Consider the following 72089-nt stretch of genomic DNA (forward strand, 5'->3'; position numbering starts at 1 on the left):
TTAAGTCCTAAACAGAACTATTAAAATTCAGCAACAGAATGGGTAGAAAAATTGTAGAAGGCTCATAAAAAATAAGTAAAAGAACAAAGTATTGCTATGTACAACAACATGGATGAATCTTGCGGACATATTGAATGAAAGAAACAAGATACAAAAGAAGCCAGACAATGGGGGCTTCCCTGGTGGCGCAGTGGTTGAGAGTCCGCCTGCCGATGGGTTCGTGCCCCGGTCCGGGAAGATCCCACATGCCGCGGAGCAGCTGGGCCCGTGAGCCATGGCCGCTGAGCCTGCGCGTCCGGAGCCTGTGCTCCGCAACGGGAGAGACCACAACAGTGAGAGGCCCGCGTACCCAAAAAAAAAAAAAAAAAAAAAAAAAAAAAAAAGAAGCCAGACAATGAAATTGTCTCCTGTATGATTCCATGCACATAAAGATTAAAACCAATTTTGGGTAAGAAATTAGAATATTACTTACCTTTGGGGAGAATGCACCAAGAAGGAGGCACAAAGGAAACTTCTAGAAGATGGTTATGTTCTCTATCTGGATCCCAGTGGTTTTCACACAGTGTGTTAACTTTGTAAAATTTCATTGAGCTGTACACTTAAGATTTTTGCACTTTAATGCATGTATGTTACATTTCAAAAATAAGGTTATAATGATTGAACACTTGTAGTTAGAGTAGAAGGACTTATGTGTGACTATCTTGAGGCAGAGACAAATGGCTGCTTTGGAGAAAAATGGAAACTGTGTTCTACTGTAAACAGAACAGCTGTGAGAGGAAAATTCACTAAGCACTGCAAGAAACATTATAGATTATTTTTATCACGTGTATGGCCAGTTATTTCTATCTTCTACTTAAAAATTAAACTCTTATACTGCACAATACTTTGATTAAAGCCCATTGAGTTTATAAAATAGCAACTATAAATCCTCTACTTTAGTTCTCATAATAATAATATTTAACTCTTATTGGGTACTTTCTGTTTACCTGTTTTAAGTGCTTCCATGTATTAACTAATCTTAATACACAAAGTGAAACAGTGAGATAGCTACAGTTATTATTTTCTTTAAAGGGAAAAGGATCCAGGGCTGGTAGAGGCCAAGTAGCATAATCAAGGTCGAAGGACTAGTGACACGTCATGAAACTAACTCGGGCATCTTAATTTAAAATTACATGCTTTAAAACATTGTACTACACTGATTCCACCTCACGAAACATAACACAAATTCTATTCTTACATCCTCCAGTGGAAGATGGATTTACTAACAATATGGTGATAGAACAGTCAGTGTGCCTCAGTTTTTTTTTTTTTTTTTGCGGTACGTGGGCCTCTCACCGTTGTGGAGCACAGGCTCCGGACACGCAGGCTCAGCGGCCATGGCTCACGGGCCCAGCCGCTCCACGGCATGTGGGATCTTCCCGGACCTGGGCAATAACCCGTGTCCCCTGCATCGGCAGGCGAACTCTCAACCACTGCGCCGCCAGAGAAGCCCAGTGTGCCTCAGTCTGAGATTGAGGTTTGAGGTCATGAAACTATACAGTGGGTGAAATACCCAGAGATGAATATATACCCGAGTTTGCAATCATGGGGATAGAAAAAACACATAAGAATATACTTAAAGATAATTCCTAAGTATGCACATGAGCAGAACATAATAGCAGCAGCAGCATGGAGAAAACATGACATTGCCAGAGGAAAGTATCTTCTTTGTAGAAATGTATCTATTAGAATGCTTTAAGCTGCAAGTAACTGAATTCCCAAGTCAGTGTGGCTTAAACAATACATTTACTGCTTTTTATGGCTAGAAAAACAGAGGCTAGGTGTTCAATGATTGTTCAGTGTCAGGGAGACTCAGGCACTATCTGCCTTTCTGCTCAGCCAAGGTGATAAGTCTGTCTTCAGGCTTGTCCCTCTTTGCACAACAACAGGTGCATCTTTCAATTTCACAAACTGATACATCAGTGCCTGAAGGCACATTTCCTCTTTTTGCATCTTTTTATCACAAAAGAAAACCCTTGCCAACCCTCTCTTCACCCCCAAGCAGATTTCTTCCTTTTTTTCAGTAGCCAAGGTTGCAAGGCAAGCCCATGCTAAGTCAATTACTGGTAGCATAGATGGAGTGTGATGATTGCCTTTGACCAATCAACATTCACCTCCTAAGGATGCCAGTTTGAGAGGATGTGAGAGGGCAAACACCCCCAGTGAATTGGAGGCTATGGGCTTGGAAGAAAGGGGGTGGGAGGCTGGTTTTGGGTTAGGCAACCAACAGTGTCTGCCACAAGAAAGTAGTAATGCTAAAAGCGACTGTGGCTTTATAAGTAACAGCCTTAGCCACAAACCAGAGTGCCCCTTTTACATGAATTCTGTGACATTTTCTTCTGTCTACACACAGATTTCTCAACAACAAATTAAAAAGTGAACACTATCATCTTTGAGTATTCCAGGATATTGTGTTTGATTACTCTTGAAGATGACATTTTCAGCATATATATTAAATCAGACATGACACGATGTATTATTGAAGTGTTAATACTTAATATTGTGAATGTTTAATTCTTTTATATAAAAATATGACCTGCAGTACCAAATTGGAAGCCGACAGAAACACTGAGACAAGGAATACAAACTTTTTTTTTTCCTTACCTGGAGAAAGTTTTGGCATTAAAACCTTAAAACCAAATCTAATTTTCTTTAATGTAAGCCTTTAGGTGTCTGATTTGTATATTGTGTGGAAAGGTTTATGATAGAAACATTCAAGAGTCAGTGCATTTTTCATTTCTTAGCATCTCAATTCCCTTCTTCACAACTTAAATTCTCTTTGAAAATGTTTCAAGTAATGTTATTACTTTTAACTGTTTTTTTATTTGATACTCAGTATACTTTTCAATACCACATTAAAATTTCAGTATATAAACATGTTCTTCATCCGATATGACAAATGACAGTTCTTTTACCACATACTTTGGGGTCTTCCATCAGTTTCCAGGAAGGAAAACCAATGCATGAGAGTTATAAGTAACTCTGAAAAGTGCAAATGTCAGTCTTTTTTTTGTGCTTAAGCTGCTACAAAATTGCAAAATTACACCTATGAAAGTGGTACGTGCACCAAAACTTCACTTTCTGTGCCCTTCTGATAGGTCATGTTTCCCTTTTGTCTCTTTTCTGTATTGTGAGATGAAGGAAGGTCTCACATTCACCAGGGGCTTAGATTTGAATTTTTTGATCTGATAAAGTGTAAACGGGTGGTGTGGAAAGAGACAGGTTGCAACTTGGGATGATTTGGGAATTACTATCAGAATGTTTTACTTTCTTTGACCATAGGCCATAGACGCTAGCATTTAGAGAAAAAGAAATTGAGTTCATGGCTCACTACAGAAGGGAAGCAAAGGTAAGTAAATTAAATACATGCTTAATAAAAAACATACCTGTAGAAGAGCACCACATTAATTAGGGTGAGCCTTTGTGAATTTAAAATGAGTAATTTTCCTACTTCCAAGTATAGCATGAACAACAGCGAAACTGACTCAGTTCACTATCAGTTCTAGGTTTGGATTTTGAATTCCTGTCAAGGTAGCGCTGATAAATTAACTGAGGCTACCCTTCATATCAACTCCATAAATGATTACATCATTAGGAAAAAAAAAAAAAAGTTCTGTGGTCACCTTAGGACCCGAATGCAACGCATTTTATGCATGAAGTGGAGCTCTCAACTGTCAGGTAATCCTGAGTCACAGATCACCCACCATTCTATGAAACCTCTTCCCCATTTGGTCATCATCATCAAGGTTTTAACGGAGCCAAAAAGAACAACTTCCCAATTCTAGACAATGGGTCTTGATAATGGAAGTGATGCCCTGGAGAAAATAAAAGGATAAGACTTCTGCTCCCCAGGCTACCTTCTCCCCAGTCCCCTCTTCCCGCCCCAGTTCTCCTTCTAAATCTCCAAAACCCAACGTGTTAACCCCACCTCCACCCTCTCCGCAGGCCCTCTAGGGGGCAGCTCCTTTTCTGTAAGGGTTGTTAGAGCCATTTTAGCATCGAGTCAGGAAGGAACTAGGAGAAGGACCTCTGAAAGCAGGGGAGCTGTGAGGGGCGGAAGGACTTGGGGGCCTCCTTGCATACGCCTCCCACAGGGTCCAGACCTTCCACGCCCGGGTCCCTGAAGCCCAAAGCACACGCACAAAGGCCAAGTGTCCCGGCTTCGCTGGGCCGAGGGGTGAGGGGCGTGGGGAGAAGCAGGGCGGCCTCTCGTCGCTCCCGCCGCGGGCCCCCGTCCAGGGCCGGGCAGAGGTGGGGTGGGCGAGGAGGGGGAGCTCACGTCACGTGCGCGCGCGCTAGGACCGCAATAAATGCCCGGGAGCTCGAGGAAGCGGCGGAAGCGCTCGGCGCCTGGCTCTGCGCGGGGCGGCTGCACCGAGCGGGGGAGCGAGGTCGTCTCCAGCCTTCGCCGCCCAGCCCGGCCCGGGTCCCCGCCCCTCGCGCCGACTGATAAGGCTCCGAGAAGCTCGGGCGCCCACCCTGGAGAGCTAACCGGGCAGCCGCTGTTCCGCCCCAGCCTCGGGCTCTTAACTTTGGAGCACTTTTTGCCTGCTCCTCTTTCCAGGTCCAGGGAGGAGCCGCGGAGGCCGGGGCCCACGTCCCCCTGCAGGCAGCGCCCCCGTCGCCCGAGGACGCGCCGTGCCCGGGTCCTGCCCGAACCGGGCTGTCTATGTGCAGTCGTGCGTGCGGGCTGCGGGAAGCCGGCCGTCTTGTTCGGCTCAGCTCTCGTAGGGAACTTCACGCTGGAGAGGTAAGGGCATTTCTAAAACCGCACCGCCTTCTCCAATCTACTTTTGGCTTCTTAAACTCTACTTAAAAAAAATAAAAAATCAACGTGCAGAGAATGGTCGGCCACTGAGGGTGGGTGGGCTGCTCGGAAAGCAGCCACGGTGGAGATTTGTGGGAGCTCCTTCTGAGTTTGTGAGTTTCACCTCCTCCCGTCGCGCCCTTTGGTTTAGGTTAAGTGAACAGTGCGCGCCTGCGGCGGGTGGGAGGAGAGGCTGTGAAGCTGCCCGCGTACTGTTGGATTTATCGGGTGCGGACCACAGGTTAGGCACACACTTTCTAGGAAATAAAGATTTTCTTCTTGACCTGTGGCTGTATAAGAAGAGACTTCCCCCAGCGACCGTAACTATTCACTCGCATTAATTCAGGGGTCCCTCTAGAAGTACCCATGGATATATGTGTGAATAACAGTTTGTACCTCTTTACAACATTCACCCTCAATTTCATAATTTCGTTGACATTCTGAACCAGAGATGGGACACTTGAGATAATACCTTAAAACAGAGAGAGAAACGTGAAGCTCTGGATTGATTGATAAAACATTCTAGGGACATCATACCCTTTGCAGGCTGTATGTAATATCTAGCCATTTAAAGCTTTGTAATTCAGAAATTATTTTCAAGCTTTGGCTCCTCTCGGTTACTTTTGCCATTTATTTTTGGCGTCATGCACATTATCTTGGAAAATGTTGCTGTCTATTTTGTGGAAACAATTGTGAAAAGTCCTCTGGAGGAAAAATGGATGGGAGAAAATTTATTTCAAAAAGTGCATGTCCATTTGCTGGCATTGTATAAACAAATCAAACTGGCTCCATCCCTTTGTAACTGTTGGATTAGTTTTGTTATTAGAAAATTAATATCTGCTGGGATTTTCATCCTAATTACACTGCATGTCCTTATAGCCAGACGGAGTGGAAGAACCTTTCTTGGAGCTTTTCCCGGGGACATCCTGAGATCATTCATTATGAAGTGTACTGCGCGGGAGTGGCTCAGAGTAACCACAGTGCTATTCATGGCCAGAGCAATTCCAGCCATGGTGGTTCCTAATGCCACTTTATTGGACAAACTTTTGGAAAAGTACATGGATGAGGATGGTGAGTGGTGGATGGCAAAGCAAAGAGGGAAAAGGGCCATCACGGACAATGACATGCAGAGTATCCTGGACCTTCATAATAAGTTACGAAGTCAGGTGTATCCAGCAGCCTCTAATATGGAGTATATGGTAAGAAAAATTTTCAAATGGTATGTACATAGAAATGTTTAATAATGCTTTTAGCTTCCATGGTTAAATTCCATCATGCTAGTATTTAACCTTTTACTATTCGTCCTCTATAAAATTTCAGAAGAAAAAAAAGATTTTCTTCAAGAGTCTCTTCTTCCGCATACTCTTTTATTAGTGCTCCTTTCATTCTAAGAGCTCTTTGAATTTCAGAGTAGAAGTAAATACCTTTAGGTCTAATGTTCCTACTAAGTACTTTAAATTCTACTCTTAGGAGAAAGATTCCTATCCTGAAAGTGCTGATGGTTGGTGTATTTGCTTTTAAGTGACTTAGAATAATTGTTTCCTAATTCCTAACCGATGGAATCTTCTTATGAATGGTGGATCTGAAAAAAATCAAGGATCAGTAATTTGAAGATGCTTTCCAGATGGCTGATATACATATACGGATAGATAGGTAGATAGATATAGATATATGTCATTTCTTTTTTTTTCTAGAAAAGAGTATTTTTATTAACTGTCTAATGCCCCCATATTACCTTTTTTCCTACATTTTTTTTGAATTTTATTTTATTATTTTTTTATACAGCAGGTTGTTATTAATTATCCATTTTATACATATTAGTGTATATATATCAATCCCAATCTCCCAGTTCATCACACCACCACCACACCACCCCCTAATTTACCCCCTTTGGTGTCCATACGTTTGTTCTCTCCATCTGTATCTCTATTTCTGCCTTGCAAACTATATCATTTCTAATGGTCCATTGTTTCTTAGAAGTATGTAAATGACATATTGTAAAGTGTACATTTCTGTGGTTGCTTTTTGTTAAGGAATACTTTGGCAATGGCTTTTTTTTCTTCTTCTGGATTTGTTTGTGAACTTTGATGTGTGAAAATAAGCCTGGGTGAAGGATTAAATAAAAATATGTGACTTATCCATAATAACCTTATATTCACTCAGAGTAAATTAGCAAGTTGGGGAAACAAAATTACTTTTTAAAGACTATTAGTTGTTACTCTTGTAAGACTATAACTCATTAATATTAGCATACTTCATACCCTAAATATTCAGAAAAAAATTCAAAAATCTATACTACTTGCATGAATTAGGAATGCACTAGCAAAGGCTGATAATAATCATTGGTGACCGGAAACTTAAGGAACAGTGGTGCTAACATTTCTCCTTTGGACACATTGCAGGGTACAGTTAATTTGAACACATTCTGGTTTTTACTTTTATTTTTGCACTTACATTAGTTTTGATAGGTATTCTCTATTTAGGTAACTTTCATGAAACATGGAAATTCTAAGGTAACATTACCCATTACAGAATATTTCATTATATTATTTTAACTTTTTCTAGCAAAATATTTTACCCTAAAGAAAGTAGGTAGCACTCAAGAGAACTCATCAGAGATTAAGAATCAGGGCCCAAACATCAGGCCATCAGGGTTTAAATTCTGGCACTGATACTAGCTAGGTGACTGTAGGCAACTTATAAATTTCCCTTTACTTCAGTTTCTTCATGTCTAGCACATGCACTCACCTCAGAGGGTTGTTGTGAGGATTATGTGAGGAATGAGATGACCTGTGTAAAGTTTAGCTCATTATCAGGCGTATTGCAATTACAAGGTCCCAGTACATGTTACTAAGACATATAACCAATTTTATGTCTCCTTATACTGTTTAAATAGAATATCTGACGAACTTGTTCGCTCTTTTCAAAATTCTGTGCACGATATGACATCTGTAATGTCTCACATTTCTGATTTTTGTGTATTTTAAAGTGTTTGTTCAAAGTACAAAATTCTATGACTTCTTCATCTGTGAGCTTTCAAACAGAGAGAGCCAGTTATGGGGCTTTTCCAAGTAGGCCACTGTGTGCTTATTCCATGTGGATAGGTATTCAGTTGCTTTTTATTTAAAATAAGGAAGAACTTGAGAGTTTAAACCCGCAAAAAGAAATCTGAGAATATTTGTGTGTGTTTTAAGTAATATGGGAATAATGAAAGAACATTCTGTGATTTGTTTTCATGTCTGACTTCCAAAGAAAATAACTGCCTATTGTATGATGTCTGGTCTAAGATGTTTATATGAGTTTCTTTTTAGTTTCACTGGTTTCATTCTGTCCTTGAAATGTAGATTCAGAAACCAGCCAGGGTTTATGTTGTGTTGCCCTTAGATACTGTTAGTACTGGAACTATGTCCTGGCCAATAACTGGGCTGCAGAGGAGTTTATTTCCCAGTGGTAGTACTGGAACACATTTTCTAGAAAACATATTTATGGGAAAGTCTAAATGAACAATACTGTTTTATTTGAAATACTGTTGGTTTATATCTTACATATTAATAATGGAAGTACAGATGTAGATCAACCCGTGAAAACAAAATTTGTTCAAATAGTTGTTTAAAGTGTATTTATTTTGATAAAACAAAATTAAAAACTAACTAAAGAGCCACTTCCTATAAAATCTGCAATGCCCTATGATAAGTGCCACCACTTTTGGCCATTTACACTCTATGTGTCATATTTTGTTAAAAATTTGCATAGCCAGTTACCTTATTTACATTTGGTGCTCATTTTAGTGTACTCTTTGTGCTTGAACTCCGGCAGCCAAGTCACATCCACGTTTATTAACATCACAATGCTACCCGTACTCTAATGCTCATTTAATAGGGTTAAAAATGGCTTCTGCAAGGCCACCTCTTCCCTTGAAGAGCTTATAGGCTGATTGAGAAGAAAGAATAGACATATTTGAAAATTTTCAAGTGAGCAAGGACACAGGGTTCTTTGTTCACATGTGTGAATAATGCCAGGGGAGCACAGAATAATGGAGAATAATTTAGGAATATTCCTAAGCGAGAGAGTTAATCAGTGGGGAAGATGAGGTTTATGTTGTTCCTGGAAGGTGATCAGGACCACAAATTGTGGGCAAGAGTGGAGGCCATTTCTCAGTTAGAAGAAGAGGAACCAACACACATGGAGTAAGTGGCAGGCTGGTTGTAGGAAACTAGAAGCAGAATAGGTTGATGGAAGCAAAGCCCTGTGGCAGAATCAGGAAGGGGAGAAACGAGTTGTTAATGATAGAAACCAGTGAACTTAAGGAGAGAGATTACCAGCATTTAACTTAGGATACATTGAAAACTGGGGCTTTTAGGTCATCAAATGAAGCTGTTACTGAAGAGGCAATGGATTTTTGAGGAAAAAACACTGGCGCTGGACCTAGGTTCTCGTGTTGTCTCTGCTGCTTACTGGTATGCGAAGTCTGACGGTCAGCAATCATTTTGGGCATTGCTTTTCTCATCGGTAAAATCGATGTAGGAATATAAAACCCACAGGCTGCAATGAGGTAAGAGATTTGACCCTGTTGAGCACACTCTTAGTTTTCTTCAAGCCTTTGCTTTCCATGGGTTTTGACCCCATCACTTGGTTCTTTTATTTTTCTGGTTATTTCTTCAGCATATTCTTGTTTGCTGTTCATCTCTTAAAACTTTACTTTTGGCCCCAACGGTTTTACTTTCGGCCTTCTCCCTTCCTACAGGACTTTATCTACTCCTTTGACTTTAAATACCATCCGTATATTGATGGCTCTGTAGTTGACACTCCATCCAACTGTCCTCTTTGAGCATTGTTTTCCTATTTCCTACTGCCCACTGGGTCCTCTCCATGTAATTTGACTCCCCAGTTACTTCAAGTTTAAGATTTCTAAAAAGCAAATGAGCTGCTTTTGTTCCATCCTTGCCCACGGTCCTACTTTTCTCCCTGGATGTCATGGACATCGGCTTAGTCCTCTCTAAACAGAAGACAAACAAACAAAAAGAAAACTGGGCACATCCTCAGCTGCTGCCTTGCTCTCATTCCCCCTACCCACTTCCACGTAAAATTCACGCACAAACATAAATACACAGTTACTTGCCAGATTCTCTAGATTCTGCCTCAGAAATGTCTTTTGAATCCACGTCTTCTGTTTCATCCTAACGGATGCTCGCGGTCTCACCCTCCTCCACCGTCCTCGTGATGGGTACCGCAGCTTCCCCTGCAATGGACTGTACCGTCTAGTCCTACTTTATTTCTACTTTAGTCCGCCTTCCTCTCTGTTATTCAGTCTGTCTTTTCCCTCAGACAAATCTCTGGTGGTCACTCAGCTGCCCAAAGCTTCTGTGAACTTCTGGCTGCTCGCAAGCTGAAGCGCACCTTGAATAACTTACAAAAGGTCTAGCCCAGTATGCCCCATAGCCTCAACTCCGTTGCGTATCTTTGAATCTGTGTTCACACTTAAAATATACACTGTTCTTAGAGATGGTGGTGTTCCTCATGCCTCTGTGCCTCTTTGCTAGTTCAGTTTCCTCTGTGCCCGGAATGCCTGTGCATCCTGTCTCCTCCTGACAAATTCAAGAGTGCGCTCAGACTCTGTCTTTCTGTAAAGCTTCCTCTGATGCGCTCATTCCCCTGCCCCACTCCTTCTGTGCTCCTAAAGTATTTTATTCAAGCCTATTTATAGTATTGAAATTTTGTTGCAATTCGATATATACGTGTCTATTTCCCTTTCCAAAACTGAATTCCTAGAAGGGTAAGGATGTACCCTGCTTATATTTATAACCCTGTGCCTGATGCAAAGAAGTACTCAGTAAATATTTGTTGACTGAACATTGCTGAGTGATAGTAAATATGTGTTGAATAAAGGGAGGGATGGAAGAATAGGTAAGATTATATATGAGATAAATATGAAAGACAGGTGAGAAAGGGGAATTAAAATAATAAAAGTTCTGGAAGGTAGGATATCACCAACACCAGAGATAGTGACATGGAAACTGGAAATACCAGAGATGAAGGAATAAATAATCCAGGATTTTTTTTTTAAATATTCATGCTATACTAAAAATCGTCCTGTAATATAGAGCTGCTGAGATAATACTCAAATGCTCTGGAATTTAAATAATAAATTAATTTAAATAAATTTAAATAATCATTTAATTACATAATTAAATTAATGAGTATTTACCCCTTCTAACAAATTTTTAATAGAGCCTCTAAAACTTATTGATTGGCTAAAATCCAAAATAGCTCACTGTGATAGAAAGCGTACCTAAGTCTAGAATGTATTTTAGCAACATAAGGACACGTTACCTAAAAATGACATGTGTCATTATATCATGCTAATTATATAAGCCATTTTCCAATATTATAACTATTTCCATGTCTTTTAGAGAACTGTTTTTTAATTTTAATTTTATTTATTTTTTATACAGCAGGTTCTTATTAGTTGTCTATTTTATACATATTAGTGTATATATGTCAATCTCAATCTCCCAGTTCATCCCACCACCACCATCCCCCCGTTGACAGATACTCTGCTCTGTGCCTGCTTGCTCTCACTTCATATATGGTGAGACTAGGGGCAGAAACTTTGCACAGCATTTTTCCAAATGTAGAACAAAATATATCTGGATATTTATCCTTTTGCTGGGCAACCAGAGGCTCCAAGCCAAATAGCCAGTGGTACTTGCAGTCCATGGTACATATTGATGCAAACAATGGCTTAGTTCCAGTTGTCACATATATTCTTTATATGGTCATGCTTAACACTGGAAATCCAGATATTTTTCTTCTGTGCTTCAGTGCAGCAGATAATTCCAGAAACTGGACAGGGGATAACCTAGTTTGCTGAACAGGGTGATGCTAGTCTGAGTTCTGCCCTATTTCTGACTTTCTGTAGCATGAATCCAAGCCTGAAAAAGTGATTTTTAGCTTGTGAGTTGCTCTCACAAAACAACTCTCATAACTTCACATTTTCTGACATTATTTGCCACCAATGACATATATCCAGAATAAATGCAGAGAATGAAATGATGGCATCATAACTTATTTACCAAAGCTCAGTGTCTACACATTTCTCATCTTGCTAAAAGTGGCAGGAATTCACTATCAGGAAGGTTTTATTGCAACTCTTGATTCCTAAAACAATGATTCTTCTCTCTGTATACTGGCACTTGTCTGGTAGCTTTCAAAAGTTAAATATTTGCATCTCTTAATGACGTACAGTATAATCCATATGCACTTAGAGGTACATGAAATATCTTTCTTGCTTCAAAGAATGTTATTCTTATTTAAAGTTTATTCTATATTTAAAATAACATTTAATTTTCTTAAAGTGTTTTTATTTTACTTCACTAATGTTTACTTCACTAATGTTGTTTAGATACAATAAAGCTATGTTTTGTTTATTCCTCTACTGAATTGAAAAGTTTTCAAAACCTTAATTTGATACATAGTTGTTTGTTTTTTTGTTTGTTTGTTTTTTTAAAGACATTGAGACTTTAATGTAGTTTCCTTTTTGGAAGTTCCACTGTAGATGGCAGTACCTATAGGAAGAGAGTGACATTATAGCTCAGTTCTACTGAATTTAGTAGTGACATTGTAGCTCAGTTCTACTACCCTGGAGTTCCAGGAGATTAAGATTCCTCATTAAATGTAAGCAGCAAACCTAGGATCTTAGAAAGGCAAGAGACGACAAGCAGTTTCATTAGGAGAGTGGAACACCCAGAGCCAGAAAAGTGTCACAAAATTTTAAAATTGTTATTGTTGCTTATTCCTTCATTCAGCAGGTATTAGGAATTTATCAAATGCCAGGCACTGTCTAGGACCCAGCAGTAAACATAACAAACATTCTTCCTTTCCTGGAATAGGTGTAAAGATCCTCATATCCCAACTCAGCCAGGGGGCCCTTGTGGCTGACACAGAGTGAGTGTGGAAGTAATGCAGAAAATGAGGTCAGAGCTTTATCTGAGGAGAACAGATACACATCACTGTAGTCATTTTAAAGACTCACTCTGAGTCTGAGTGGCAAGCCATTTGAGCCATTTGAACAGAGGAATATCACGGTCTTACTTATACTTACTCAGAATCGATTTGGTTTGTTGAGAACAGACTTTAAAGTGGTGGGAGGTGGGGCAATGGTGTGAGCAGGGATTCGAGGCTATTGCAACAATCATTCCAGCAACTGATGGTGGCTAGGAGTGGGATGGTAGCCTTGAAGGTGAAGAGAAGTGGCATGGTGTGAATCCACACTGAAACTCCTTTGTAGTCATGACATCAATATTGATAAATTCAAGGAAGCCTTGTTGCAAGACTAGTGCAATTGACTTGGCCAGCCAGGCAGCCAATAGGCTGGGAGTTACTGCATCTGGTGCAAGGTCTAAACCCACCCAAGCCCTGGCTGCGGTTTTTGAAAACTGGTGGCAGTTTCCATTCTGGTTTAAATATCGATGGGGAACTTTCAGCTTGTACTGACAGAGATTACAGAGGTTACAGAGATTCTAGAAATCAGCAGGTTACTGATACCCATTTTGCCAACCCAATTCCAAGAGATGAGAGGAGGTGGAAGCAAACTCTGCCTCCTTGCTTCCCAGGATAAAGGTGCTTGCTGTTTCTCCACGTGGTCTGCCCTCACCTCCAGTCTATTCTCCCACCCCCCCTAAAAACAAGAGAAGGTGAGAACTTTAGCAGAACAGGTCAGTGGCCCAGTTCCTGTTCATTAAGTACCAGTTGCACCATCATGGAGTGTGTTGTTGGGATTTTATTCCATCTTGGAGGTAACACAGACAGATTTTGGATGTGGGGTGTGGCTGTACAGATATTGCCTGAGGAACTGGAAGTATTGGAGTTACCATTTTTTAAGACAGGAAAGGATGTGGATAGACCAGCTTTTGGTAGAGAAAGATGGAGCTCAATTTTGGATAGATTAAATTTAAGATTTCCCTTAAATATCCAAGTGAATTTGTCATGTATGCAATTAGATATATATAGTCTAATCTGGACCATACAGTTAGGATTCATCAGAATTTAGATGGTATTTAAAGGCAGTAGAAGAGATGAGATCATCAAGGGAATGAGTACAGAAAGAAGAAATGTTCAAGAAGTGAGCCCTCGACATACTTTGCAGTGTAGACGTAGGGAAGGAGAGGAGCCGCAGCAAAGGGAATGGAGGACCAGGAAGAAAACCAGGGAAGCAACGTGTCCTGAAAACCAAGTGAAGAAAGGCAGAAAGGATTATCAACTCTGTTAAATGTTGCTTACAAAGATCAAGTAAAATGAGGACCCTTGAATTTTGAGATATGGAGGCCACACTGGAGGTCTGATAAAACAGTTAGGGTGGCATCATAGTGGTCCTAGGATGGTTCAAGGAAGAATGAACCACCTCCTCTGGGCCAGGTGGGCTCTGCAGCCTTAACTCTCTTCTAACCAAAAGTTTTAACTTAGTTTTAGAAGAGGTAGTTTAGTTAGGGAACATATCCCAAACTTATAATTATGGTCAGTAGGAAAATGCAGTTTCTTAGCTTAATTGTTTCTGTAGTTACCTTTACTGAATGCCTTCATTAAAAGCAAACGTGGTCATTTATAATCATTTATAATCACAATTAAGAGTGACGTTTAGTTCAAGAACATTCTTTGCTCTCGTTCAGCTTTGTTCTTTCACTTACTTCTTTTAGGAATTTATACAACCACATAACGGTACATGATTTAAAATTTAAATTCTCGTATTTTTGATGATTTTGACTAATTGAATTAAAGTTTATGAAACTAGCATAAATCTATGCTCGTTTTATATGTTATTATGTCTTTTATATATATATAATATATATATAACATAAAACATTTAGTTCATTGGAAGAAAATGTGAAAATTGAAGTGGTAATGACTTGTCTGGTGAAGGTATTACAGTAAGTATGCTTAATAACCCTTTCCTTATTTTTCTAAGTATTTGTTGTCTTCATAATTTCAAGAAGTTACAGAAAGGCATTTATAATTGATTAAAACAATTTGTTATTCTCATTGATAAATTTGTGATTAGAAAACATTTAATTCAACAACTACTGATTGAGCATTTTTGTGCCAGGCACTGTTTTTTGGTGCTGAAGCATACATTAGTGTGTAAAAGGTTCAACAAGCTAATGAAAATAAGCAAAGTGAGATGATAGAGAATGATAAAGGTGGAGCTAACATGTTAAACAGTTGCGGAAGACCTCTCTGAGTTAGTGGCTTTTGAGCTGAGAGCTGAATTACGAGAAGGAGTCAGCTAAACAAAGCTCCAGAGATCTAAGCAGAAGGAATACTGGGCAAAAGGTCTTTAAGTCAGGAATGAGATAGGAGTCTTCAGGGACCACAAATAAGGCTAGGGTGGCTTAATTTTATTTAGAAATGAGGAAAGTGTTAGAAAATGAAGTAGACATATAAGCAGGGGCGAGAATTCCTTTTGGGTCATTGGTGAAGAAAAATTTGGATTTTATTTTGAGTGAAACGGAAGGTCATTGGAAAATTCTTGGCAAGGGATTGACCCAGTCATATTTCCTGTTTCATAAAATTACTCTATGTTATGGAGAGAGAGCTGCAGGAGGGTCACAGCTGAAAGCAGAGAGATAGTTAGGAAGCCACTGGTATCTTCTGAGTGAGAGATGATAGTGACTGAGACCAAGGTGACAGTGGTAAAGATGGAGAGAAGTGGGTAGTTTCAGGGTATGTTTAGATGGTATTGCTGATAGTTTTCTGATAGCTTTAATGTGAAGGGTGAAGGATAAGGATCTTAGATTTTTACTCAAGCACGTTGGTGGATAGTTGAAGCATTCGTTGAGACAGGAGGAGAAACAGAAAGGAGAAGGTGGCCATGAAATCAGGCGTTTCTTTTTGGCCAAGCTTATCTTGCGATGCCATGTCATCCTCAGTTGAGTTTAATGGTCAGTGGAGAGGTGGGACTTGAGATAAAAATGTGGAAATCATGTAGATGCTGTTAGGGACCATCTTAACTGACTGAACAAAACCATCTGAGAAGATTTTTATGGACGGAGGTTGAACGCCTTGAATTGAGCCCTGGCCCAGCAACATATGGAGGTTGAGCAGAAAGGAGAAGCTAGCAAAGGAAGCTGAGAACAAGTGGTCAGTGAGGTTGGGGGAAAAGACAGGCTACCCTGGTGTCCCAGAAGCCAGGAGAAGAGAGTTCAACAGCTTCCATACTGCTGAGGAGTGAAGTAAGAGGAAGAAAAGTCAACAATGGTTTTGTGGACACGGAGGCTGCCGGTGACTTTGATAAGAGTCATTTCAGGGGTGGAGTATGACCTGAAGTCTCACTGAAGTGGGAGGAAGAGAACGAAAGGTGGGGAAGTTGAGAAGGAACTAAGTAACTCCTCAAGATACCGTTGCTGTGAAGATCTGAGAAATGGAACTAGCTAGCGCTACACGGGTATATGGCAGTGCTCTTGGTTTTGTTCTTTAAAGAGCATGCTTGTAAGTTGATGGAAATGCACAAGTTGAGAAAGCACTTGACATGGAAGGGAGAAAATATAACTCCAAAGTCAGTTCATTTGTTTTGACAGGAAAGGCTGAGGTTGTAGGTGCACAAGCAGGTCGTTTGGTGTATTTCATGGAAAAAGAATTTTGATGTGAGTGCTTCTGTCTTTCCCAGTGAAGTATGTAGCAAGATCGTCAGCTCAGATTGAGAAGGCAGGAATGGAGGGGTGTGAGGATAGGATATTATGAAATGGTAATTTTGGAGTTACTATCTAAAGATCTCTGTGGAGTCAAATGTATGAGATGTTTGGAAGTACTTTAAGTTCATTTGGTTCACCGTGCTTTAGGTTACAAAATTTAATAGATAGGGAGGAGGTTTACTAGGGTATGTGTTACTAGAGTATGTAGTAGTAAAGTATTTCCAAAAAGCAGGAAGATTTAAAGTAATGATTTCTCTGGTTTGCCGTAGGTCACCCCACTCTTTCCAGCCACATCGTGTGGTGTCACTTGCTTGACCTCTGAAGACATTTGACTAGGCAGCTCCTGGAGATGTGAAAGACATTAAAGGCATGTTAGCCCGGGTGGGGGGAGGGCGGTGGATTTTTTAAGTATTCAGATAGTACATAATACAGATCAAGTACAGATACAGATATAGACCAAATAATGTGTTTGAGGTTCAAATTGCAGAGTGAGGTTAAATACACATAGTTGGATGGGAACTCTAAAAATTAAATTATGGGAATGACCCAAATATGTGACTTGGATTAGTGGGTCATTAAACTCACCAAATGTAAGAACCTGGAACTATGATCCAGTGAAGCTTACTGTTTTTTTTTTCTTTTAACTAGTTAACAGAATCAATGAGGTGCAATTAAGTCAACTGCTTAGATATAACTTATTGGGAAAAAGGCAACAGATTTTCTCTATTAGAAACTCATTAACCTAAAGGCAATATATGAATATGGATACAATCTACTTAATAGTCTATATTAAATGCTTTATATTTTGTTTTTAATCAAAGAAAAAATTGACGTCAAATGTCAGGAAATTGAGTAGCAAGTGTTTTTCATGGGAAAGCAGCTAGGTATGATTTGGGGAATAGAAAGAAGGGGTGCTTTAGTCTAGTGCCACTCAGACTTTACTGTGCATACGAATTCCCTGGAACCTTGTTAACATACAGATTTTGATTCAGTAGGTCTGGGTGGGCCCCAGTATTCTGCATTCCTAACCAGCTCCCAGGTGAAGAGGCAGCTGCTGTCTGGGATCGGAACTTTGAGTAGAAAGCTTTAGGCTCTCCGGAGAAAGCGAGGTCTAAATTAAGACAAGTTGACGCGAGGATCCGGATTCTTTCTTTTTCATCTCAACTCTCACATTCGCCTTCTCCTTTTTATAGCAACTCTAGCTATTAGTGCAGGAAAATAGAAACTCCTTTTCACTTCCTTTCATGAAGTGCTTAGAAACCACAAAGATAAAGAAGCTTGAGCAGTAAGAGTGCCCAAGACTCAATGTTTAAATCAGCTTGGAGGAGGGGTAGAAAATGACCCCAAGACTCAATGTTTAAATCAGCTTGGAGGAGGGGTAGAAAATGACCCCAAGACTCAATGTTTAAATCAGCTTGGAGGAGGGGTAGAAAATGACCCCAAGGCTCAATGTTTAAATCAGCTTGGAGGAGGGGTAGAAAATGACCCCAAGGCTCAATGTTTAAATCAGCTTGGAGGAGGGGTAGAAAATGACCCCAAGACTCAATGTTTAAATCAGCTTGGAGGAGGGGTAGAAAATGACCCCAAGACTCAATGTTTAAATCAGCTTGGAGGAGGGGTAGAAAATGACCCCAAGACTCAATGTTTAAATCAGCTTGGAGGAGGGGTAGAAAATGACCCCAAGACTCAATGTTTAAATCAGCTTGGAGGAGGGGTAGAAAATGACCCCAAGACTCAATGTTTAAATCAGCTTGGAGGAGGGGTAGAAAATGACCCCAAGACTCAATGTTTAAATCAGCTTGGAGGAGGGGTAGAAAATGAAATGTCAAATTTAGCTGATGGCACAGTTCTGCAGGATGGTGGAAAGTGAAGTGCAGTCAGTGACAGGAGAGACTCTAAAGGCCATGTGAGTGAGAAGGAAGTAGAATTCCAAAGCGAGCAAGAAAGGAGGTGGCAGTGTGGGGCTGGGAATGGTCAGCTAGATCAGTTAATGAGCTATTAGATAAGACCCAAGAACGAGCATGGGAGTTACTCTTTATAACTCTCCCCTTTGCGTTATTGTTGCAACTCAAACAGTACAAAGTAAGCAAACAGTACAAAGTAACCATCTAAACAGGGGAATAAAATATAAAACTATATCTTATGTTTGCTGAAGACATGGCAAATCCAAATCTGAAATACTGAAAGATTGACTGATATGCTCAAAAGAAGCTACAGTGAGATCAGATGTTGTCCAGAGGCAGGAAACCAAAGAGATAAAAAGGGGGGGGGGAGGGAGACTTTTGAATGAAGATGGAATAAAAGCATCAGAACTCCTGTCTAGAAAGAAAGGGCTGAGAGAAGAGCTTTGTGAACTGAATTCCGTGAACGTAGTGAATACATCTAAACAAATAAAAAGCGGTGCTATTTCACAGGAACATCTGTACTGTTATTCCATATACCTTGGATTTTTTTTATGCTGTAGGGATCTTGCCAAGCCCTGTTGCTTTTGCAGATGTTAGAATGACTTATGTGCATCTCGTTTTCTCTCTAGTGAATTTCTGCTCTTCCTTCAAGACTCACCTCTAAAGACGAATCTGCTCTTGTCTAAACCCTCCTGTACGGAGTTAGGTGCACTTCACCCCAGTTCCCTGGCTTCCACAGCGTTTCCTACCTGCCTTTGCCTCTGTTATTTACATCCTTGTCTCTTTCTCTAGCCTTACTTTCCTTTGTGGGAAGGAACTGTGCTTTCGTAATTTTTGCATTTCCCCGGCTGAGAGGCTGACACATGCTGTAAGCTCAGTTTATGCTAGTTGAAAGGGAAAAAATGGAATGAATGAATGAAAAAATAAAAAGATGATTGGATTTTCAACAGTGATTCTAAAATGGGTAGAATGAAAGAGGATTTGATTTGTTTTGACAAGAAAATACTATTAGAAATTTGCAAAAGCATTCATTTCAAAGTGTTTATGTTTTATTTTTAAGTACATTAGCTTTTTGGTTAGGGTAAAATCATTCTAATAAGTATGACAAGTGGCTAAATTAGCATTGGATTTTAGTGACTTTTCAGAGTTATATTGGGTTATGGACACCGCTGTCTCATGAAGTGGGGATGCCCAGACCCTTCAGCAAGTAGGGATAGAGTCTTCCAGGAGATACAATGATCAGAATGCCATGGCTTTTGCTGGAGAACTGTTTTCAAAATGTAAATCAGAGTGTGATAAGAAGTACAAATGAATATATTTTAAACTGTATATAAATCTAAAAGTATTTCAGAATAAAGCAGTAACCAGGAAAGTCTTCTTAGAAGAGGTACATTTTGAAATAGTGTTTGGAAGACGTTATAGTCAATGTGTGGTAGGGGCCGTGGTTGAGGGCATTGGATGATGAGAACCTTAACTGATAAGATGTTGATATGAGAATATGTGTACAGTTGATTCAAAGAAGAGGGCATGGCTGTCATGATCTGTGAGAACAACTGAAAAGATGAAAATAATCTTGCTCTATCAAGTGCGACTCATGGCAGACTTGAGCAACATAGCCCTATACATTTTCCTTCTCTGCATACCTATGAAGAAGCATTTTATTTGACATAATTTGGTATTAGTTTGACTTTTGTAAGTTATACAGTTATTACAAAGGATTTCCAAACTTTGATTATATTAACACTTTTTAAACTATTCCTCTGTGTGTGTGTGTGTGTGCGTGTGTGTGTGTACACTAAACTAAGCCTAAACTACACAGGTACTTACTTGGAGGCTTCAGTGGAAATATCATCGTGGAAATTTAATGGGAACAAAGGTCCTGACTTATAGAGTTGATTGTCAATAGATTCAAAGCAAAGCCAGGCATAACTTACTCTAAACTTCGTTTTATAACAGTGTGTTAAATTTGAATTCTAAGAAATTTACTTTTTCACTGGAAATTAGGTGACAGTGATTATCTTTTTTTAATCATTCAAAATTTGGGATTTAAATTTCTTCCTTAATCTCGTGAATATTAACAATGTGCCATAAAAAGATTATGTGAATCACAGCAAATGAAGCAGATTCTTAGAGGAACAGAGGAATAAGAGAACATTTATTAAGATATATTAGGTATCAGGTAATATGTTAGGCAGCTTACTAATACACATTCTGTGAGATGTTTTTATTCTCAGATATTATTTCTCGTTAGGAAAACAAATGCCACAATAACAAGGATTTAACGGGAAAAAATTAATGAAGGCTCTTTATGCAGAGTTGTGGGCAGGGCTTAGGCGAGCCACAAGGATGGGGGACACCCAGGCATGAATCGTGGTACCACAGCCTGGCGAGGACCAGAGCCTGATAGTAGGGCTGTATGAAAGGACACAGGCGCCATCACTGTGAGGCAGAGTACTCAGGGGATGAGTGGGGTTGAAGAGGGGGTAATACATACTTAAATTCACCTCTCACCGTCTTACTTCCTGTGCATGTCTTCTACTGGCCAAATTCAACTAGAACCCAGGAGCCAAGAGAGCCTGAAGTAACTCAGGGTGTAGAGTTGAGCGTCTTGGAACATAGAGTATGGCAGCAAGTGGCTGAGAGTGACTATGTGGGAAAAAATGAAGAATATTTAACACAATATTCTTTCTCAAATTTTCAAATAAAGGCTTTGGTAAACCGTATTTTTTTTACATCATCTTCTTAGTCATTGTTTAGTTGTTGAAGACAAATGTATAGGCAAGTTCCTAAGGGACACCTAAACATCTGATTGACCATGCTATGGTTACTAAACCAGCTTTGAGTTTCCTAGCAGCCAAGGAAAACAGGAGACCATATGGTTTACATAGCTCTCAATGACTGTTTGGAAGCATAATAATTTATCGTTCTTGAAGCAGGAATTAGTGAAAACTTAACACAGAATTCCCAATATAGGAACAATGAGCAACTTACTATAGCAGTTTCATTAAAAGTATGTAAACATATGCATTTAAATGTTTCTTATATTAGCCTTTGGTTTAAGTTGAAGTAATGGTGTTAAATTTTAGGTTTCGGTTTCTATTTGTCCAAAAACTTTATCTTTTACTAATTTTTCCAAAAAGAAGTTTTCATTCGTTAACCCATCTGTTTTTTCTTTTTGAAAATTAAAAAGACATCCCCGAAGACAATAAATAAAAGCAATTAATATTTTATTTACTTGCAAAACTTGTTACTTTCAGTTTGCTATTTAAATATATGAACTGATGCATGCAGAGTGATTTATTATGAAAGTTTATCTTTCCTAGCATGCATATTTTAGGCTTGACTTTTAGATTAATCATATATCTATCTAAATTTATGAGCTATAAATAAACTAAAACATAGGTCCTCATTTTTATAAATTGGCTCACCTATCAGTTATTTAAGTAACTGATAGGTGGTACTGTACTTTCTCAAGTCTCCTTTGAGGTCTCCTTAAACATTCAAAATATAGTCTTGAAGATTAACTACTTCTCTCCTAAATGACAACAAAATAATGAAAGCATTATAGTGTTGAATTTATCACAAAGTCAATACAAAGATAGATATATATGACCTTTGCAAAAATAATCCGAGTTCAGCTTTTCAAGAATTACCTTTTGTTTAGCCTAGGTACATCATGAACACCCTTTCACCCGAGTTTATATCACACATGTATGTTTGACGCAGGGAATTTAGGTTCCTGAATCTCTGATCCAAGTTATTGCCCAGGACAGGCCAGCTGAGGCTAGAGATAATCGATGAGTACATATTGGCAACATATTATATGCCAAGTATATTAGGTGACATTAGGAAAACACAGAAAAAGTATGAGACAGTTTTTGATTTAAAATTCTAGTTTGAGAATTAAGACCGAAAGTAGTAGAAACAGATCTAGGAGAACATACAGTAATTGGTAAATTATATGTTTAAGAAGGTTCAGAGAAGGGTGAGATAAATGGAGTATGTATTGTGGTTGGAATGACTTCCAAGAGGAGAGTGATTGTGAACAGAACTTTGGTGAAAGGATAAAGTTTAAGTAACTAAGGAGGGGGGGAAAGAAAGAACAGTCCTGTACGGGAAAATTTCTGATGGATTCAATGGCCGAGAAATATGAACAGACAGGTACTAGAACCTTGCTTCTTGAAGTATTCAGTGTATGGTTCTGGCACCAGTGTTAGAAATGTCATAACTTTTTGATTTCTCTCCTGACCTACCAAGTCAGAATCAGATCTTCTGATGATTTACCAGCACTTTAACGTTCCAGAGAGCCAGCAGTAGAGGACCCATGTTGAGGAGTGGGTTATAAGTGAGGTAGGTAAGTTATCGCCAGACTTGAGAGGGCCTTGGCAGGGAGATGAGAGATGAATCAGCAGATATTCTGTAGAAATGTAAGGATTTTGTTGAATTAATGTCTAGGCTGCCTCACAAAGACAATCTGCCCTACACCATGCATTCGGTCTATCTGTATAATATTGAAACAATGGGTTTAATTAAAATGATCTTGTCAGTTTATCCACACATTAAATTTTCATTCCAAAAATTATTTTAATTTTAGGAAAAGGAAGTGGCAATTCCCTAAATTATCTTTTTAAAGACTTTTAAGGCTTTGTTTTGAAGTAGATTTTAAGTAAAACTCTGCCTCATCTGCCTTGCATCTCTGTAATTTACAGGAGACCCTAATATGTGCATTGCCCTGAGGTAATGCTGCTACTTTCTCAGTACCTGGCAAAGCCTCTATGTCCTGAAACACAGGTGTTCCCTTTGAAATCTGAGCCTCGTGCATTTTCCTTGTAACTACAGTCTTTTCAAAGCAGGTGAAGCACAGAAGTTAAACACCGGAGGTAATATCTGAGTTGTAAGGAATGTACTACTACTGTTTTCTGTAGTGCTTTTTATACCAGATGACTTTGTCACAGAAACCTCATACACTCTTTCAGCGTAGATTGAGTGATTGATTAATTGATTTCATTGACGTCTATTTCTTTGTTATAGTTCTGATAATTCCACCATCGGGGAGAAAAGAAGGTGGCTAAGATTTTATAATGAGGCATTATTTTTGGAATTTGAATCTGAAGTTTTGCGAACCGTCAAATGTGTTACTTCCATAGAAAAACAAATTCTTTCCTGGAGATCAAGTTATTGCTATTGAGAGGATAACACTGACAGCTTATTCCATAAGATTTTGGGATTGCACTTTCTGGTTTAAGTAGGAAAACAACAGTGATTTGGGAGGGATTTATGTTGTGACATATGATGGATATTTACAAACCTGTTTTTCCAGAAGGTATGACAGGACAAGAATTATCTTTTTTTTTTTTTTTTTTTTTTTTGCGGTACGCGGGCCTCTCACTGTTGTGGCCTCTCCCGTTGCGGAGCACAGGCTCCGGACGCGCAGGCTCAGCGGCCATGGCTCACGGGCCCAGCTGCTCCGCGGCATGTGGGATCTTCCCGAACTGGGGTACGAACCCATGTCCCCTGCATCGGCAGGCGGACTCTAAGAATTATCTTTTAAAGGTTGTGTTTAGAAAGAGATGGCTCTATATGTCTTTGATTTTCTTCAACTGCTTCTATATTCATGAGCTGGTTGAAAAATCCTGGTGTTCCTTTTAGCTGTGTAGAAAAATTACGTGTGGAAGTCTGTGCCTTATTTCAAAGATTTTACCATTTGGTTTTCAGGACTAAGCTGAAGAGAGACCCATTTTGAGCTTCTTACTGAGAATGTCTTCTTGTCGTATTCAATTATGTTGAAGTTTTACTGGGAAGTTTTATGGAAGGTTTTCAGTTGTATTTCTCTGTTTTGGACAATATTAAAACTTTCTCCAGTAGAGGTGATTCGGAAACAGTTCTCCTCTAGACTCATAATTTGAAGATTTGAAACCTTCTTGGCTTTGCAGTCTTGAAAATCACAAATCAACTTTTTCTTCTTAGCTAAGAAATAGCCTCTGTTGTCATCAGAAATATTATTTTATGTTTGAAAGTTTTCATGGGACTCTACAAGCAATACAGGGCACTCTAGAAGAGACTATAAGTACAAAATAATAGAATTTTAAAGCTAAAAGGAATTGAAGAGACTTACTCCAGCTTACTAATGTCAGAGACAAGGAAACAGAAGCCAAACTTGACATAATCAAAGAGATAAATTTGAAAGTACACAATTTAAATGGGAAAGAAGACTCTTCCAGGGTGTATCATGTATTTTAATTAACCTTAGTTTGAATAATTGGAACAAGTGCAAGCTTAGTTTTATCTCTGTCTATATAAAAAAAGGAAAGAAACACTTATCATTAATGACCTTGCTTGCGTATGTCTAGAAGACATAGCCCTAAGGAAAGAGTATTTTCAATACTCAAAGGTATTTTCAATATATGGAAAGCTGGAATGGTATCATTACTTCTGACAGCCAGTGACTGCTCAGAACTGAGGTAGGCTTAGAGACATGAGGGTGGTTTTCTGTATGCATATGTATATGTCTAAAAAGACAAATCTTTGTGGGATTCATTTTCAGGTTTTATTGCAAATGCTTATATAGTTTTTTAAAAATAATTTCATTGTTATTTATCATTTTTAGTAGGAAGGTAAGACCAGAGCTTTCAGCCTAGATTTGGATTTCCAGCGTAACTGCATTTTCAACACCACTGTGCTTTGATGTTGTTACTTTGCCAGAGAGCAATGCATATTTTAAAAGTCCATATTGAATTGCAAATTGTGTCATGGACTGGTGTTAATTGCCATTTAATTAAGATACCTAATAGTAAGATAGTCAAAGACCTTTTTTTTTTTTTTTTGCATTTATCTTGGAAATCCAGTAAAGCTGTATCAATCCTGCAAAAAGTTATAATGAATTAAAATATTATTTCTAGAGAATGGTAGAAAATCTTGCAATCCTCTTTCTCCCTGCTTAGAATGACACTGAACAGTTATTAAATTATGTGAGAGTTTCCAGGCAGGAGATTATTTCTCTGTGCATTTAAAGGTATCAGATCATGCTGGTCAATTTCCTGTTAAAATTTCTTTGTTTACTCATATATTTTTTCATTGCTGAACTTAACTATATAAAATAAACTACTTCACAGCTTCAGTGTCACCTAGCGTATTTCCTTTGGTAGACTAACTATCATGATACCTTCACCAAGAAGTGCTTATCAATACCTTTGTGGATAAAGGGATTTCCATTATCTCCATCCCTACCTCTGATCTTTGAGGATTTATGTATGAAGAGTCTAATTACACAAATTTGCGTCAAGCAGATAGTATCACAAAACTTTACTTCATGTGCTTTAATGCAATCTAAAATAATAATAATTAAAAAGTTCAGATTAATGTTTGACATATTTGAAAAAGAGTCTACTGTTCACTTTAGTTTTGTATACTAATATTTTTGAAGCCTCAGTTTTAAGAAAATGGTCTTCAGACAAATTCATAGTGACTAATTAACATTGGCTTTCAACTCTTGTTTAATGTACTACAATAATAATTATGACGCTATAAAGAGTCAGTGATTTCCAGGACATGAATCTTAGAATTATGTAAATCTGGAAAGAGCTATACATTTACAATAATCAAAGAATATATTTGAAAATACTTAATCCTTTGTAAGAGAGAAGCTATTCTCAATATCAAAGAGAAAGAAAGAGTCATATTACTAATGACTGTTTTTGCCTAATGTATAGGGATACAACTTCTGGTAAGCTAGCAATATTAACCCTATTAAAAACTACAATCCTGAGTGATTTGCAACTGTCATTGTTATTATAATAGAATAACAAGTATTCTGATAGGAATATGAATTGTTTATGCCCACCATATTTCACAAACGATAGCAGTCAATGGAATTTTCTGTACATGTCTAGCTGCATAATTTTTGATTTTTACAAACAGTATTTTAGTGCTGAAACGACTATATGCTTCTAGGTTTACTTTTGAAAGTCCTTTGTCAAGGTTTAAGGAAAACGATAGGGCCACTATGGTGAACTGGTTGAAAAATGTCACTGGAGACAAAGTATGTTAATAGTATTCTAAATGTTTCTTTTAGTAATAAAACTTCAGTTAAAGACTTTACTATGTTCTCTGAAGGAACAGCTTACTTATGTAGATGGAAAATAGAGTGGTTTTTATTTCTGCACACCTCAAGTACCCATTCTATAAAGAAATGGTAATTTTAAGTGTGGCTTGCCTTTAAATTAGTCCTGGGTGAATAGTTCAGAGAGAAAAAATGAAGCCGGTTAGGCCATCTTGACTTAATTTGCAATCTAGAATTTAAATAGAAATGTATAGAGAGTAACCTGCATTTAAATGGGATGGGTATGAATTATTGCCAGTCTTAAAACATTATGTTGTAGCATAAAAATATACATTCCATGCTGTTGTCATGTTAAATGATGGTATTTCTTACAGGACAGCTATATTTTCAGTGATTTGTTTAAAAAGAATGTCCTTGATTTGTATTATTGAACTTGCCCTAAACACCAATGCTTGATTAGATTTTTCAAGTAATTACTTTTAAAATTGTCACTAACTAATATTTATTAAATATTGATAGCAAATTTTAGTTGCATGCCCTCTGCCTCAGTTCTTATATTAAAATAATGTATGTCCCTATTTTAATATTATAATAGTTAATTTTATATGATCCACCCCCCCATTTTTAATGGATTAAATAGAAGACAAGTTATGCTATAAAACAACTTATCCATAATATATACTCAACAATTGATAACTCAGAGGGACCTGAGTTATCGTCTATCTCAACTGACACATTTTACAAATAAGAAAACATAGCTTAAAGCATTTTAATGATATGTCTTAGATTTTTTTTCCAGTTTCTACACAACAGATATATAAACAAACTTTGGAAATACAGCATATTTGTGAATTTGGAAATGGTTGTATATCTTCTCTAAAAACGATCCATCTTTAATTTCGTAAGAAAAACTGACATCTAAGGTTGTAGAATTGTGTGTAAAGCAAGACTAAATTGACCTTGAATAAGGGTCTTAAGGACTCCCTTGGTGGGGTTTCTTGCTCTGGGTCTCTCACTTGTTTGCAGTGACCTGGACGTGCAAACTCACAGATCTCTTGACTGGGCTAGGAAAACTCAGACAGTGGGAACTCCTCTTGCATCTCTGTCTGTCTCTGTGTGGTCTCTCCATCTTATTTTTTTCAGCTACCTATTTAGGGTAGCTGAACTCCTAATTTGTGGACTCAGGTCTTTTAAGATGTGTGTCTTTAAAAGAGAAAGAATCAGATAGAGTCTGTATTTCCTAACCTAGCTTGGGAAGTCTCACAGCGCCATTCTGTTTGTTGGAAGGGAATCACTATCTAGCTTAAATTGAAGTGAAGGGGAGGGAATTCAACTCTACCCTTTGTGGGAAGAGTGTTTTAAAACCATCCCAGTGGTTTCAAGGCTTTTTTTTTTTTTTTCCATCTAGGAACGTTTACGTTTTTCTTCTGGTTCCCGGCTGCTCTTTGACTATGAGATTGCTGTGTTGCTAGATTAGAAACCTATGGATAAGTATAGTTTCACTATGCTTATGACTAAAGTATTATATGAGAACCTGATTTCCAAGATTGAAAACAAAAATTTGATTGTCTCTTAAGGACAGCTTACTTTCCAGGGAACTCTACTTTGGAACATGTTTGCTTTTGAGAGATGACCATCTCTCCAACCTTCTGAAAACAAAAGGAAATCAGCATCTTACTCATTTTCTGGGACTTCAGCCAAATTCTTTGTTTCTTACCTAATTTGTCTGGGGATATAATGACAGCAAGTTGAATTATGCCTTTGCATATTACATAATACGTAATTATAAAAATTAGGTCTAACTTAAGTAATGAATTTAATTAATAGTATGCTTGTATTTGGCGAATAAAGTGCTTGCCTGATAAATACTTACTGATGTCTGTATCACAAAATCAGTCATCTTGAACATTTGATATTAATTCAAAGTGAAATTCAAGTTTTTACGAAAACCGGATACTTTTGCTGCTGTTAATTTTTTAGTGGCATGTAAATACACTTTTTTTGTGTGTGTTTTTGCTAGATAATAAAGATGCATTATAACGAAAATATACTTACCCTAATTTTGTATACATTTTACTTTTTGGCTTTGAAAGCATGATTTTATGTATTTCAGATCCACAAGTGAATGAGGAGGAATGTTTAATATGAAAAGATTATATGAAGAGTGAAGAAACTTCCCTTCCCCACACATACTTTCTTTTTGGTGCTTCTTTCTAGTGTCTTGTCCATTTGGCCTATAGTCATGATTAGGTTTCTTCCATCCTTAAAAATCAAAGAAAGTAAAATTCTCTCTAGAGCCTGGCATCAAATCTTTTTTGGCTTCTGCCCATCTTTCTTCTTCGTCTCTAAAGTATTAACAAAGTAAGTCCCACTTGCCTTCTCCACTTTCTCTTTCCAGTCACTTATTAACCTTCTGTGCTGTGATTTTCTGCCTAGGACAGATCTGAAATTGCTCTTAACAATGAATTAGCACCTAGCAGACCTCATCTTCCTTGACTTCTCTGTAACATTTGACCTTAATTGCCCACTGTCTTCTCCTGGAGTCTCTTGTCCTGTCACTTTTATAATTTAATCCTCTTTCAGTTTTCTCTTAACCGTTCTGATTCCATTTTCCCTAGTTCATCTTACTAACTCATTGTTTTTTTCTCCCCTTCAATTTTGATAACCCCAGACTTTTCTTTTCATTTCTTTTCTCATTCTGTATCATCTTCCTGAAGAAATTGATCTCTGAGTGAATAACTTCAAAATCCATATCTTCAGAGTGTATTTCTTTCCCCAGAACCCCAGTCATCTATTTCCACTTTCTACTTGACATATATACTGCACGTATCACAGACACCTCACACATCATCCTTGAAATATGCATTGAAGTGAATAGACATACACTTCTATTACAACAATCTATTTCTCTTTCTGTTTTTCTTTCTCACAGTTTGGTAACCTCATCAGTCTTCACCCTTTTTTTTTTCCCCCTCACCACCTTCCTTCAGTCATCCGTCAACTTCTACGAATTTAAATTCCTAAACATTATTTCAGACTGTCTGCTTTTCTCCAGTCTCACTGCTATCACCTTAGGTTGTGTCCTCATTTTCTAGTTCCAGGACTATTTTTCTACCCTCTTAACATGGCCAGAATCCTGTAATTGTGCCAATATTGAGTCCAGTTCTATCCAGCTCTTTGTTTTTACCACCACACTCACTATACTGCCTGATTTTCAAATTAACAAATTGAATATTAAACCCAGGACGTATGAAATTATTTCAGTAATAATTTCATAATTTTAAATATCACTTTATAAATTATTTAAAAAATATGAATTAATATTATTGAATTTTGTACACAAAAATGCATTTATATTTTATAGGATACAGATTCAATAACCATTCATGTATTGAGCAAATGTTTATTAACCACCTTGCCGTATGGCAGACACAGATAATAGGCCGAAGGTACCAGCGTGAGTTAACTAACTGCCCCCAAGCAACTCACAGTCCCATGAAAGAGACATGTAGACGAATACTAACACTGCTGTGTAATAGCTGCTAAACAAAGGAGCATAACAAAGCTTTAAGAGCCCAAAGTAGGGAATAGCTTACTTCTAAGAGAACTGAAAATGTGTCAAGAATGTATTACATAAAGCTGTATTGTGAAGTAAGAGTTAGAGCCTGTTTGACAAATAATTGGGAGAAGGAAGTCTTAGGCAGAGGAAACGATGCCAGCAAAAGCAAGGAATAACATGTTTTATGACAGGGAACAGTATACAGAGATTTGTTGGATGCGGTTAGAGGAATCACTTAAGCGTATTTGTGTCCACTTAGGTAATTCTAATCACTTGTAGAGCAGATTGGAGGGATGAGAGGTGGATGAAAAGAGATTAATTAGGAGGCTAGTGCAAAAATCTATATGAGAGATGGAGAGAACCCAGACTAAGATGCTGACTTTGCTAAGAAGAAGGGAGAAAACATAAGAACTGAGTAACACTATATTCTAAAGAAATATCCAAGCTGTATATATACATTACCTGTTCGTGTCTGTATTTTGTTTTTGTTTTGAATTGTAGACATGGGATGTAGAACTGGAAAGATCTGCAGAATCCTGGGCTGAAACTTGTTTGTGGGAACATGGACCTGCAAGCATGCTTCCATCAATTGGACAGAATTTGGGAGCACATTGGGGAAGGTAGCTTAAAATACAACTTCTTGTTTCTGAAAACATAAGAACTTGAAATGAAATACTTACTAATTCATCATTGTAAGTTTTCAAAGGCTTAGTGCCTAAAAGGAAAACAAGCAGTCACACCAAGACAAATAAAAAATAAATATCCTGCCAGAATGATCAGTAGTATTTTAAACTTATTTTTGTTTCAAGTAATTGATATATTAGTGATGTAAAGTGCAAAAGTATTTAATATTAATAAGTTACCCAAAACTGCCTCTCTACCCAACTTCATCAATCTTTTTGGCAATATTTGGTTTTATATTTTCTCCAGCCTTACTTGATTTTTGTGGTTATTTTCTTTCAAATAGATATAGACCCCCAACATTTCATGTACAAGCATGGTATGATGAAGTCAAAGACTTTAGCTACCCATATGAACATGAGTGCAACCCGTATTGTCCATTCAGATGTTCTGGTCCTGTATGTACTCATTATACACAGGTATGTTTTGGGTATGTTACACTTTATTCATTTAATTTGAGTTCGTGTAAACTAACGAAGTTTTTTTGTGTGTGTGTGTGGGAGAACTTAGGATACTGAACATTTGCCTTCCTTATGTCATTTATATGGTTATTAAAAATATATTAATATTGATTTATGTAGAACAAGCTTATAAATTTTTATAAACAAGAATAATTATCGAAAAAAGTACAGACATTTCCTTAAAAATATTATTTCAATGATTTTACATATAAAATACTTTAATATGACCCCAGTAAATGCAAAAGGGAAGAAATTTACTATCTTCAAATTCAGATGTCAACTTTTTTATTTTCAAAAAATAAAAATACGGTTTTATTTACCATGACATTCAATATTCACATGTGTGCAGCATTTATCATGTTTTTAAATTTTCAGTGTTTGGATTGGGTATTGGACATGTTCTAAAACTTCTAAATCAAACAACAAATGGCAGATTTGACTAGATAAAGCTCACTACAGATCTGAGTTTCTAGAATTTCTATGACTGATTATTAGTGACTATAAAGCAAATGGTTCTGTATGCCTTTGCATGGGACTAGATTAAGATCAGTATTGGACTCCCTGATAGCCAGTGGCACAGTGAAAATGTCACATTGTATAAGAAATTTGAACACCTAAACTTTTGCTCCAGTACTTTCTGCTTTAAGATGAGAAATTCTGTTCATTTGGTAGGTAAGTTTCTTCACAGGAAAATTAATATGGCATTTAGGACTGTGAGGATGTAACATTTGAATTATTTAGTAATAAATAAGATGTTTATGTCTTATATCTGGATAGAGTTATATACCTGTGTATCTCTTTTTTTTAAAAGTTAAATTAAGTATTTCCCCAAGTCTCAGGAAAAATATTGTTTCTGACATTGCCTCATTTCATTTTGAATAGTAACTGTTGGTTGTCCAGTTTACTTTTATGCATTTTCTCTCAGATATGTTGCTATCTTACTTCATCTCAGCCTACTTTTTCTAAGCCTTGCTTTTCTCTAATGTAGGTGGTGTGGGCAACAAGTAGCAGAATAGGCTGTGCCATTAATTTGTGCCATAACATGAACATCTGGGGGCAGATATGGCCCAAAGCTGTCTACTTGGTGTGCAATTATTCCCCAAAGTAAGTAAACAAAACACTACTTGCATATGTAAGTATTTCTTAACAACATAAAAATAACTTTATATTTTTTGATTTTTTTTCCTTATTTTCAGTGTGTATTATTGAGTAAACTGCATTGTTTTAACTGAGTTTATGTCATATGGCAACAATTATGGTTGCCTGATGTGTAAAATTGGTGCTTAAAAGGAATATGAAAATTGAAAATATAATCTTTGTAAAGATAGGAATCATATTTTTAGGGCTTCAGTTTTATTTATTGCACTACTATATTGTGTAAATGTTTAATAATTTTGATTTATTAGAGATGAGAAACTATAGACTGAGAAATGTATTTTCACCTATGTAAAGACCCTTCAAATAATTACATTGAAAATATTGTACAACTGAACTTAGGGTCAAATCTACGTCTAAAATCTGTTTTTATTAAAACAGATGGGATATAGATGAATATTCCATAGCAGAGGTTAGTGTTTTGCAGAAGTTTGGTTTTTCAGTTTTTAGCAATATACATAACACATTATTTAGAATATTTTCAAAAGAATGAGGTAGCAGTGTATGTTTAAACTTAGTAATGAGATATCACTTCCCATCTGTCAGAATGGCTATCATTAAAAAGAACACAAATAACAAATGTTAGTGACGATGTAGAGAAAAGGGAACCCTTGTCCGCTCTTGGTGGGAATGTAAATTAGTGCAGCCACTGTAGAAAAACAGTATGGAGGTTTCTCAAAAAACTAAAAATAGACCACCTCTTAATGGAGTGTATTATCTTTTGAAGGGGAAACTGGTGGGGCCACGCCCCCTACAAACATGGCCGGCCCTGTTCTGCTTGCCCACCTAGTTTTGGAGGAGGCTGTAGAGAAAATCTGTGCTACAAAGGTATGTGATATTGTGTTGTAATATTCAGTTTGATTTATATTTTCATCCAACTTCTGCATTAATTTGTGTTTGAAAGCCCAAAGCACATTTAATTATTACATGAAAAGTTTCTAGAACTCTATTTCAAATATTTAGAAGTCATTTAAAATATTTTTTAAAATTTATAATATTAATAAGTCTATTATACCAACATGTATTTAAAGGAAAGATTCATGATTATTCCAGATAACCACTTAATTCTACTTTGAAATTATCCCAGAGTGAGAAGTATATTTTCATTCTTAAAAGCCATCTTGATATAGTGTTGACTAGAATTATTTCCATAAATGTCATGATTTCTGAAGAATTAAGCAGTTTAACACAATTTATTTTAAGCACTTTAAGAGTTTTTGCCTAAATACCTATCCATGAATCTTACTGAACCATGCCCAATGAATTATACTAATTCTCTGCTTCTTACTGCAGAGTATACAATTTGTCATGCCAAAATAACAACAACAACAACAAAATATATATATAATAGTATTATAAAACTGTTGTAAAAAATACTGTCTCAAATGTACTGGATGTCCTCAAAAATAAATATAAATATGATGTCCTTTTTATAACACATGAAGATAAAACTTACCTGACAAAGCTTTGTGAAAGTCATGCTTTTTATTGGGCATCCAAGTGAACATTTTTACACTCTTGTACTACTTTGTTCTTAATGATGACTAAATGAAGAATAATGCAGACCAGGTGTATTTGAAAATATGTGTAAATGCAGCCACTTTTCAGTACTTATAAAGAGATATCTTTTTTCCTTAATGATTGAGTGCTCACTAGACAAGAAGTAAGCATATAGTTCACTGTGTAATATGAGCCATTTTTAATTCCTGAAAGCTTTTTTCATTGTGCCTGAGTCTGTTTTCCATCCCCCAAACCTCCAACCTGCTTGCTCCATTGCCAATGACCACGGTGTCTTACTAAAGCTGACTTTCCTCTGAATTCATACTTCCTTTTTCTAGATTCTGAATTCTTAGACATACATGCAAATAACCACATTTCCAAAATGTGCCCCTGTCAAGCCCTTAATACAAGCCAACCTGGAAAAAATATTAAATTCAAAGTTTGCATATTTTCCATTGTTAAGTTTAAATTTCTGCACATTGAATTTCCTTCTGCAGTAGAAACCTTTCCATGGAAACTGATATTGTGGTAAATAGCACAATTCTCCTTTCAGGAGAATTTTAAATGTGATCCTTTGGAGAATTTTAAGTGTTATCCTCCTGAAAATATGATTTCATTTGAGAAAACAAATTCAAATTCACTAAGCCCGACTTCATTAGATCACTGTGTAGACCTCATGATGTCATTATGAAAGGTAATCACTGATACCACTTTAAAATATAAGTAAAGTTTAGAAATGATTCCATTTAATGTTAGCATAAATGAGTCAAGGGCTCAAAGGTTTATGCATCTGTTTTATTTATTACAATGCAGTATGTAAGATCACCACCTTAAGCCAAAACTTGTGCCAATATACAGTACTGATTTTTCTAGTAGCTTTCAGTGTTAAACAGGCATATAAAGGTGTATCATGGGTAATTTGTGCACATTTAAGATGGATTCATATTTCCTAAATCCATTCTCTCTAACAGAAGGATCAGATAGCTATTACCCTCCTCAAGAAGAAGAAACAAATGAAATTGAACGACAGCAATCACAAGTCCATGACACCCACATCCGGACAATAGCAGATGATAGTAACAGAAACGAAGTCATAAGCACACAGCAAATGTGTAAGATCTCCGCATTATTTATATTTTAAAGTTTACATTGCTGGCATATTCAACTATATTTTATTAATCTAAACATTTTTAGAATGGCAAAAACTTGGCGTTAGACTGTATGGGATGAATTAGAGCAGCTGTTGCATCATCTAAATTATTATTATTTTCTAAATTTTAGCTCAAATTGTTTCTTGTGAAATAAGATTAAGAGACCAGTGCAAAGGCACAACCTGCAATAGGTAATATTTATTATTACTCTCAAAATTAACTGGCAAGATATAAAAAATATTTTCATTCTATATGGACATTCAGAGAAGCTAAATTTTGTTCCCCATTTCTTTTATTTAGATATGAATGCCCTGCTGGCTGTTTGGATAGTAAAGCTAAAGTTATTGGCAGTGTACATTATGAAATGGTAGGTATTATAAATGTCATTATTTGAGGATAGGATCCTTTCATATAATATTTTGATTTTTTAATGGGAAAAATAACAATTTATATATGTATAGCTATTTTGCTCAGAATTGTTTAAAGTCATACATAGTAACAAGTTGTATCCTATGCAGAATTCTTATCATTTTAACATCCTTTTATCCCTTCCTTTTCTCCCAGCAATCCAGCATCTGTAGAGCTGCAATTCATTATGGTATAATAGACAATGATGGTGGTTGGGTGGATATCACTAGACAAGGAAGAAAACATTATTTCATCAAATCCAATAGAAATGGTGTTCAAACAATTGGGTAAGTACCTAAATAATCTTTTGGACCAGAGGTTTTAAGTTGTAACAATAAGTTACATTCATTTAGAGCAAAGCATAGAAGAATTTAGTTTATAAAGAGAGAAGGTAATTTTCAAGGTTCATTTCAACTACATAATTTCCATGGGCAAAAAGAAGGAAAAGTATCTGAATTCAAAGTTGAACCCTTTTGCTTATAAAGATCATGTTAGCATTCTAAATTTTCTAGTTTCATTAAGAATGTACAAATTTATAGTTTTTCCCATTGTGAAGCAATACATTTTTCAGCTATGATAAAAAGTGCCTGAGAAGGCTAATTGATTTGCATATTCTTCCTGCCCTGTTTGGGAGAATTATTTATTTCATGCAACAGTAACTTTGTTAATAAGATAGATTACTAGGTAAGAGAGCATTTTGCAAAGTCTCTAAATATGTAATACACTATGTCACCTTTCTTTTGTCTGTTAAAATGTGATTTGACCCAGTATAAAAGCATTGATTAACTTTTGAAATGTTTGTCATATTAAATATACTAAATGTATTATTATAAAACAACATATTTTCATATATACTCTATAGAAAGTAGAAAAATGTAGGCTTTTGAAATATCTTTGTAGTTTCTCTTTCTCCTATCTAAAATAATAGACATTATTGAACCTCATAATGGAATGCCTTTTCTTAGGAAATATGATAGTCTCCCTTCCTTTGTAACTGAACGATTGCATGATACTCCACAGTATAGAATTCATAATGATAAGAATTTGTTAAGAGTCCTTGTAAATTGGTGGAATGATGCCCCCTGTATACAATTTTATTCAAAGGCCTGATGTGTGGTTTTTAGCCATTAGTGATTAATCTCTTAAGTAAAAGCTTTACAGAAACACTTATGGATTAATTTATTCACTCAACAGATAGTTATCTTAAATAAATAATAAATATTAGTTTTTAGCTTTGGTAAGCCAAACATTGGGTGTTGCACTAAAGAACATTTATTTCCTATTATTTACCTTTTTCTTTTAACTTGTTTTTTTAATTGTTTATTATATAAACTCTCTTGAAACGTGTGTGTGTCATATTAAAGTACCATCACAAATAAGCATTACCTTTTGCAATAGATGTTTTTTATGAAAGCCTGGGTATAGATAAACTAATTAAAATACCTATTCTTATATTCTTGCTTTTTAATAAAACATATAAGGAGGAATTCATTCATTTATTGTAGACATTTTACTAGATACTAGGGGGAACAAAAAGATGAATGATACATATTCCTTTAAGGTCCTTATTATTTAGTAGTCTTTTTACACTGCCTTGTATTGACTATTTTGAAAGACTAAATTTTTGCTTCCATGGTAACAGGGAATGAGTATATTGAGAGTTTTAATTTTAATAGGAAACAAATATATAGATATAAATGTGTATTATTTTATGCTATTATGTATAAGTTTTTGAGATTGATAATGAAGAGATTTTTCTCTGATATCAAGAATGGTATTTATTTGGCTCATACTTGAACGTAATATGAATTTAGCATAAAACAGATGATTAATTCTTATACTGCTACATGTCTAGATATAGAATTCAAAGTTGAACCCTTTTGCTTATAAAGATCATGCTAACACTCTAAATTTTCTAGTTTCATTAAGAATGTACAAATTTATAGTTTTTCCCATTGTGAAGCAATACATTAAATAAGAACATTTAAGAAAATGTTCTTAAATAAGAACATTTAAGAAAAAATCAAACATTCATAGACTTAAAAAATATAAGAATTTATGTTGATGGTGATGCATGTAAGATGTTGACGATTGAAATTTTTATGTTTTTATCTTCAGCAAGTATCAGTCTGCTAATTCCTTCACAGTCTCTAAAGTAACAGGTTAGCACTTTTTTCGTCTTATTTTCTTACCACTCTGTTGCACATTATTCTTTCTAAAGGATTTGCTTATTGTTTTGTGTTTGAATTCTTTAGTTCAGGCTGTCACTTGTGAAACAACTGTGGAACAGCTCTGTCCTTTTCATAAGCCTGCTTCACATTGCCCAAGGTACTGTTTTCTAGATTTTCTCCATTTTTAACCTGTAAACAGGGGGCCTTTTACCCTGGATAACTGCTTTTGCCTGAGATTCTGGTGTCTCTAGGACTCAGAAGATGTATCATCTTGAACTGCTAGCAGCAGGGAGCAATGGACACCACAAACTGCATGCACTCTAGGCACTCCTAGTGTAGTTTCTCCAAAAAATGTGTGTGTGTGTGTGTTTTTTTTTTTTTGTCTCCATGAAAATCTTTATTTTAGCATTTAAAAGAAAGAATCACATGTTCATTCCCCTACAGCTTTATGAGGCTTGGCCACCCAGTAAGTTACAAGTTATGCACGTCAGGCACTTGTCTGGTCATTGCATGACTCTTTAATGGATCACATCAGGGCCAAGCAGCCCCTTTCCCTATGATTAGATGTAAAGGCAGGTACTGTTAAAATGTGTCAGCATTTTTATTCAAAGCATAACGGAAGTTGTAGACGAAGGAGTGTTTACTAGATCACTATCTACATTCTCACAAATATATAACAAGGTGTTAAAACCAGAGACTAGAACTTAGACAAGCAAAAAGCTCCTGCAGTCTTTCTTTGACCTGAACTTGCCTACGAAGAAATGAACTCAGTTTGAATCTACTGATCTTGGCCTTCCACAGACCAAGTGCTAAATATGGTTAAGGTAGAGCGTGCACAGCATGATCCTAAGGGCAGAACAGCTGGTTTTATCGCCATAGGGTGGGCAGTGAATGCGCAGCAGTTCTCAAATGCAAAAATAAAATTTTATAGTCAATGGGGACACCCTTCCTCCTACAGAAGACATTTTTTATAAAAATCAACCTTTAATTCAAAGTTATAAAAACTCATTCATTTATTACTTATATTTAAGTGGTTCTGGTTTAGATGCTAAAGTGTACTGTGTTATACGAATTTTAGGAACATGAAACTTAAATAAGAAATGTAGGCATTTCTTAAAAACTGTGTTGAAGAAGATCGGCTTCAATTGGTAAAGGTAGTTGCAATGAAGTTTTGTTTTTTTTTTTAAGAATACTTTTAGGAAACTAATTGATACTTTTATCAAACAATGATTTTCATATAGTCATTTTGTTGAGACTGATTTACTATGTAGAATGAATTATGTTTTTTCCAGTCTTAGCTTTGATTTCCTTTTAGTGTATGAGTGTGTGTACTTGCGTGTGTGTATGTGAATCCAGAAGAGCCAATCAATTTAAATAAGTGCCACTTGGCAGTTTCTTAAACTCTGGGAGTGAATTTTTAAAAATATCATGTGACTGACTGAACACTGATAATTGGACCCTATGTTTAAATAAAAGAACTTTTGGAAACTTTGAAAAAAGGCGCTGAAGTATCAGGAAGGGAGTAGGATATCTGGAGAAAGAACATTTCCATTCAGAGGGAAAGATAAACTCAAAGGCCCCGAGGATGAGATTATTCTGTATGTTTGAAGAATAACTATTAGGCCAGTGTGACAGGAGCTGGGTGAGAAAGTGAAAGAGGGGTAGGATATAATGTCAGAGAAAGACAGAATACTCAGGGCTTATTGGCTATTATAAGGATCCTGTCACTTGTTCTGAATTAGATGGAAAGCCACTAGAATATTTGGAGCAGAGGAATGATATGATTAGACTTGTATTCTTCAGTGTAAGTGTGTGGCAAAATAGATTGGAGGGGGCAAAATCGGAAGCAGGGAGACCATAGGGGAGCCTATTGCAGTGAGCTAGATATTGGAAGATAGAGCTCAGAGTTACAGTGATTGAGGTGCTTAAGGATGCTGTGATTTTATTTCAGTGTACAACGAATAGAAATTGGGTTGAATATTAGGTTGAGGTAAGGAAGGGAGTTAAGGATAGAATAAAGGTATTTTTTGGCCTGAGCACCTGAATAATGGAGTTGACATTTATTGTCGGAAGCCTACAGAAAGAAGATATTTGCGGACTGGGTGAGAAGATTAGGAATTTGGTTTCAAATATGCTAAATTTGAGATATTTATTAGGTCTACGTGGAGATATTCAGTAAGCAATAGGACATACAGATTTAGAATTAAGAGAAGAGGTCCAACTAGAGATACAAATTTGGAAATCAATAGTTTATAGATGATAATCAAAGCCATGAAATTGGATGAGATACCAAAGATGTGAACATAGAGAAAAGAACCTATGAGATGTCTGTGGCAGACAATGATTCAGTTTTTCCAAGTTATGTGTTTACTAAATTCTGCAGTCATATTGGGTACCAAATTCCCAGATACTGAGAGAGATACTTCCTGATGTTTCTTTCTGCTTTGGATACCCAAATTAGAAAGCTTCCTGGCTAAGCTTTTTTTTTTTTTTAAAGAAAAAGAAAGAGAAAAGAAACACATCTGTGCCAAAAGCTGGAAGTAGGTAAAGTAAGCAGAAGCAATTGTGCTTACTGCTGGGATTGTACAATTGACCTATTTCAGAAGGAAAACATGTGTATATATACACTGGAATGCTACTCAATCATAAAAAATAATGAAATTTTGCCATTTGCAACAACATGGATGGACTTGGAGGGCATTATGCTAAGTGAAATAAGATAGAGTAACACAAATACTTTATGATATCACTTCTATATGGAATCTAAAAACAAAAATACAACAAACTAGTGAATATAACAAGAAAGAAACAGGCTCACAGGTACAGAGAACAAACTGGTGGTTACCAGTGGGGAGGTACAGTATAGGGGTAGAGGATTAAGAGGTACAAACTATTAGGTATAAAATAAACTGCAAGGATATATTGTAAAACACAGAATATAGCCAATATTTTATACTAACTATAAATGGAGTATAACCTTTTAAAAACTGTGAATCACCATATTGTATACCTGTAACATATAATATTGTACATCAGCTATACTTCAATAAAAAATAATGAGTAGGATTTAGAATGCTGAGTTTACTTTTGTGTATGCATGTCTATGATCTTACTAATAAGAAAGACTGAAATAACCAGCTACTTAATATTTGTAAGCATGTTTTTATTTTTTAGAGTATACTGTCCTCGGAACTGTATGCAGGCAAATCCACATTATGCTCGTGTAATTGGAACTCGAATTTATTCTGATGTAAGTACCCTAATCTATGCAGCTCTCAGTATCTATCTATATGCATGCACACGTGTTTAAATGTATATATGTACATTTCTATACAGAAAAAGGAACAGATTCTGCGTTGATATACATATTCTCGGAAAGGTCAATCATCAGTAACACTAAAAACTAAATATCTATATGCAAATATGCATGCATAATCATTTATCTTAACTAAATTTTTCTTCGTATCCTATCTATGTCTCTTATATCAGATACTAAATGAAATAGCTTGGATGCATCCTTGGGAAGGAAAAAGCATTTTATTTTTCTTTAACCTTCCTTTTGGTTCTTCAGTACTTGAAGTATAAACTGGATAATTAAGAGTTTGTCAAATGTATGAACAATATCTCCACTGCCAAATGGGCATTTAGCAGGTAGCATAGAATCAAAACCAGGTAATCATTAAAATACATACAAAAGGAAACCAGTTGAGGGTGTATTGTAATGGATGCCAGGACTGGGGTTGGACGAGGAAGATTAGCTGTGATGGCTTCAGGGCCGATAAGTGCTTTCTGATCCAGGTTTCAAGTGTGGGTTGGTAAAGAGGATTAGTGCACATTTTAGGTGGGGTGAATGGCACCTACAAAGACATGGAGATGAGGTGAGAGCAAGTGAGCTGAAAGTGGGTGTGACTTGTAGGTTTGCTTGTATCTGAGCTGGTGAGATGTGAAGCTAAAAGGGGCTGCAGCCAACTTAGTGTGAGGGATGGAGGGAGGGATCCGGCTCTTGAAACATGTAATTGGAGAGTCTAAATACATGCTGATAAGTTTAGATTTTATGTGGCAGACATTTGGAAACCACTACCAATATCTAATCCAAAGAGTTCCAAAAGAAATATATTCTTGATGTACTTATTCAGTAGAATACTATGGAAATACAATTGTGAAGAGTCCTGAAATGTGAGTGTTACCACCACTTGGTGAATTCATTTCGGTTTCAGGTTTTTTTGTTTTTCAGTTCAGCTTTACCGTTAAAATTATTCTCCGAATCTAAGTCTCTCTCCCAGCTCCAGGTTTGCAGTATTCTTATCTGCAATTTCAATGTCCTGTTGGTATCAGAATTTGGTAGTCCTCACAATTTGTGCTTATCTTCTTGTCTCTGAAAACATGCTTTTTCTAATTTTTCTGTGAACATCATGGTCATTCTTTACCTTCTGAGTTATTGCCACTTTCTCTGTGAAGTGTATTGCTGGTTCTCCTAACCCAAGTATGGTGTTGCTTTTCTTTTTTATAAATTTATTTACTTTTTAAACTTTTTGGCTGTGTTGGGTCTTTGTTGCTGTGCGTGGGCTTTCTCTTGTTGCGGCGAGCGGGGGCTACTCTTTGTTGCGGTGCGCAGGCTTCTCACTGTCGTGGCTCCTCTTGTTGCGGAGCGCGGGCCCTAGGCACGCGGACTTCAGTGGTTGTGGCACGTTGGGTCAGTAGTTGTGGCTTATGGGCTCTAGAGCTCAGGCTCAGTAGTTGTGGTGCACGGGCTTAGTTGCTCCGTGGCGTGTGGGATCTTCCCGGACCAGGGCTCGAACCCGTGTCCCCTGCATTGGCAGGTGGATTCCTAACCACTGGACCACCAGGGAAGCCCGGTGTTGCTTTTCTTTAACCCTATTACTTTGTTTTTTCCTTTTATTTAGCACTTAACTGATTCTGTTAGGCGTTATGATTGTTTCCCCACCTCTTTTATTAATTTTTAAGTTTCTTGAAGGCAGCAGCTGGGCAAATTATGCATTATTTTTTCATCAACAATTTTACATGTGCCAAGATGTGAACAAGACAGGCCTAGTTCCTGCTTTAACAGAATTTAGAGTACGCAGTGATATCAGACATTTGGCAAACACCTTGAAACATAAATGTTTGTTTAAAAAAATTAATAAATATATATGAATGAGGAAATCTAGAATCATCAGAGATTTCCAAAGAAATCATTCTTCCCAGTTTGTCCCCTTAAGTAAAAAAACTTTTAATTTTACTCATGTCTGGTGAAAATCTTTCAAAATATCCTATACACTTCTGTACCTATAAGCCATCTCTTTGCTAGAGTTCAGGTTTTTATTAGAACTTATATCCTGAGATCATTTTATCTTTCTATCTCAGTGAAATGGGGTAAGAAATTTTGTATTACTATGTAGAACAAGTTGAAAATATATATTTTTTATGTGCTAAATACAGAATCAGAGATTCAGCCATTAATTAAGCAATCTTCCCATCCCTTACAAAATACATTATCTATTTAAATACAAGATATGGAAAAATGAGAAACAATCTATCAATCTCCCTCTCTCCCCCATCTTTCTCTCTTTCCATTTATAGAGTTACAACTTGTACATTCTATTGCTTTCAGCTTTTATTTCTCATTTATGACAGATGAAATTAATTTCTGCATTCATTAAAAATGTTCCACTGTTTTCACAGATATAGTTTTTTCTTTTCATGGTATATTAGTTCTTACAATGTGCGGGTAGGAAAAGAAAATCTCTTCTGACCTTTGAACTCAAATCGTAATGCCTGCTGACTGCATAGTTATGGGCAAAACAATAGTTTCAAACCATATTAAGTGCTTGGATTTAGTGAATGTTATATCTAAGCACTTTTATTGCCTTGGGAAAAGTGCTGATGATAACCTTTTAACAGAACAGGATAAATACTGAAAAGTGTACAGTTATTTTTAATTCCATCTGTTATGAACCATATCGGACACAAATATTAATTCAGTGAGGGACTTTAAATGGTGAATAAAATGTGTCCTCAGAGTAAGGATATGGGGTTTTGGATGTATGGTATTTTGTGATATAGCAAAAACATGAAAAGTATTAGACAGCTTGGCATTCGGTCTCTCTGATCTAATAAATACTGACTGATGCCAGAGTTCAGAGCACAGTAATAAAGCAAGGTCACGTAAGATACACATGCTTATGTGAACTTAGAAAAGCACATTAGGTCACTCACATGTGCATAGAGATAAGAAAAGAATACACCAGTGGGTTCAGAAAAGACCCATCGGGATATGGGGTAGATTGCTTTATACTGAAACAGTTCAAGCGTTTCATTTTGTAGGATTTTGTCAGGCTATGCTCAGCTATTGACAAATTTTGGTAGAACATTTGGATGAAAGCAATTGTCAAAATCTACAGAAGACTTTAGTTGGCCAAAAGAAAAGCGTTGACTTCTAGAATTCAGTCGTGTTAAAAAAATGGAAAGCGTTTGTTGGACCTGAGACAATTTTCTCCTTTATAGAAATTCCATTCAATTCAGATTATATAACTGGTACAATGCAAAAATAGAACTTCCTTAGTACCTCATGTCAGACCATTCAAACCAGAGTGATGTACATTGCAAATCTAGGTAGAAGTGATGGTTATTCTTCATCTTTTTTTCTTCTTGGGCTTATTCTTTTGGGCAAGTTTTCTCTACATAGGTTATATTATCTAATAGGAAAAACCTCCTCATTTAATGTATGCCTGTATTTTGGAAAAGGGACTGTAGAGATATACAGAACTATGTTTGAGTTGCTCAAAGTCAAAACTGAATATAAATGAGGTCCAGATAATACCCCCTGTGAACGTTTGGTCGGAGTGACCTGAGTAGGAACTAGCAAAGGCTGAAATTTAAGAGTGATAAGTAGGCCCTTGAAGAGATAAAGGAACTAATTTGCATTTTATTGCTTGGACAGTAGTAAAAGCTTGCTGTTTGGACAGATTAGCTGGTGAAAGGATCTTATCCTTGCAGCCACCCTTAAGATCTACCTTCAGGTGCGACTTGCTTGGCTCTAACTTTGTGTCTTTTAAAACATTCCTTTATGCACAAAACATCATCCTGTAACTGCTCACTGGGTATCCACACAGAGACAGATGTCAGCGACCTTGTGTCCAATAGAAGAGTAGGCTGGACAAGTTCAGCAGACGTTTTCTAATGATGGTGGTTTTTTCCTTTCTTCTTCAGCTGTCCAGTATCTGCAGAGCAGCTGTACATGCTGGCGTGGTTCAAAATCACGGGGGTTATGTTGACGTGATGCCTGTGGACAAAAGAAAGACTTACACTGCTTCTTTTCAGAATGGAATCTTCTCAGAAAGGTAAATAAATTGATATATATGTTTATAAACATATATGTATTTAGATATATCATCTTTCCCATTATGCTGGCTTTACAACCAACTCTCCTTAGCATGGCTTTGAGGTTTCGTGACTGAGCCAGTGTGCTTCCTTTGCACGCTGTGTAATAGTACATCTTCCAGGGATGGGAGAAGCTGCAGTACCAGAGATGCCTGTCTCCTGCAGGCTTATAAAAATCAACATGAAAATCGGATTATGAGTCAGAACCACTCTTTTGTTAATTGATCTTATAATAAGGAAATTTCTTTCATCCTCTTTTAGATTTTCTAGGTTAGTTTTTACATGTAACTCTTTCTAGGTGAGCGAGGCACTGAATATTTCTCTACTCCAGTTATCTGACAAAGTATTTGACCAAAACAATGAGTCTGATTTTCCCCGGCACCAAATTCTCTTTTTGATTGGAAGTTCGATGCCGAATATGATGTAAATGAACTCTTTCAGGTCATCTGGTATTTGGCTCATTAGTATTATATATTTCAGTGGTTTGAGAAAATTCATGTGACTTACTTTATTGAGTAATAATAAAAGTTAAGAGAAAAAAACCCTGTAGTGATTTTTTTTAAATCATTGGTACTTGGGGAAGTAATATTAAGTCCCGTGTATTTTGTATAGATACAGATAAATCCCTAACTTTTAAACATTTACTAGGTTCTTCAAAATTGCCAGTGGAGGGTTTGCACATATGGTAAAGTTTCTGTAAAGGACACAAAAGGATATGCCATGCAGGATACCTAGATTGCCTTCCACATAAGCCATCCTCATAAAATGACAGCTTTGTACTTAGCATCTATTTTCAGATGAGACTGTATCAGGAGGCCATTGTTAAGGAGGTGGCTTCTCCACAGCCTGACTTAGCTGGCTCATATCAATGCCCTAGAGTACTAACTTACCGTTTCTTAAGTCTGAAAAAATGTAAATTGTATTGCCATCATACTTAGTAATATTTTTAACATCTAAAAAAAATTTAGTGAGGAAATTTAATGGTCAAACCTGTAAGATCCTGAGAATTTCTTCACTGAAATGTAAACAGACACACAGAGCTCACTCCCCACACCCTTCCCCCATCTCTCTCCTTCTCTCTCTCTGTCTATATATATGAAAGGCACAATATATAAAGTAGATGGAGTTATAGAGTATGATATGCAGTTTTATAAGCTAAACTGAGTAATGTGGCTTCATTTACCTGTCATATTTCTTAAATTTATTTTAAACCTATAAGGTAGATGATATCCTAAGAAAACTGAGAATAATAATTATTTATGAACATCTACTATGAATTTTCCAGATGCTCGAGGGCCCTTTAAGTATATTGACTCAGCTCTACCAGTAGCCTTACAAAGTCGGTTCTCTAAACTCTAATTTACAGACATGTTAACTGAGGCTCAGAAAGGTTAAATGATACGCCCAACGTCATATAACTAGTCAGTCTCAGAGCTCAGATTCAGAACTAGTTCTGTTGAGTTCAAAAATGTGTATTTTTCTGGTGTATCACTGTGTAAAAAGACACTTTCCAGGGCACTTTGTCAGTTTGTTTCCTACAAATAAAAATGGCTTTCAATTAGCTGTCTACTTGTATGAAAAACCTGGCTTGTGTATGTGTGTGTGTTTATTGTGTAATGTTGTGTGTGCACACTTGTGACATTCTCATCTCTTCTTCTAAAATTCTCCCCTTTCTTTCCTTACATGTGAATAAATATGTAAAAGAAATTGCACTTTGTCTCTCTCTTAGCATTTGTGTTTATCTCTAAAAGCTTTTTTGTATTATTAAGAAAATAATACTTTATGCAAAAAATATGGACTTCAAAAGTTTACATTTGATTAGAATAAATAATAATTAATGCCATTATCAACCAGTTTTAACTTGAGGCATTTAAGCAAAACATACCTTGATTAATATTGTCAAATAAAATATAAATAATTTAATAAAGAGTAAAAGGAATGGTTTTGCATTGCTTTAAAGTCCTGTTTTAAAATACTTCTGAAATGAGATTGAGTGCTCTGTGTGTGTGTGTATGTTTCCATTTCAGTGAAGAAATACTTAGGACCTTCCAGATTTGACCATTAAATTTCCTCACTAAGATTTTTTTGAAACCACAGATGTTAAAATATTAATAAGTATGCTAGCTATATAATTTAAATTTTGTCAGACTTAGGGAATAATAAGTTAGTATTCCAGAGTATCTCTTAAGTATCTCCATCTCTTTAACTTGCAGTTAGCTTTTAACCATGCCGGTCAGTTGTAAACCTGTATCTTAGTATTTCCCCAGTAAAATGGCATAAGAGCCACTTAACTGTACTTTATTGGAACTAAAGGTGGTAATATATGAAAACATGACCTGAAATCTATAACGTTCTATATAAAGGACTATTATTACCACTATGCACCTTACATTTTTTTTAGCAAACTTGTGTACAGCCAAGATTTTAAGAATTATGTCATCCTCACTCAAGCTTTCCAATAACTATAAATCATAGTAGTCTAAGAAAGTTGGCCATCTGGATTCATAGAGCTGCTTTCTTGACTGTCATAAGAAAGCATGATTTGTTTGAAGGATTATATATGGAGATGACATCAATACACTCTGTGTATTTTTTGCAGTTTACAGAATCCTCCAGGAGGAAAGGCATTCAGAGTATTTGCTGTTGTGTGAAATGGAACACTTGGAGGAGGAACACTATTCCAAATGCCATATTTCTGAAGTTTGTATAAAACTGTAACATTACTGTACAGAAGATATCAACTATTTTCAACCCCCCATGAGTGTCAAATGCATATAAATTGTGATAGACTACGTCTATAAAATAAAACATGGGACATTATTAGTTTAGGGAAAAGTGATGAATATGTAATGGTTTTAGAAATCCTGTGTTAAATATTGCTATATTTTCTTAGCAGTTATTTCTACAGTATTACATAGTCATAATTGTTCTACATTTCATATGTTACATTATATGGTGCTTTGTATATGCCACTAGTAAAATGAAACTAAACATTGAATGTGAATGTTCCTCAGAAAATCATCTGGTGCATTTAAAAACAATAATAAAAATAGTAACTCTAAAAATGAAAAAAACACATACTGCATTTTCCCAAGTTCAATGCTATGATTACCTACTCCATATAATATCAAATTATTTTCCACATAATACCTGTATAGTTTTTCTCTTTTATTAAGTTTAGGCATATAGAATATTAAGTCCTGATATTGCACTTATTTTGTATAAAATAATTCCTTAATATCCAAGTGAATCTGTTAAAATGTTTGATTTCTTGGGAACGGTCTTAATAGTAAATGGAATTACGTCAGAGTAGTGGTACGAAAACATTTCTAGTGATCATATAATAAATGTAGGATTAAGCATGGGCAACCAGAGCTTTCTATGTATTGTTCAAACTGGGGTCACACATTTATATTGTATCCTGGCAAATACTCCTGCGGGCCAGGAAGTATAATAGCAAAAAGTTTAACAAACATGAACTGATGTATTGCATCACCATTGCCACTGATTTTCTTAATGGTAAATGGCCTTGTGTATAAATGTTGCCATATTATGGTATCTATAATGGTGATATATTTGTTTGTATGAAAAATGTATTGTGCTTTAAGACTAAAAAACTGTAAAATGTTAATTTTGGTAATTTTTTTTCTGCTGGTGAATTTACTCTTTCCTTGTAAACATATTAAAATTAATCATGTTTCAAAGTATTTTTTTTAGTCCCCTTTGTATCCTTATTTTGATTTAGAAATCATTTTCAGTTAACAAAATTATTGTAAGTCTTTTGAATTTGGGTTTTGACATTAATCTAAACAACACCCCTTATATCAGATGTTTCAGAGTCACCCTGATTATTTAGTTATTTGTTTGTGAAAGACGAGACAGACAATATATATTTAGAAACATTATATTAAGGGAAATTTCGAAAAAGAGAGATTTATTTATAAACTAGAAGGAAGGAATCTGAAAGATACAAAGTGATTATGAAAAATTGGCAACAAATACTTCAAATATTTTTAGAAAGGAAATGAGTAGGTGTTTAGGAACAGATAAAAGAGAGATAAATTACAGGAGGGATCAGAGAAAGCAAGAGATCTGGATCATACCAAAAAAGGAAAGAAAAGAGGGGCTCACATAAACAGTTGCTAGAGAGGCAATTGGTGAAGAAACTAACATCATGATCAGTTATCAAGTATTGGCTGGGAATTGGTTCAAAATGTAGGTAATCAAAAAGTAACCATTTATATATTAAAAATGTGAAAACTTAAAGCAAATTTTGTGGGATCATATTTTTTTCCAAAAGACACAGACACCTTCCTAAATACTGTGATTGAAATGTAAACACATATGGTGAGATTCATCTTCTGTTCCTCACTCCTCCCCCCCACCCCGAGTAGGGACGCCCCATTAATTCTGTCAGTATAAGAATTGTTATATTTGTCTCTCGTTTAGCTATTCATCATCAGTTTTCTGTACTATTGCCGTGTCTCCAAGTGGAGCCTTTTCATTTTGTTCCTCTCCATTGTTTTTCAGTGCATCATTAATTTTTACTGGAATTACTCTCTTCCATAAGTCCGTTATTTAAGAAAACCAAATCATCTTATAAAAGCATTTAAGACCCTCCATAGTCTTGCTCCATATTGCTTATCTCTGCTGTTCTACAGGGTGTGGCCTGGAGTAAGTTACATAACTTTCTATGCTTCAATTACCTCACCTGAAAAATGGGACAAATAATACCTCATAGGGATTGCTCTAAGAATTAATTGAGATATTATGTATAACCTACTTAAAAGAACATTAAACACACAATATATGGTCAATATATGTTAGTTTTTATTACTAATATCTTTATAATCATTTTTGTTGTTATTTACCATGGGGAAACTATGCATCTGTCATAATACACTACTGATCCTTCAGCATTTAACTAAATGTGAAATCCTCCAGGAATTTTTCTGCAACTCTTCTGGTAAGAATAAAATAATGCTCTCTAATATGCCTTTTTAACTTAACCATATTAATTTTTAAATTTTGCCTTATATTTAGTTCTTTAAATTTAAGGATAAGCTCCTGGATAATGGTAATACTCTTATCTATCTCTGTACCCCAGAGACACAGTAATTTTTAACCTCTATAAATAGTGGGTCAGTATTGTTGAATGAATAGTCCAACAATTCCTAATTTTATTCTTGATGACATAAGTAAACATTGTGCATGTTGTCACAGCAGAAATAAAATATTATAGCTAGTTAAAATAGTTTATTGATAAATATTCTAAATGTGGACTTAAAACAGAGTTCAATGCTTATATAATAGTATCAATATTAACATCATTATTTTAGCTTTCAAAGGTTAACAGACCACATGTTAACTATTACTTTAATGTTATGCATCTAATAAAAATAATGTGGGCATTTCAAGTAAAGCAGAGTAATCAAAATTTTTTTCTTTCCTAAATCTGTTGATAATTTACATGCTATAGTGTCTATTTTTCTATTCAATATTGTAACTTGAAGTCTTGACTTTTCTCTAGCATTTCTACTATGTTCTTAAATATAAACTCACTTGAAGAACATGGTGAGCTAAGCAAAGAAACAAAGCAATGATTTTTGCAAACATACCAAACTTCAGGATTTAGGGTTTAAGCTAATTTATTGCACAAAGAATTACATTGTTTAGGTGGATTTAAAACACTTATCTGATGTGGTATTTCAACCTGGCACCATAATATTTAGGAGTTGAAGAAATAGTTTAGTCAAATTACCTGAACCTCTTTCACTAATTTGCTGGAATTAAAGGCTAAATTATACTTTTGAGATTTTTAAAAGACAAACTTTTTAGAACTCTACTATTATGCCTACCAGTTAGATATTCTCTTTTTTTCTTGTTCTCCGATCCCTGTCATGTTCTGCAAAATAATGAGTGTAAAACAATGCTGATAAGCAAATATCTTTGTACTAGATCATTAAATTGTGAAAACTAATTTTTCAGTGACTACTAAAAAATATCTTCTAATTAAAACTCTAATTGTCGACTATATTTATGACTATGCTGAGGAAGATGAAAACAGAGGGCCTACACAGGGCTGTATCTGATAAGCTCACTTTTAAAAAGGGACGTGTATGTAAGATGAAATAGAAATCAGGAATAAATATTTAAAAGTGTATGGATTGATTTAAAATAACATTAGGAGTGTTAAAATCCCAGCCTGACTGAGCTCTTAACTTATGCTAAAACCAAGATTTTTTTTTTTTTAAAGCCGTATGGGAACAACTTGGTTAGGAACAATACAATGAAAAACATGAATAAATGAACAGATAATAGCCCCTCCTGAAGCTTTCTGCTTTCATTTATTCTAGGAGAAGGGATGACATGTATTGAGCACCAACAATGTGTTAGAAACACTGCTTTAGATTTCATGTATATTATTTGATTTCTCACAACTTGTGAGGCAAGATTATTTTTCCAAATTTATGTATTAGAGTGTAGATTCTAAAAGGTTAAGTAACTTATCTCCATGTGAACTCTCAGAAGTTATTTAAATAAAGTTACGGACTTTATTTCAGATATTAATGAACTAGATTCAATCACTTTAAATCAAATTTATTAAGGTATAATTTACATTCAAGAATGTGTATGCATTTATTATACACTTTGATGAGTTGTATTAGTTTCCTAGTCCTGCTCTAATGAAGTAGCACAAAATGAGTGGTTTAAACAACAGGAATTTATTGTCTCACAGTTCTGGAGGCTAGAAGTCCCAGATCAAGGTGTTGGTACAGCCAGGCTCCCTCTGAATGCTCTAGGGAATGATGTGTTCCATGCCTCTCTTCTATCTTCTGTTGGTTTGCTGACATTTTTATGTATTCCCTTGGCATGTGGCATAAACCCAATATACACACGTTATCCTCTTTATGTGTGTGCCTGAGTCCAAATTTCCCTTTTGTATAAGTACACAAGTCATCCAATATGACCTCATCTTAACTGATTACATCAGCAATGACTCTATTTCCAAATAAGGTCACATTCTGAGGTACTGGGGATTGGGATTTAAACATGTGAATTTTGGAGAACACAATTCAACTACATTAGTGTTGACAAATTTATACATTTGTATTTACTACCATTATAAGGAGATATAAAACATCTCCATAAACCCCCCCAATTTTGTGTTGCTTATTTCCAGTCAATCCTCCAAATGCCCTCAGATTTGGCTATCACTGTTGTGCTTTTTATCAGTATTAGATTGAACACCTCTAGGGGTTCATATAAATATAATTATATAGTATGTACTGCTTTGTGCCTTGCTTCTTTTGCTCTGCATAATGTTTAATGTTTTTAAGATTTACTCATGTTGTTATATTTATCAGTAATTTTTCTTTTTTAAACATTGTATAGTACTCTGTTGTATGAATTTCCATCAATTTACTCATCCATTCATCTACTGCAGATGAATGTTCCATGTTTTAGGTAATATTGAATAAAGCTGCTACGAATATTCATGTACAAGGCTTTGCCTATACACATATTTTCATTTCTTTTAGATACATAGGTAGAAGAATTGCTGGGTTATGTAGCAAATATGTGTTTAAAATATTTTTGCTCACCTTTTTTTCAAAGTGGTTGTACCATCTTACAGTCCCACAAGTAATGTAGGAGAGCTCTTGGTTGCTCTACATGTTTGGCAAACTTGATTACATTTAATCTTTCTAATTTTAGCTGTTCAATACATGTGTAGTCCTCTCTCATTTATGGTGGTTTTACTTTGCATTTACCTCATGAATAATAATGTTGAGCATTTTTTCATGTGCCATTTATATATCTACTCTGTGAAGTGTCTATTCAAACCCTTTGCCCATTTTTAAATGATTGGTTGTCTTTTATTATTGAATTATAATAGTTTTTTATATATCCTGGATATAAGGCTTTTGTCATATACATCCATATACATATAAGGATATGTATTTTAAGCAGTATATATGTAAATATGTATTTGCTACTTTAATGATGTTTTTTGGAGAGCAGAAAATTTAAATTTGATGGAGTGCAGCTTAATTTTTGTTTTGTTGTGTTTTATTACAAGTTTTCTTCAAAAGTCCTAATTTTGCTTTAATTTTTAAAAACTATTTTCACTGGATATAAGATTCTGTGTTGACAGTTGTTTGCTTTTAGTATCTTAAAGATGTCATGTCATTGCCTTCTGGCTTATGTATTTTCTGAAGAGAGCTTTGCAATCATTCTATTTGTATCCGTCTCTACATAATGGTTCTTTTTCCTCTGGCAGCTTTCAAGATTTTCTCTTTATCACTATGTAGAGATTGTTTAGTCTCATACTCAGGTCTAATCTTTTTGGGGTCTCTATGAAGTGCTCCCACTGATACGCAAGGAATAGCCACTCCGGATGCTCAGAACTTGTTTCCTGGGTCCTGGTGAGCTCTGGAAAAGCTTCCATTTATTCTTCTCTCATTGCTCTTTTTTGAGTCAGGCTGTATTAAGCAAACACTCCAGGGGATCCTATGAACATTTGTGAACCTGGGCCGACCTTGCCCAGCGGCCATCTTCCTAGGGCTAGCGGCTCCCCCAACTGCACTCTAGAAGAGGAGCGAGGAACTTCCTTGCAGCCAGACTCAAGGCTCTGCGCCGTGAAGGTACGCAGAGCCAGAGTCAGGCCTCCCACGTGTCTCTCACCAGCCGACTTCCCGGTACTGCCTGGGATGGCAAGACTAAGGAGTTCCCCTGAGATCTGGCCCGGAGTCCCCGGCCAGATGGGCCTAGCCCATCCCTACAAGGCGTCAATCTGGGACCGATCCGAAAGAGCCCGGATGCCGAGTCGCAGGATGCGCATGCGCAGTTTGGCAGTTCGCTCGCCCCGCCCCCCCGCCCCCCCATCCTCACGGAGCACCTGCTCTCAGGCGTCCAGGAGCTGAAGGGCTGTGTGAACAGGGCCGGTCCAGCCTCGCAGCCCATTTTCCTGGGGTCAGCTGTTTCCCCCGCTGCACTCCTGACGTGGAGCAGGTAAGGTCTTTGGAGCTAGACGCTCCGTGGCCCTGTGCCGGCAAGGTACACAGGGCGGCCTCTGTGGGAGTCAGGCCTCTGAGGCATCTCTCAGCAGCAGAGGACTTTCCCACGGGGCCCTGGACACCAAGACTGAGGAGTTCCTTGGATCTGCTTCAGGGGAACAGGCGTCTCTGTTTTGGGGCGGGCTGGACCTTGGCAGCGCCTTGCTGCTCCGGAACTCCCAGCCTGCGGCCTGGCCTCTCCCGCCACTGCCCAGACCCGGCTGCGCAGCGGGCTGGACCTTGGCCCGACCTTGCAGTCTTAAAAATAAGCCAAATCCTGTATTTGCACTTAGCCGGGAGGTGAGTGTTCATCTATAGCTGTTAAATACAAATAACCTTTTTTTTTTTTTTTTTTTTCGGTACGCGGGCCTCTCACCGCTGCGGCCTCTCCCGCCGCGGAGCACGGGCTCCGGACGCGCAGGCGCAGCGGCCATGGCTCACGGGCCCAGCCGCTCCACTGCATGCGGGACCCTCCCGGACCGGGGCACGAACCCGCGTCCCCCGCATTGGCAGGCGGACTCCCAACCACTGCGCCACCAGGGAATCCCCTTTTATTTTAACTTAAAGAATTCCACTGGAAGTCTTTAATTGACTTCAGTTATCAAACATCAGAGAAGAAAAGAATTGGGAACTGTTGTCACTGCTCAATAATAAGATTTTTGCTCCTACTTGGCTCATTGCTCTGGCACTGCTGAGATGTGCAATGTAAGGAAATAATTATGATAATGTATCCAGAGCAGATGTGCTGGAAATTGTTCTATAACTTTGATACAGTTTTAATCGACCAAAAGAAAAAAAATCTTAGCTTCCTTTGAGAACTATAGTTGGACAACCTCTGTCTATGTTGTATATGAATTTATGTGTGTGTAAATTTACATTTTTTATAGAATGATGGTGTGTTAGATAAATGTCTTAGTGTTCATCTAACTACCATTCATCATCTCAGTTTGCAGGTGGAAAAACTGAATATGCACTGACTTGGCCTAAGTCTTATAGAGCTGTGAATAATTTTAAGTAAGTTCTTCAGACTTCCAATCATATTTTCTATATTTCCCTGAGATAAAGCCAGGAACAAGCACACAAACCCAATGTTAGAGTCCCGATGCCTAAATGCTTTGAATACATCCTTGCACACTTCAGAAAGTATCAACAGTGATTATACTACAAACACTCTACCAGTAAGGGTGAGTACCATACTAATAAAGAATAAACCTAATTCGGTAATTTAATGTATCAATTTAGAAGCATATCTGTTTGTTGCATCAGAATCTCTTTTTTAAAAAGTAAAAAAAAAAAAAACAAAAAAATTCACAACATATACTCTAAGTCTGTAAGACATTAAAAAACTACCAGACAACTGGTATTGCTGTGTGAAATACTAAGAGGCCTATCAAATGATTTTATAAATAGTACTAGTAATAGCCATTTTCATAGAGTGCTTATTACGTGCCAGGCATTGTCCTAAACAGTTTATATGGAAACTCACACAGTCCACACTACAGTCCAGTGAGGAGAGGGCCATTATTATCATGTTCATTTATAGATGATAAGAGTTCAATAACTTCCTCAAAATCACCCATAAAGTAAATATTGGAGCCAGGATTTGAACTCCTAAAATATGGCTCTAGATTCTGGCCTCTTGTTAGTTATTTCTCTCCCACAGCCAGCATCTTTTATTAGCTGTATACACAGCCTAATCTCTTTATGCAAATATACTTTTCAGAATGGGTACAAGGTATGAAGATACTTTTATCATAAGCAAATGCCCTATAAAGTCATCTACTGCAGAGGAGGCTTCAATAACTAGGCCAACAAGCTCCCCACCTGGGTAAGCGACATCACCTAGACAAGTAAGTTTCCTGTTTTTCTGCCCCACGTTTTAGCCTCTAATTGGCCTCGTGTTGTGAGGGACTCCCCGTGAAAACCTGTCAGAGCTTTGACCAGTAAAGTTTGTGTGTGCTCCTGCCACCTTGTGGTTGTATATTGTTCCTTGGTCAGCTCTGAAATCCCCTACACTTGATATATATTTTCCATTTTGGTCATCTGTTTTTTATTCCTTTGTTCCTCCTTTCCTGTCTTCTTTTGGATGAGTCAGGTATATTTAATTATTCCATTTTTTTTTAACTTTTCCATTAACTTTTTAGCTCTATATTCATTTATTTTTCTCATAGTAGTAATTTATAGGGACTGTAATATGCATTTTTTATTATATTACTGTCTATCTTAAATTAGCACATTTGTCACTTCTAAATGCAAGTGCCTTCAAACAGTTTAATTCATTTACCACCACTCCTGCCTTTTGTGCTCGTGTTATCATAATTTTTACTTCTACATTTTTGATCTGCCTTATAAGATGTTGTTGTTCATTGAAGTAGTCAGTATTTATTTACATTTACTTTTTCCAGGGTTTGTTTACTTCAGAAGTTCTGTGTTTCCATATATTGTCATATTTTATTTAATATGAGAAAACATAATATACCGTAGTGTAGGCCACCTGCTCATGTATTTACTCAGCTTTTATTTATCTGATACATCTTTACTCCATCTTCAGTTTTGGAGGACATTTTTGCTAGAGAGAGATTTCTGAGTAACTTGTCTTTTTCCTTTTGATCACTTTAAAGATATTCCATGGTCTTCTGCCTTCTATAGTTATGATGACCATTAAGCTTTAAGTTTAATTTTTGTCCTTTTGAATGCAAAGTGTGATTTTCTTTGGCTGCTCTTAAAATTTTATCTTTATTTTTTGGCAATCAGACTGATAACCAATTGGTAACTAAAATACCTAAATCACCTGTAGATTTCTCTTTCCTTTTTTATTTTTCTTTGATTTGGGGTCATTTGTTTCTTTTCTTTTTGCATGCTTCATATGTTTGAATTGGAGGAAAATTGTAGAAATTCTAAATGATGTTATCTTCCTCCAGGTGGGCTAAATTTTCTTTTGCAAAACAACCGCAGCACTGTTGGATCACCTTGGTCCTATTAAGGCTTGGTTTTCGTCTTTGTTAGGGCTAGTTATTTTATTTTTGTCTTCATTCCCAAAGCCCTCACTATTAGAGCATAGCCTTTCTGGGGTCTCAAATTAAAGCACGGGGTAGTAACGAAAGCTACCCCTAACTTTGACTGGGTTTGAACTCCAGCTTTTCTCCCTAAATCATGTGGCTACTGCCATGTCTGCTTTAGCATTTTAACCTCCCAGATGCTACTTCTAGTAAGTTTTAAAAACATTTTTGAGTGTTACCCTGTGAGTGCACAGCAGGTCAGACAATGATTTAGGGGAGATGTGTATACTAATTTTTAAGCCTCTCTCTGAGGTTTCCTTCTCCACTGGTGTTTGCCTATTAAATCCCAGCCAGTTTGGCAGCACCAACATCTGGCCTCAGTCTTCTCAACACAGTAAGACTTACACTTTCTGCTTCTGCTCTATCATCTCCCTTATCTGACATTTCATTATACAATTCCCTTCTCACAAGGGTTTTACCCCTTCAAGCCTGGACTATATTTGATGCTTTCCAAATCCATGTTTTATAGATTTTTTTCAGCTTTTATAGTTGTTCTGTGCTGGAAGGCTAGTCCAAAACAGGCTATTCTACACTGGCTGTAACCAAAAAGCTACAAATGTTTGTTTTTATAAGCTGTATTTTATTTGGAAGAGGTAATGAAGCCCATGGCAACAATAAAAAATTCAGATGTTCTAAAGATATATCATGAAAAGTATGTTACTTTGAATTTATAAAGTTTCTCTTTATAAATTCAACCAAGCCTCATATGGATTTACAGTCACAGATCTGCATGTCTTTGTATTTATGGATTTGTGCATACATGCATGTGAACTCTTAACCATTATGCTATTCTGTCTAATTAAGAAATTAACACCTCCTTATTAATTTAAAATATTTTGACCAGTCATTTTTCTTTTCATTTTTAAACTTGTATGTGTATGTTGTTAAATTTTTTAAAAAATTAATTAATTTATTTTTGGCTGTGTTGGGTCTTCGTTTCTGTGCGAGGGCTTTCTCTAGTTGCGGCAAGCGGGGGCCCCTCTTCATTGCAGTGCGCAGGCCTCTCACTATCGTGGCCTCTCTTGTTGCGGAGCACAGGCTCCAGACGCGCAGGCTCAGTAGTTGTGGCTCACGGGCCTAGTTGCTCCGCGGCATGTGGGATCTTCCCAGACCAGGGCTCAAACCCATGTCCCCTGCATTAGCAGGCAGATTCTCAACCACTGCGCCACCAGGGAAGCCCCTGTTGTTAAATTTTTTAAGTCTTTTCCTTAATGATTTCGGGTGTCATTCTGCTTAGAGGAGCCATTCTTACTTCAAGCATACATTAAAAAAAAAAAACTTCAACGTTTTCTTCAAGCACTTTAAAGTTTTTATTTATTATGTTTAAATATTGGATAAATCTAACATTTATTTTGGTATAAGGACTGAGGAAGGAGAAATCCAACTATATTTTTCCAAATGGCTCTCCATTTTTCCTAGCACTGTTGTTTGAATAATTCATCTTTCCCACATAAATCTGAACATGCTGTCTTATTTGAACTAAACTTCCATAAATATTGCTATAATTATTGGCTGTATCTTCTGATCTATCGATCTAGCTATCTATCAGCCAATACAAACATGCCTTGTTAATTTGCTTTGTAACATATTTTAATGTTTGGTATGGCTTATGGCTTACTACTTGTGTTTTTTAAAAATTGCCAGCGAGTCTCACATGTTTATATTTTCATAGGAAGTGTAAAAGTCATTTTTTGTCAGTTAATAGTCCAGTTTGAGACACAGGTATAATATTGGATGCCTTATGCTTTTGGTTATAGTTACAGTTTCTGCTACCATAATTTTTCTTCTTTTTATTAAACCGGATCAATGATATCCCCAGAGCCTATAATGTGAGGTCATATGTCATACACACTTCGTGATGTGGTGACATTCCTGCTCCCACTGTACACATCTTCGCTGCCCAGCAGAATACTTCTGGGAGAGATCATCCTTTTCTCTTTCTGTCTTGTTACAAAATAACTCTAATCCTTCTAAGTAGGATTTAGTAGACATAAATGTATAAAACATATCACAAAGAAGTATTTGATATAAATAGGCAGCAAGTTGTAGTCTCCACCAAAAAAGAATAACATAACCAGTATCTTTCAACATTGAGCTGTGCACTGAATTTAGAGAATGTTTTCACATAGTTCCTGGTTCCCATTCTATCTGCTATAAATATGCATTGCACTGGAATATACACAAATTCTAAAACTTTGCAGCTTGTACCTTTTAAGTTATGATTCCAACCTACATTTTATGAAAGCAATAAATACCATAAAACTCATTTAATATTAACATTTTTCTTTTACATCCTTTAGTAGAGGAAAATGATCTTAATTTGATTTTTTGTTAGTCTGATGAACATGTCAAATAATAATTCCTCAAATTCCAGTAGTGTCTTAAAATTTACAAGCTTTTTTCACATGTAATATTTAATTTGAGTTTGACAAAAAGTCCATGAAATAGATGTTTATTTTTCCATTTTACAAATGGGGAAAGCAAAAGCAGAGATGTTAAATGGTTTTAGTGAACTCCAAAATGATTTGAAAATAAAATAAGATACTTCTGCTTTAAATATGATTGCTATTAATTTTGTTTATTAAAAAATATTAAGAACCTATGGAGCTGATTCTGAAATTTTCCATGCATTTACTGAAATAGTGAAATTATTGAAATAGTAGAGAGTGACATACACATTTTAACTGTTACTTATATCAGAATATTATATTGTCACAGGAGGTTCAAAAATATCACTTTTTTCTCAATCTAGAGCCTGTGAAATTTTTTACATCAAAAAAAACAAACCATTGATAATCACAAAGACATAGAAAAGTGTTACAATCATACATTCCAAAAGGGGAAACTAAATATTTCTGTCATTTACTACTTTATTTGAAATATCTATCAACTTAATAAGGAGACATTTCTACCACATAATTTTTGAAACTGATGTTGAGTCTTTGAGAAGATTTCTGGTCTTGACTCATGTACCAAAAAAAGTATTATGTAGTTTAAGGATTTATATTGGATCTTAGTTCAGATTTTATTTTATGCTTATCATATAGTCTAAAATCATTAGAAATATTTCACCCAGAAATGCTTAAATGAAATAGTGTAGATAAAAATTGAGCAGAAGGTATGTTTGGAGAAAAGAATTAGAAGGGCAGAGAATTAGAAGAGGCTACTTTTATAAATGATTGGAAGACAAATGACCCTTGGTATATTTGGTTTTTTTCACAGAGTTAACAGATACAGATTAGAGACTGTTTTAAATATCCTCAGTGCTTGGAGATAATCCTTCATTCATTTGGTTGATGCTATATTGAAATACAGGGCTAGTGCAGTCACATAAGTAGGGCAGACACTTAGGATCAAAAGTCAATGAGTCGTTTTGCTGACAAGAAGTTAAGAGTTGAGAGCTTTGATAGTGTCAGGTCATTGGGGGAACCCAAGATCTGGAAGATCAAAAAATGGTGGGAAACTAGGTGGTTGATAAATTAGGCCAGAGTCTGGAATACCTAAAGTTGATAAAGTAGAATAAACAACAGAAAAATAAAAACAGTGAGAATACAGAAGAGAATAATAGTCTGGACAGGTTTATTTGTCTGTGATGTCAAAGAGAAACATATGGTTCAGTTGCCCTGAAGGCTTGTGTAGGATAGATGCAACAAAGGTAAGTGTGTCATGTGTGTCTTGTGTACATTACTCTAGGAGAATTTATCACTATACCTTTACTTGTTGAAATAGTGTTATTAACCAAAATGCTTGACCTTCTAACTGCTTTGTGTAAAAAAGAAGTAGTGATGCATGTGATCTGGTATGGACCCAACTAAGATTATTTAAGAGGATATTAGTCCATTACAATGTAAGTTCTACTTTGATGTATTGATTTTACTGCCTTTAAGAGACTTGTTACATTATAAATCAGGATTTCATTGAATACTGCCATATTTTAATCATTAATTTTTTTATTCATAGGATAGAGTTTATAAATACTTGTACATTTTGATTCATGTACAAGAATACACACACATAGTATATGCATATTAAGAACAATTTACGTCTGATCACAAGACCAATAATTTATTTTTTATGTATGTATTTTTTCTTTTTATCTGCACACACTCTATTTCCTTACAATACCACAGATGAAAAGTGTTGAAATTATAGCATCTCACATGTAATACAGTAAATGTGAAACTTTGCAAACATTTGAAAATAAGAATATAAATTAGGAAATCATTCATGTGCTCTTTATTAACAGGTATTGCTAAATATAAACTTTATTGCATGTGTTAAATTGTCTTTTCTGCTTTATACGAGTCATCTTGTTTAAACCATTTAAACATTTTCCTTTTGGCAATTGAAGAAATATAACAATTCCGAAAGGAAAGAAGGAATGTTCCTCCACAGTGAAAAAAAAAAAAATTAGACCAACCCACAGATAATTTCTGCTGGTTCTAATGGCTCTTACCCAGCTCTTTTGGTTAATAGGACATTCTGTTTGACAGTAGCCTTCAGTGTAGCACTGCCAGAGAAAGCTAGCCTGGGCACGCAGCAGCCAAATATTCTTCCACGTCGTCGCACGCTGAGTAAATCTTTGCTTACTGGCAGCCTTGCCCGCTGGTTGGAGCACTTGACTGGAAAGGAGAAACAGATATAGATGTGAAAACTTGGGCAGGGTGAAAGAGGAGAAATGGAAAAGTTCAGGAAAAAACAAGGGGAAAGGTTTTGAGAATTATTTTCCATAAAAATAAAAAAGTTAAAAAATTTTAGAATGATGAATCAAAGCGAGAAATGTTCTTGTGTAATTCATAGCCACACAACGATTGCTTCCATGGATTTTAAAAGCAAAGCAATACAATGAAAACAGTCTTTAGATAGAAGTATCAACAGTATTGACTTTTTTACAGGTTATTTACACTTAGATGAAACACAGTTCTAGCAAGAGTAGGATGAAGGTTTACTTCCAGGGAAACATGCCTCCATAATAAACAAGGAAGTACTGTCTTTGTTCTAATTATTTATGAGCAAAAATTTAGCATATATATTATTATTTAGATAATTTAAATATTGAAAATATTTAATTGTAGGGTAATAACCTAAGTAAAGCATAATTGAATTCCTGAGAATAATATAACCATAACTAACATAAACATTGTAATAATATTTATTGAGTGTCTGTTATGTTCTAGATGCATATAATTTATCCTACACCTTATATAATGAAGTGGATAAAACCTAAAAGGTTTCATTTTTGGAAAGATGACAGTGAGGATCAAGCACAAATAAGTCTTTGAAAGACAAATATCTTTTCAAGAGCATTATTGAAAATAACTACAAGTATAGATTAAAATATTTAGGAGTCTTAATGCCCCATGCTTCCTATCCTACAGCCATTCTTTTTTTTCTACAGCCATTTTTAAGCAAACCATTTCCATAAGTAAAATGTATACAGGTGATTGAATTTGTGTGAGGATAGAACAACAAACCACTGTCTTACAGTATCAGTGGTGACTAAACATCCATGAATGGAAAATGTATGAAAAACTGGCTAATAGCAACCCTTCCATCAGATTTGTCTATAAAGATACTAGACAGGAGAAGATAGATATGTAAATTTTCATAAGCATCAATTGTTCAAGGAGAGGTTTAGATATCTTGGAAGAGCTGGATGTGTCATATAAAGGATTAAAACAACAAAATATTACATAAAGAAATTAGGATTAATAGAATAATAAGGCATAAAATAAAAGGATGCACATGATGTGGGTGAGTTACGTTGAAGGCAGGACAGACATAGAAAGCAAATGAGAATAATGGAGCGGGTATCGGGGTTAAAGATCATGGTCTGAGATAGGGTAGCTGGAAAATAAAGGTATCCCTGAGCACTAATAGTAAGATTGATGTAGCTGGTGAATGAATGAGTTGAGAGATCAAATTAAGAAACTCTCCCAAAAAGCAGCATGATCGTATAAAGTTATAGAAAACATACAACAATTGCTAAGAGAGAGTGAGACCAGAAATAGAAATACATAAATCCACACAGAAACTTCAGAAAAAGAGAAAAATAAAAGTAAAAAAAGAATTTTGAAGAAACAATTTACATAAAATTTCCCAGGATTGAAAAATACATGTGAAAGACTTGTGATTGCAAGTATGCAGAGAGTACAAAACAGGAGAAAGGAAAATTCACACCTAGTATAGTGAATTTTAAGAATATCAAAGTCAAAGGGAAAATTCTAAATATTTTCAGGGAGAATGAAAAGACCTACAAAGGAATAAGTTTCAGATGAACATCAAGCATTTCAATAACACCACTGGGTACAAAATTTCAAAGGGGTAATATTTCTTAAGTTTTCAAAATAAAGAACTTAGAATTTTCTATTCAAACAGGTTGCTTAGGAAACTCAGGACTGGAGAGACTCCTTGGGGGTGAATTCCCTGGGTTTCTTTATTGCTTCACCCTGACATCTGGTTAGGGTGTTGCAGAAACCTCCAACCTGGAGCCATCTAAGGATACAGATATTTTTAAAAATTTCCAAGAAAAGGGTAGCCTAAAAAAGAAAACGTTTTTGGCAATATCTACTCAAACATCAACAGAACAACTGCCCCTGCCCCCATGGTTCCAGATAAGTGGAAGGTGAGGTTGATCTTTCAACCCACACCTGCCTCACAGAATCCAGTGATGCTCTGAATGCCCCCCCCCCCCACCCCACCGAGTGCTGACAGGATCAAGTAGGCAGCTGACCTTCCCTCCTCAACCAGCTGAAGCAGGAGGTGTTTCCATTCCTTCGCTGGGGTGATGGCAGTGGGGCTGAGCAGAGCACTGATGTCTATTCCACACCCAGCAGAAGCAGGCAGCAGTCCCTCCAGCACTGCAGCCAGGTAGTGTCAGTGTGATCCAGTGGTGAAGTAAGCCTCCACTGCAACCTGGCATCAAAGACCCCGAACAAGGTGGTGCAAAGCCGGCTACTCACTCCTCTCCTCCAGATCAGTAGGTCTCAGTGGGGAGGGTGAGTATCTACCTTCACCCAGGATCAATGAGGCAAAAAGAAGTGGTAAGAAGTAAGGCTAGTCTGTATTCAGCTTCTCCCTCTTTCTTCCCCTAGTGGCAGGGAGCCCAGCGGGGAGTTGAGTTTGTACCCCTGGTTGGAGATGGTAATGCTGCACTAGTAGACACCCCACTTGTGTGAGGTAAGATGGTGAGGCCAAGCAAGAAGCTGATCCCAAATGCCTGCTTGGCCCTTGTGTATGTTTCAACATGGAAAAGGTCTGCTATAAATATGAGTACAATATATACACATATACTTATTTATTCCAGTGTCTTATAATGTCTGAAAGTCTAGAATGCAATAAAAACCATACCAAGAACCAGGGGAATATCATACTATGGATGAGAAAAGACAGTCAACAGATGTCAAAAAAGAAACAAATCAAACGTTGGAATTACCAGACAAAGATCTTAAAGTAGTTGTGATAAAAGCACTTAAACAAGCAATTAAAAGTTCTCTTGTAATGAATGAAAAAAAAAACCCAAAATCTCAGCAAAGAAAATATCAAAAAGGAACTAAATGGAAATTATTGAACTGAATAATACAATAACTTAATACATAATTCTCTGGATGGGTTCAGTAGTGGAGTGGAGATGTCAGAGGATAAAATAAGTGAACTTACGGACATATTCAATAAGATTTACCTGATTTAAGTAACAGAGAAAATGGAATAAAGAAAGTTAGTGGAGTCTGGGACTGTGGGACAAAAACTAAATAGCTACCATTCATATCATTGGAGTCCCAGAATGAAAGGAGAAAAAGAATAAGACTAAAAATAATGACTCTCCTCTGCAAAAGACACTGTTAGAACAAGAAGACAAGTTACAGCCTAGGAGAAAATAGTTGCAAAACACATTTTGATAAAGGAAAATTATCCAAAATAAACAAAGGACTCTAAAAACTCAACAATAAGAAATCCAATTTAAAAATGGGAAAAAGGGCTTCCCTGGTGGCGCAGTGGTTGAGAGTCCACCTGCTGATGCAGGGGACACGGGTTTGTGCCCCGGTCCGGGAAGATCCCACATGCCGTGGAGCGGCTGGGCCCGTGAGCCATGGCTGCTGAGCCTGCGCGTCTGGAGCCTGTGCTCCACAATGGGAGAGGCCACAACAGTGAGAGGCCCGCGTACCGCAAAAAAAAATAATAATAAATAAAAATAAAATAACAAAAATGGGCAAAAGATCTGAATAGACCAAAGAGGATACACAAATGGCAAATTATGAAAAGATGCTCAATATCATATATCGTTAAGAAATTGCAAATTAAAATGGCCATGAGATATTACTACACAACTGTTAGAACTGGAGAAAATCCAAAATGCTGAGATCATCAAATCCTAGGGAGGACGTGGAGCAACAGGAACTCTTATTCACTGCTGGTTGGAATGCAAAACAGTACAGCCACTTTGGAAGACAATTTCTTTTTTCTTTCTTTTTTTTTCCTACAAAACTAAGCATACTCTTGCCATACGATCCAGCAATTGCACTCCTTGGTATTTAAACAAATGAGATCAAATCTTATCTCCACATAAAACCTGCACATGGATGTTTATAGCAGATTTGTTTATAATTGCCAAAACTTGTAAACAACCAAGATGTTTTTAAGCAGATGATTGGACATAAACTGTGATACATCCAGACAATGGAATATCATTCAGTGCTAACAAATCAATGAGAAAAAAAATATATTGTTTAGTAGAAAGTTTTGGGAGAACTGGTTTATGATATGAAGAAGATTAAAAATGGATTCCAACCTAACCCAGTACTCACAGGTGAATGTCCAATGAATTAATGTCAGATGTCTTAATTAGGAAAGGTAAAATACTAAAGATAATAAAACTAAGGGAGGGCGCATATCTCTGCAACCTAGAAGGGAAAAACAACTTCTTCAAGATCACAAACCAAATCGATTCTTTTAGTCATACCAAAACTAAAATTTCTATTTAACAATACCATAGTAAAGAAATTGATAACTATCAGAATGAGAGAAAATATTTTTAATGTCTAGAATCAATAAGGGATTAAGATCTAAAATATACAAAAATCTCTTAAAAATTATATAAAATACGGCCCCAATGGAAAAAACAGACAAATTTATTTGTCAAAGAAGAAATCCAAAAAGCTCACAAAAATATGAAGACACACTCTAACTCATAAGTGGGAAATACATGTTACAACAATACTGAGGTATCACTTTACACCTATTGGACTGGAAAAAAAGTAGAAAACTGGAGAATGGCGGGTGTGGGCAGGAGTGGGGGGATATAGGACCTCTGCTGGTGCAAAGTCTGACTATTGCAACCATTCTTAGAGCAATCTGGCATTACTTAGTCAAAGTGTGTATATGTATACCCTACCTGTACATCCTCCCTGACAGATTTACTTGCCCATTTATAGTTGGAATGTTGGTTGTCCTAATTTGGTACAACTTATGAATGAAGTTGCATGTTTATCGTTATCGTTGTGAGTTCAGTCACCCCCTCTTTTCTGTTTTTTTTCCTGCCTCTTTTTCCACTGTGCCTCACCTCAATAAGACATACAACTGCTACATTCATTTATTTTGCTTTAATGGAAAATTAATTTTAAATATTTGTTAGAAGAATATTAAGTGTGTGGTATAGAAAAAACCTGGTCAGTGGTAACATAACCTTGTTACTCGGTTTCAGATGAAAAAAAGTTGTTGTAAAGGTAATTTAAATGATATGGAAACTATTTCCAAAATGAGAGAGTCCACAAAGATCTCAGTTTTTCTTTTGATTCAGTGATAAGGTATGGAACTATTTGCTATCCCTGTCTGGAGGTCGGGGCACTAAAACTGTAGAGGTTGTGTATTTTGTTTCGATAAGTGAGTCTAAAGGAACAGGGTAGATTAAGTTTTTAGATTCTTGCATCATCTCATTGATAGTCACTATAACTAGAAATCATATAGTTTTTAAATGAGAGAAAAATGCAGTGCCTCAGGCAATACTGATGTTGAGTATTAGTCCCCTTTCACTAATAGTGTAGAGGTGGGTGGCAGTCTAGGGCAGGAAAGTAGCTCTGCTCCCCCTACGTCATTTAAGGACTGGGGTTCCTGTTTGTGTTCCTGTTGCTCTCTTCTTGGATGTTTCCCCCATCTGTATGGTTAAACCTGTGCCACTGCTGTGAACACATTTCAGCTTATCTGAAGGAGAAGGAGCAAAGATGAGGATAAGCTCTCTATCTTTCAAATGATGATAACAGGACATTTTTCCCATTACTTTTGTTCACATTAGTCTGAACGTTCTCATATGGTCACCCCTAGTTTCATGGAAACTGGGAAATGTAATTCTTATCTGCATGGCCATAACCTGCCTAGATCTCTGTTATTAAGTGTGGCAGAGACTGGCTAGCTACTCAGCAAACCCATTTTTTGGTAACCTTTATTAGTTCACTGTGGAAAAGGGAAAAACATTGTAGATGTGGGGCAACTAGTAGTCTGAAATGCCCTCCGTTATTCATTGTCAGATTGGATATAAAAGCAAGTTCCAACCAGCTACAAGAAAACCACTCTAAATGTAAATACACTAATATATTAAAGGAAAAATAATGGAAAATGATATGTCACGTAAGACTAATCAAAAGATAGCCAGAATGGCTATATTAGTGTCAGATAAAGTAAGCTTTATAACAAGGAATAGACATTTCATACTGATAAAGGGGTCAATTAATGAAAAGGATATAGAACTCCTAAATATGTATTCACCTAATAACACAGCTTCAAAATACATGAAACCAAAACTGATCTAAATTCAAAGAAAAATACAGAAATTTTAAATTATATTTGGTTAAAAAATGCACCCTTTCTCCTTATAATCAGAAGCAAGGTGATGATATCTGCTCTTACCACTTCATTAAACATTGTATTGTTTAATGCTGTTGGGTTCATATCCAAAAAGGGCCATATCCATATTGGCCCAGACCAATGTAAAGAAGATTTTCCCCTATGTTTTCTTCTAGCAGTTTTACAATTTCAGATCTTAGGTTTAAGTCTTTTATCCATTTTGTGTTGATTTTTATATGTGGTGTGAAATGTTCAATTTCATTCTTCTGCATGCCATCTTAGAATAAAATAGGGCAAGGAAAAGATATAGAAGTCATCCTATTTGGAAAGGAAGAAGTAAAGCCATCTCTGTTAACAGGAGTCATGATCTTCTGTGTTAAAAAATATATCATAAGGACTCTACAAAAAAGCAAATATAGTGGATAAGCTTATTAATCACATGCACACTAAAAACTCCCCCCAATATTTCTGAGGTGTATCAAAGACCTAAGTAAATGGAGAGATGAACCCATTCTCCTACATCTTTGTGGTCCATACTCTGGGACCCAGGGTGCCAGAGCAGTATCTAGAACATACCTGCTGACTCTGTTAAAAAGAAAGAAGAAGACTTTAGAGCAACTTTAAGGCTTGTAAATACATAGAACAAATATTTAAAAAAGCAAAAAGAAATTGACTCAATACTATTTCTTTTCACTTTCAAAATATAAAGAACAAAATAAAGATAAACATTGCAAGCTTAAAAGAAAAAAAAAAAAGGTGAGATGCTCTTAACTTTTAAAATCTTCCTTAATGTTTCTACCTACAAAGTGGCTCATGTTACTTCTGCTCACATTTTATTAGCCAAAGCCACTGGTCAAGTTTATTTTAAAGGATGCAAGGAAGTATAATCTTTCCCCAGGAAGGGGCACCAGATATTGTTGAACAGTAATACAGTCTATCTTACCATCCAAGTTATTGATTAAAATAAAAAGGGGAAATTGCTCTGGGATTTAAGGTTTGGAGTTTTGGCAATGGAAACTAGTAAACCGTGTTTTCATTTTGGGAGACACCTCTAGGTTGACTTTAAATGTAGTACAGTCATATAAAATTCTTATCTTAATAAAGATGCAGAAAAAAAAAAGATGCAGAGGTCATTTCATAAATTGGGGCTGTTTTCAAGGAGTTCCTTCATTTTTCCTGTGGATCACCAGATATCCATCAGCTTTATACTCACTTGAGTTACTTCCACCTTTCCAGTTATGCAAGGATTCTTCTCATCTGAAAATCTTTATGGTATAGAATGACTTTTCTTGGTTCTTTGATTCCTTGCTGTCCCCAAATATGCACACATTTATTTTAGTTTAGGGTTTTATTACTAGTGATCTTAGAATGTAAGCTCCATGAGGGCAGGGAGTTTTGTCTGTCTGTTGCCGTATCCCCAATATGTGAAAGATTATAGTTCAATAAATATTTGTGGAATGAATAAAATTATAAGAAGTAAATGATTGCAACAAGTTTATTAATTTATTTTTAGCTATGTTGGGTCTTCGTTTCTGTGCGAGGGCTTTCTCTGTGGCAAGCGGGGACCACTCTTCATCGCGGTGCGCGGGTCTCTCAGTATCGCGGCCTCTCTTGTTGCGGAGCACAGGCTGCAGACGCGCAGGCTCAGTAGTTGTGGCTCACGGGCTTAGTTGCTCCGCGGCATGTGGGATCTTCCCAGACCAGGGCTCGAACCCGTGTCCCCTGCATTGGCAGGTGGATTCTTAACCACAGCGCCACAAGGGAAGCCCGCAACAAGTTTAAATAATGATCTTATTATAGGGTTGTTCAAACTATCTTTCAAATTATACTGCCTTTTATAGAAAATCTCTTTTTTTGTTCTAAAAGAAGATACTAACTTGTATAAAATGTCATAGATCAGAGGAGACTAATGAGATGTAACAAATAAATGCATGTGGTATCCTGGAACAGAAAATGGAAATAGGTAGAAAAATTAAGGAATTCCGAATGAAGTCTGAAGTTCAGTTCATAGTATTTTACTAATGTTAATTTCTCAATTTTGATAATTGCATGATGGTTATGTAAGATTTTAACATTAAGGGAAGCTGAATAAAAGACAGGAACTTTTCTGTCCTATCTTTGCAACTTTTCTGTAGGTCTAAAATTATTTTGAAATAAAAAGTTAAAGGCATTTTTGTGACCATTAGGAAGTTTTGTACAACCTTAATTATATACTTTAGTATGTGTTTTTAATGTGATAAAAGTCTTGTTAGACTTCTTGAACATCCTCATCTGATAGTCATTAAAAAAATAAGTATTTAAGGATGGAACATTTCAGTTTTTGGATTTCCTTTAAATACTTCCACAAAATAGATAAGTGTATAGGTGAAAAAAAACTGGCAGAATATAGAAAATTATCAAAGCTGATAGATTGGTACAGGGGGTGGTTTCGTTTATTTATTCACTTTGCTTTAATATGTTTGAATTTTCCCTAATGAAACTTTACAAAAAGAATTAAGAAAAAAAAACACACACTGTTTATCTTTGTGTTTTGACAAATCTGTCTTTCATGAATACTCTGGAAAATGATACTGTTGGGCCTACCTAATACTCTTTCCTCATTTGTTTATAGAACCCCAATATTCTCAGGAGCTAAAATGCTCAAGGAAAGTGCATCCTTCCCTACTCCCCAGGGGATGAAGCATGAATATCTAAATGAAGCTTGGTTACCACATTTACTCTGTCACAGATTTTTTTAGAGATGATGAGGTGATTGAGTTACAGAAGAAGATATTTAAGGAGACATCTGCTTGGGGTCAAGGTGGCTCTGGTAAGGATTTTGCTCCATGGATATAAAGAGAGCAAGATAAACACACTCCTACCTTGAACAAAGTTCTGTGGCGATATGACAGCTTGGAGTTGTGCTTTTCATTATGTAGCTAAGAAGTGACAAGCATTTATTTTAATAAAAGCTAATATGCTGAGGATGGCAAAATGGAAAAACAGTGAGAACCTAGGACATTAATAATTTTGTTGAGTTATGACATCAGGCCTAAAACTTCCTATCTGCAAAGTTGTTAAACATCTTTATTTCATAAATCACCTTCTTTGAGCATTGTATTTCTTGCAGTCAGAACCATTTTCAGGGACTTCCCTGGTGGTGCAGTGGTTAAGAATCCGCCTGCCAGTGCAGGGGACACTGGTTTAATCCCTGGTCTGGGAAGATCTCACATGCTGTGGAGCAACTAAGCCCGTGTGCCACAACTACTGAAGCCTGCGCACCTAGAGCCTGTGCTCTGCAACAAGAGGAGCCACTGCAATGAGAAGCCCGCGCGCCGCAACGGGGAGAAAGCCAACGCGCCACAACGAAGATCCAACGCAGCCAAATAATTAAATAAATGAAAAAATACATACACTTGCAGCTGGCACAGTTACATAAACATTACTCATGATTGTTTCATGATCACCTCTAAATATTCTTTTATTTCCTTAAAATCAAATTTTCTGGGCCCACTTGAACTAATGTAAAACTATTAGGTCCTCTATTAGAATATTTTTTTCTATTCTTGAGCTTCAGTTTTTTTTTCCGGCTTTATTGAGGTGATATTGACAAATAGAAGTTGTATATATTTTCAGTGTACAATGTGATATGTATGTATATATATGTATGTATAGATGTATATACATATGTGTATACATACATTGTGAAATGATTACCACAATTAAGCTAATTAACATAATCAGCTCCTCATGCAGTTATCAGTTTTTTTGTGTGTGGTGAGAACATGTAAGAACTACGCTCTTAGCAAATTTCAAGTATATTATATAGTATTATTAACTATAGTCAATATGCTGTACATTAGATCTCCAGAAATTATTCATCCTATACTACTGAAATTTTGTACCATTTGACTAAAATCTCCTCATTTTAAATGGGGACTAAAACCCCACCATACCCCCAGTCCTTGACAACTACCATTCTAATCTCTGTTTCTCTGAGTTCAAGTTTTTAAGATTCCACATACAAGTGGGATCATGCAGTATTTGTCTTTCTGTGCCTGGCTTATTTCATTTAGCATTATGTCATCCAGGTTCATCCATGTTGTCACAAATATAGAATTTCCTTCTTTTTTAAGACTGAAAAATATTGTGTTTATGATAGATAGATAGATAGATAGATAGATAGTCACATTTTCTTTA

The 72089-nt window shown here is 36.3% G+C and overlaps 1 protein-coding gene across 1 annotated transcript; it reads left to right on the plus strand.

Moving 5' to 3' along the window:
• Positions 1 to 4042: 4042 nt before the first annotated feature.
• Positions 4043 to 48700, plus strand: CRISPLD1 (cysteine rich secretory protein LCCL domain containing 1). The gene is made up of 15 exons (XM_033842856.2): positions 4043 to 4789; positions 5726 to 6045; positions 30554 to 30672; positions 31020 to 31152; positions 32183 to 32298; positions 33077 to 33177; positions 34821 to 34961; positions 35131 to 35191; positions 35301 to 35367; positions 35565 to 35695; positions 37527 to 37570; positions 37664 to 37736; positions 40754 to 40829; positions 44789 to 44919; positions 47559 to 48700. The coding sequence occupies exons 2-15, from the start codon at positions 5788 to 5790 to the stop codon at positions 47608 to 47610; spliced, it is 1503 nt and encodes a 500-aa protein (XP_033698747.1). The 5' UTR covers positions 4043 to 4789; positions 5726 to 5787; the 3' UTR covers positions 47611 to 48700.
• The last annotated feature ends 23389 nt before the right edge of the window (positions 48701 to 72089 follow it).

The sequence above is a fragment of the Tursiops truncatus genome, chromosome 17 (genome assembly GCF_011762595.2).
Source record: "Tursiops truncatus isolate mTurTru1 chromosome 17, mTurTru1.mat.Y, whole genome shotgun sequence".
Classification (NCBI taxonomy): domain Eukaryota; kingdom Metazoa; phylum Chordata; class Mammalia; order Artiodactyla; family Delphinidae; genus Tursiops; species Tursiops truncatus.

What these genes read in the sequence shown, in the direction of transcription:
- CRISPLD1 (XM_033842856.2), top strand. Translation starts at nt 5,788, where the DNA reads ATGAAGTGTACTGCGCGGGAGTGGCTCAGAGTAACCACAGTGCTATTC. An exon ending in CATAAGCACACAGCAAATGT is followed by an intron (nt 34,962 to 35,130) that starts GTAAGATCTCCG and finishes TCTAAATTTTAG; the next exon opens with CTCAAATTGTTTCTTGTGAA. An exon ending in CCTGCTTCACATTGCCCAAG is followed by an intron (nt 37,737 to 40,753) that starts GTACTGTTTTCT and finishes TTTATTTTTTAG; the next exon opens with AGTATACTGTCCTCGGAACT.